Consider the following 72,089-nt stretch of genomic DNA (forward strand, 5'->3'; position numbering starts at 1 on the left):
AAAATATAAGCATAAGAGTTCAAATAAACGTTTTAAAAAAGCTCGTTTACAAAATTATAAAAATATTCTATTCGAAGAAAAAAACTTTTTGTGCTTCTGAAATTTGACTACATGAATTTTTATTCAAAAATAAATTTCTAACCGTGTGTTATATAGGGAGATCAAATTTTCACGACTTATTTCTTTTTGTCAACGCACTATTTAAAGGTTCAAAATTTTAACCTATTTACAAACACAAGTTACATTAACACCACACAATTTACAGAGTACAGAAGAACCTGAAGTAATGGACAAACTAGAAAATTCAATTTAAAGTATATTTTTCATTTCAGAAAATTAATATAAACTTTGATAGATTTTGAGAAATTATTTTCCGTTCCCATAGAATGTGTCAAAATAGACTTAGTTAGGGAAACAGTTTAAGATGTTCAAACTGTGTATTAGAGTCGTACAGATAATAGTGTGTACGAGGCAATTTCTTGACGCACTCAGGTTATCAATTGACTGGGTCACATTAAGCGAACGTTCCTCTGAAACGCTGAACTATCACATCGTACTTGTTAAAGACATTTAAACTATAGGGTCACCAAAAGGTTCTAAACTCATAATTCAAATAATAAGAATAACTGATAGAGGACTAAACATTGTGTGTTGATTACTTAAACATACTTTTTTTCTCATGCACATGCATGATCTGTACACTCTTATTCTATATTGATCCAATCTGGAAGGCCTCTGACAGACAGAGTGACCATAAAATCACTGTTATCGATAGCCGATAATAAACAAGTTGAAGGTAAATGATTCAGTATTTTAATTGGACTGTCAAAATTAAATGGGGTATCATATAAACCCAATGAATTGCTTTTGCCATTGAGAATATTACGTTTTTTTCAACCTTTGCACTAAACGCCTGTAACGCTATCTCAAATCATCAAACAATCACATAATTCTAATTCTATTCAACTAAGCCTTTTAAGGCAATTGCTAAGATAAAACTATTGATCAATCTCGCTATTAAGTATTGTTTATCAAATTTAATACATGTAAAACGTGTTAGATTAAAGCCCTGTTGATCCAATCAGAAAGAGTAATATTTGTACATACCAGTATAAAAACATTACATAACTGAAACTCAGTCAGATAATCGCGTATAGGAACATTTATCGTTGTAAGAAAACCAACTAAGATTGATTGAACAATATAAATGACAATGTTTGATTCAAGAACAGTTATACTAATGACACTTTATATGCCACTTTTTGTTGTCAGCTGTGATATCAGATCACAAAATTTCATTCAAACGAAAAATACACGAATAGTTTCTAGTAAAGCCTCAAACAGAACATCAAAAGCCAGATCAGGCATACAATGTTCAGCAGAATGCACCATTGATGAAAACTGTTGTTCTAGCAGCTATGACACTCACTCGACTTTGTGTATATTATTTTCGACATGTTCTATCATGACAGAATATGCAGAAGGATACTCAGTAACGAAAATGACCCCTGAACCAGGTAAAGTTAATATTGTTTTTATAACACATAAATGGTACCAGATTTTAAAATATGTAATTATTCATTGGATCATGTTTATTCATAAAAGCTAATTAGAATTATACAAGCTTAAACCCTGCTTTGTGAGTAGCCTCATACGATCATTTTGGTCCTTTGGAATTAAAGAAGATAGGGCTAAATCTCAGATTGAGTACGAAATAAAACGTGAATTGTGTGGACAACGGTGAAACATCCAATGAAACGCTAAAACTTTAAAGAAGGTCTCTACATCAGCAAAACGTTCTAAACAAAAACCCAATTTGTATTTTGATGTATTGAATCACAAAAAGTCAGGCGTCAATATTTTCAGTTATTTCTTTGAATTAAAACAGTAAGGCTTCGAAATTGTATTTGCAGTTATATCAGATGCTACTTACCAAAGTTTCGCATTAATCGAATTTAACGAGTGCAAATATCGTATAAGAAGATAGAGATTCGAAAATAATAATTGTAGATTTCAAAAATAAGCATACACATTTTGAGACGTGTGCAACAGTAGATCAAGACGTTTACTCTGCATGAAAGAAAAAATTACACACGTTATAATTTGCCTTAACAAAATGGACTGATAAGGTATTAAAAGTCATTTTAATTTATTGCAAATTATTGCTTTCGTTAATCCCAGTATCATTTGGAAAAGTCTACGTGCGTGTCGTCAATAAATTTCCACACATAAAACAATCACAAGGAATACAAGTAAAATGTACAAGTTAACTACAAATAAATAAAGATGATATAAAAGTAGTTTCATCGAACCTAAAGTAAAAACTTGCCAAATAAGGCATCTTTTTGGCTGTGTTGAATGGATGAGTTAGCATACAACATGCACAAATCTGATCAGATTGGAGACAAAACAACGTTTGCCACATGTAGAGAAAGTGTAGAGCTCGTCTCACGTTCATTTTTGGAGAAGCTCATTCAGGAGTCAATAGGTGACCTCTTGCAATCAAATTAACGGTACCAATTTTGTTGCACCAGATGCGCATTTCGACAATACATGTCTCTTCAGTGATGCTCGTTGCCAAAATATTTGAAATCCAAAGCTTAAATAAAAGATGAAGAGCTATAATCCAAAAGGTTTATAGCTGTCTCTATTATCCTTATCTAATAAACTTTCATTTGAAAGAAGCATTCAAAATGTTCGACGCTCCACACCGTTCCACTCCTATTGCAGGTTTTGCGATGATCATGTAAAACATAAGTATCGGGTTTTTATTATTGCAATATACATTTCTTACAATACTATCAAATTTGAAGGCATTTTCGATTAGTTGGTTCTAGAATATCTGTTCACTGATGAAAGCGGGAATGTTCCTCATGTTGTCTCTACAATTCCGTCCCCTTTTCACAAATTTGACCTACCGAATAAGACGTATTACCGGGTTTGTACTAACATGACTTACACAACGGGTGGCACATAAAGAGAAGACTGTGCTTACCCTTCCGGAGGACCTCTGATCACTCCCATTTTTTTTTGGTGGGGTTCGTGTTCCCAGTTTTTAGTGTTCGTTCTATTGTATGTTTCTTGTACCTTTGTTTGTTTTGACGTTGTCAATTTAATTTTCGACGTAAGAGTATGAATATCTTTGGTATCTTTCGCTCTCATTTAATGATTTTAGTGTTCAATATTCGGTTCTTCCGACGATCAACCTATCAAATGTTGACAACACTAAACTATACAAATAAGTTTATCTAAAACAACCAATTTCTGCTAAATAAAAAAATCGTTTTGATCGATCTCATTTTTTGGACCTAGATATCGGAATTTCATATTGTAATATTTCTCCCAAAATTAGAATTGACTGGATAAGTCTACCTTCCAGAATTGCAATTTTTTCATTGATAGTAATGGTCGATTTGCATATTTTTAATGATTACATTTCTCCTTTGGGTCAATATCAGCGTTTCATAGGCACAGACCATTTGATTTCTGGGGAGGGGGGATTTATATGCGTGCCGGGATTTTTTTGTCCTACTTGTTTCCGGTAAAAGGCGTACGCCTTTCGCTGGTGGCGAACGCCCGGTGCACTTGTTTCACAAAATTTTGGATGCGCCGCGCGCAATAACGGCTTACGCCGCCCTCGTCTATCTCAGGACTCAGGCGAAGGCGGCGCCTTTTCATTTCAAGATGGCGGAAAGAGTGTAAGTGAGAAGAACTAAAGGTTACAAATACTGAAAAACAACCAGTAAACGAAAAAGAATAAGAAATAATGATGGGGGGGGTATATATTTACAACCCCCAACAATCAAATGGTTATCCTCTTAGGCACAGACCATTTGATTTTCTGGGGAGGGGGGATTTATATGCGTGCCGGGATTTTTTTTTCGACCATTGAACACTTTACTACTGCTCAAAGTGCCTCATCTTCCCCGGAATCGCAGTCTTCAACCAGATAAACGGCAAGTACAGCAGCAACCGGTACAACTGTCGCCATGTTGGATGATATGCCGGTTTACTTGTTTTGAGTCAAAACACGGCGTACGCCGTTAGCCGTTCGCCCTTCGCCTATCCTTTGTGAAACAAGTTGGACCTTTGTATTGAAGGTAGGATTTCGATGCATGTAATGTTTACATTACTTAAAACAGAAGTGCAAATGACATATCACAAATTAACAAAACCTTTTGCTAAATTGTGTCACAAACCGTACATTGTCTCTAGACATTTAAAAGGACAAAGTTTACCTTAGGCCAAATTTGGCGTGGAATTCAACCTAATCATAAAATATCAAAATGTCCATAATTTGAATCTTAAATGGATCTATTGCCAAAGCCGTACCATTAGTTCAAATAAGTCTCTGCTTTAAAGTGCAATCTAGGCTTCAAAGTCAACCAATTTATAAGGTTCTTGTGCTGTCAAAAAATGATGATTTGTGCATTTTGCAGGCCGAAAATCTATTGAACCAAACCATTGGCTCCAAATTATTTTGTAGCCACAGGCCGCCAATTATGATATTTAATCCCTAGACACAAAATGTTCTGGATCAAAGATGGCGGCCAAAGTTTATTGTGTAAAAAGGTATAAAGAATTATTGAAAATTCTACCAAAACAGGCGATACAACACAAGTTATGCATAGTTGAGGGGTCATTTGTTCATAATGATAGTCATAACATAATTGGTTCTTGGTGAGATTTGGAGAATTTGGTCTGGCTAAAAACATCAACTATTAGGGCCAATTTTAACATGTTGTGAAACTTCTCCTTTTCATGCTTCTGGTGGCGTTGTAATTACTAGATGTTTTGTAATGTTTACATAAATCTCTTGTTTAAAACAGTACATCACTTCGATTTTTAACTTGCATTGGTTTTAGTATCAACTGTTACGGAATATCACTTTAAACCCTGCTAAATTAAAAAGAAACGAAACGGAAAAAAAAACACAAGAACTTAAAATAAAGTGTTATTTTATCCTTCCTGTAATTGTATTTTCAAAAGAACCTCTTTAGGCCTACGTTTTGGACCACGTTAGTATAGCATATGTTAATGTCTTTTTCGCGTCTCTTTTATATTTCCGTTGCTATAAGTTTACTTTTATGATATCAACTCATCCGTATTTTTTTAAAATCGGTAGTATGATAACGCTTAACAAGGTTAAATTGGCAGTCAATAAGTTAAATTGAATCAAAGCGAAAGTTATCAAAAGTACCAGGATTTTAATTTTTTTATTCCAAACGCGCGTTTCGTATACATAAGACTCATCAGTAACGCTCAGATCAAAATAGTTATGAAGCCAAAAACAAAGTATAAAGTATAAGAGCATTGAGGACCAAATATTCCAAAAAGGTTGTGTCAAATACGGCTTAGGTAATCTATTCCTGGGATAAGAAAATCGTTAGTTTTTCGAAAAATTCAAAGTTTTATCAACAGGAAATTTATTAAAATGACCATATAAGTGATATTCATTTCAACACCAAATGCTGACTACTGAACTGGTGTTACCATCGGGAAGAAACGTCCACCAGCATTGGAATCGACCAAGTGGTGTAAATAGTTTTAAAAAGTACCAGGATTTTAGTTTTATACGTCAGACGCGCGTTTCGCACAATAACACTTTTTATTTTATTTTATTTTTTTTTCTGCTTGCGTTCGTTGCTATCTAAAGTTAGAGATACAAAAAAAAACCCAAATTAATATTTATTGAAAACTGCATGCGGACATATCAACAGAAAGTTGTATGCACTATGCACATCAATTGCAATGAATTTTAATAAACAATTGATCGTAAGGTATATCGAAGATACCAAGATTTTTTTCTTGTGAAATTTTATGAAAGAGGAAATTAATGTTTATAAAGACTTTGTTTTAGTTCGTATGCATAATTAATTTTTGTAAACAAATGAAATATGGTCATTGTTTTCCTACAAGCGATCATATAAAGGCTGGCAATAGCCTGTAACACTAAGTATGCAATATGCTCGGCAAACAAGAAACGCATAGTTTAGATTAATTTTTCAAATATAATTACATAATTGAAATTTAAACAATGAGTCATCAACGGTGTGTTTCAAATATAAAATGCAGGCAAGAGCAGTTTGTCAAATCACCAAGTGTATTTATAAAACAAAAACAAAAACAGTTTGCAGTTACTGTAAAGAAAAGAATATATCAAGCTTGTATAATTCGGTACACGTTTAATTTTCATATATTTCGAGATGAGCGTGTGGTTAACCAAGCAACCATGAATCTATCATGTACACAATTTCGGTTTTCGATCCAGCTGGTCAATCTTCGTAATCGTACACTAACTGCTTCAACCACTACTAGTACTACTATTCCACTGGCCATTCAAACACAAAATTCGGCCAAAAAAATATTTGCATTGCACTTTTCTCGGCCCTGGTACCAAGACGTGAACACGTGTACGTCGGTATCTCACGTTGAGTGTCTAAACTGTTCGAATTGCGTTTTCTTCCTGATTTGTGACATTTACATTTAAGTGAACCAGAATGTTTCAAGTATCAATATCAAAGAGATACAATTTCATTATAACGCAATGCCTGCCTAGTTACACTGAAACTTTAGCAGCCATATCATCGTCCGCGTATACAAATAAGTGTTACAACTGTTTTAATACAAATGCGTGTTAAGAAATGGTATTTAGTGGTGTTATATACCGGATGCTGAAAATCTTTTAAAAAACATCTTGGAATGCCTGTTGAAAATCTCCTTAATCATCAATTAAATGTTTTACAATTTTGCAGTAATTTCTACACTGGAAACTGCTATATCCGTTAACGTTGTTCCTTTTAGATATCGACTACACCATCGCATTCAGCATAGGTTTTTCATTTCAATTTCTAAAGAGAAAAAATTGATATGGGATATTAAGTCTTTTCTTTGTATCCATCACCCCTTTTCTCAACGTTTGACTTTTTTAAAATTTTGTTTGATTATGATATATTTTAAATTCATTGATATTTTCCACTCGAATAACATGTTTAGGAAATAATTACTGAACGCGATTTCAACGAGACTGACACATCAGAGGAATGCATCTTTAACTATGTACCCCGAAATGACAGGTACTTTGAAAGATGCATAGTTTTTTGTCTTTCGGTTGATATTTTGTAAACAGAAAGTACAAAAATGTATGCTGATCGCATATAAACTTTATATCCCTTTATAATGACAACAGCCATTGCAATAGGTATATGTTGCAATAGGATTATGCATGCCCCTTTTCACTGAACTAGTACACAATTTGTTTTTCAGGGGCCATCTGAGGATCACCTCAAGGTGCGGGTTTTTCTCGCTGCGTTGAAGACCCATTGATGGCCTTCGGCTGTTGTCTGCTCTTTGGTCTGGTTGTTGGCTCTTTGACATATTCCCAATTCCATTCTCAATTTCAACCCTCAAATAAAAATGCAAATATGTCAACCCTTAAGTCGATTCATCAATTTCTTCACATTAAGGTAAACTGTACACATTTTTATTTTTTTAGGCTTCTGTTTTGTTCAATTGTACATTCTCCACTTTCTCTACATTTGGTGTTATAAGTTTAAAAATCGGAAGCGCTCCCGTAGTATAATTGCTTAATGAAATAACAACAAATCGTAAATAAAAATTGATAATAAACTGTAATATATAAAAGATGAAAAGTAGTTACACGGATGATTATACATGTAGTAACGTTTGAAAAATTAATTTTCAAACCATGCTTTTTGGATGTTTGGACAACACCGCCTACTTTGTGTCTAGCGCTCTAAATCCCTTGGCCACCTAGACTGAACAAAATATTCAGCTTTCGTTGCCCTAGTGTTGCCCTGTTCAGTAGAATCAAGCATCGTAACACAGTACATGATATATGACAAGAAGATAAAAAAATTTACAGATTATTTTAGCTTAATATCAGCCATAAAGATTCTTAAGAGTCAATCAAAGAAATATTTGTCTATGTATCATATGTATGTCTAAACAAGTGAAGGTGATACAAGACTGAAAAAAACATATTTGTTTTGGTAAGTACTCTTTATATCAGCAGCACAATGATAAATCCTGAAATATGCATATATACCTGGAAATGAAGTATATATAAAGTAATAACAGTTTAACTGAACATTAGTATACCTATATCAATATCACAACAACCTGAAAAATTGACTATGTTACTTCAAAGTAAATTCTAACAAAGTAATAAATAGGATAATGTTAAAATGTATAAGTATGCACACACTTTTGAATCTCTATTTTCATTTTTCTGTAGTTCCGAAGTGGTTTGTTGGTACTAATCTTTGCTTTGAATGGAGAGCTGATGGAAGTGGTCTTGATCAATGTGGTAATGGTGAAGGGTCAAATAAGTATTGCGCTAGTGTAAACGAATGGACTACTTACTATAAAGATCGAAGTGACGATAGTGAAGGCGGTTGTCAAATGAGATGGAGTATTGAATCTGTTGGATATGGTAGTTGGTTTAACAATGTTGAGATCTGTTACCATTGGATTTCCTATGGTTATAGTAGAGACCCATGTGGTGTAGGTGAAACCTGTGCCAGTGTCGGTACGCCAACAAATTACTATAGGGATGATACCGATAATTTGTCGAAAGCATGCCAGATGCAATGGATGTTATCTGTCCCAGTAGATGCTCCGGAATGGATACAGAATGCCCAGCTTTGTTACCAGTGGTATACGGATGATGATAAAGGTCAATGTGGTGGAGAAGCAAACGGGTCATATTGTGCCATAGCAAACACATTTACCAGCTTTTACTCTGATCATACAAACGAAAATGCTGGTGGATGTTATATGAGATGGAAAATATTCGTTGATACTTAATTATTCTCTCGTCGGTCTTTTTTGCCTCTACTTTAAACTAATATCAAAATACGAACTTTAATCATTAGGATATCCTCATTAATTGTGTTAGACACGTGGAAATGAAAACTATTTCCTTGTTATTTAATTAACTCTTTTATCCTTTTATAACATATTTACATCGTTTAAATTGTTTTGGCATAATTTTAAAACAAAACGCAATTAAATTATTCAGTATTCATTATATTGTTTTATGAATTTATTTTTTATCTCAAGTAAATCAAGTTTGTTTAATTAAGTTAGAACACTTTGTAAAACAGCATATACATTTTTTTTTACAAATATTTACAAGTATATATAAGAGTATATTTGCATTTCCATGATATAGAATGCATTAAATGATACTTGCATCTTTGTTCTTATACTTTCGGAGGGATAACTATTACATGCACACACACCTTAATTTACACTTAAAAGTAGGTGAAAAGTATTCCATGTTATATCAATGTCCTACTTGTAACTTCTATAATAACGCAGGCACCAGAAATGTCTCAAAGATCTTATAATTTATCACGGAACATATTGTTCCCGGAATTTGTACAAAGTTTGCACGGACGTTGTCTATCGTTGTTTCTCATTGGTGTTTTATTAAAATTGACTGTCAATATGTCCACAAGAAGAGCACGGGTTCTGGAAAACCCTTCTGTTTCAAATGTGAAAAAAAACTTTGGACATTTCTGATCAATTCCATGAATTTTTATCATAAATAAAATAATAATTTCATTTTTACTGCACCCGATACGCATATCAATGGACTCAATATTTGAGAATAAAACCAAATGAAAAAGGAAATGGTATCAGCAATTTGTATGGGGGAGATATATTTCTTTAATTAAAACAATTCAGAGTATTTTACAATGTAGCAGCAGATTTGAATAACCTTGCAGTCCTCCGACAGATGTATGAACACAGTGGTAGTGATAACATTAACATTACCGAATTGTAATACTATTGGTTATTAGATATACTAGTAAGTAAGTAAGTTATTATACTTATAAAACGGGATGTTGTTGGCTTGTATGGTGTAAATAACTGTTGTGTTTTCAATTTCGTTATATCCATTATAAACGAGGCCATAAACAATCAATAAACTACACTAGCGGATGTATAAAGCCACAACCCTAGCAAACGATTTGGATATTACTTTGTGTTTAAGTAGTTACCGTATAAATGCAGCCCTTCGTCCTATAAACGACAAATTTAATTTTCCTTACCTGTGTGACATAACAGAAAATAAATGTCTCTTCACTAATGCTCGAGGCCACTACATTTGAGAATACAAAATATATTTAAAAATTGAGGAGCTGATAAAACCAAAAAGGACAAAAAGTATAACTAAACATTTCCATATGTATACCTTTGAATTGTAACAAATATGAATAACCATTGTTTTACTTTTGTCCAAAGAAAATGATAAAAATTGCGTAATATCGACTTATAACTAGTCCTGCTTCTGGTGAAATCTTTGTGTAAATATTTTGTAAATTATTTAAGTAATGTACATGTACGTGATTGGTTCATAAGTTGCAAACTTAACAGCATTGTACATGTTGTCTCGATAAAAATATTACTATTTGCAATGCAGGTATATGTACACAGATAAAAAAAAATGACTGCCTCATGACTCATGACTATCAAACTGCTTACTAGATATGAATTTATTTTGTTCAGTAGTACCTGACAAAAAGATAACGATAGTTTAAAGTTCATTCAATACTGAACTACATGCAACAGTATCGGTAACTTATGCATGTCTCATCCCCTTTAGATATGAAATCTTCCATTTCATACGACTCAATACATTTCGAATCAGAATAAGTTTTAAAACCAAAACGTATTGACTTGGAAACCGGCAGTAGGTCTCTAATAAATGTAATATCAGTATTACAAATCAAATCTTAAATCAATCCTAATTCTATCTTATTTTTGGGAAGTATTTTTAGAAATTCAAATGTGACGTCACTTTGTGCGTTGAGGCTTTGGCTAACTCAGTTGTGTATCTTTATATGCTGGATTAGTTTGTTTTATGTAATGTATCCGGTTTAATTCTGTCGTTAGTCAACATTTTGGTTTTATCATGTATATCTACTATATAGTCATTTTATAAGATTAACTGTTTGCAAACGTATGAATTATTCTAAATAATAATGATGTTCTTATCCCAGGCGATAACCCTAGCCGTAATTATTTTGGAACATTTGGTCCTCAGTGCTCTTCAACTTTGTACTTGTTTTGGGTTTCGAACATTTTTTATCTGAGCCTCACTGGTTAGTCTTGTGTGGACGAAAAGCACGACTGGCGTATTAAATTTTAAACCTGGTACCTTTTGTTAGCTATTATTCGTGTTTTTCTCTGTCCTATATGTTCTCCTATTTACTTGTATTGTAGTCTTGTCATGTAAAGTTGTCATTTTCATGTTATATTCAACATTGCCATAAAAGCGGGAGGTTTGGCATGCAAAAAAACCAGATTCAACCCACCATTTTTCTCTTAAAATGTCCTGTACTAAGTCAGGAATATAGCCATTGTTATATTAAAGTTCGTTTCTGTGTGTGTTACATTTTAATGTTGTGTTTCTGTTGTTTCGTTGTTCTCTTATATTTGATGCGTTTCGCTCAGTTTCAGTTTGTAACCCGTTTTGAATCGTAACTTCAGTACCAACACATTGCATTCATGTTTAGTACTAAAGATAAACATGCACATGTACGTATACCGTATAATTGAAACTTGTTTTATATGAATTAACTGCAAACTTTGAATTGGGATATGTATAGTAAGCATAATTCAAACTTATTTTCTTGAAATTGAGTGTTTATTTATCATTCGCAAGATTTTAGTAGATTTCTATTCAGTATATGTTTCGTATTTAGTATAGGTTTTTTATTTAGTATGGGTTCCGCATTCAATATAGGTTTCGTATTCAGTATATGTTTCGTATTCAGTATATGTTTCGTACTCAGTATGGTTTTTATATTTATTATTTAGTATGGGTTTCGTATTCAGCATAGGTTTTGTATTAAGTATGGGTTTCGTATGCAATATAGGTTTCGTATTGAGTATAGGTTTTGTATTCAGTATAAGTTTCGTATTTAGTATGGGTTCCGTATTAAGTATTTAGTATGGGTTTCGGATACAATATAGATTCCGTATTCAGTATATGTTTCGTTTTTGGTATATGTTTTGTATACTGTTTAAGGCCTTTAGTTGCACTAAAGTCTCTAATGCATAGTTGTCCCATTATATCATATATCTTCATTTTCTAATACTAGTATTAAGACACATTTCTCAGGATATTTTGAACAACACAAAACATGACATCTATATATGACCGATAGAAGAAATAAAAGTCAAATTATCTAAAGTATTACACATAAGGAGGCTTAATCTTTAAAGGCATCTTAAAGAAGATTTAGCTTTGCTCGAACAACAGCTTTTGATTCTGTTTCCATGGCTTTTGCCTTTATTTCCGTATCTCCGAATGTAAACTGGACAACGCCATGGCGCCTTTCGTCGGTTGGATTCGGAATATCAATTACAAACTCGCCTATTTTTCTACACCCCTTTTCATCAACGTACTTTGGGATAGTTTCTTCTTCCGTGACGTAAATTGCAACATTAATTTTGTCTTGTCTTCTTCGTATGGTATGGTAGCTGACTTTTACCTTAGTACCAACTTGGATGGATTCATTGGCAGTCATAAAAGCCTCGAAAACGCCTTCGCATCTTTCTTCGCCGTCTTCAACCACAAGTCTTGATCGATCATGCAAATTACTGTTGAATAAAGGTTTGATACGACGTCCATATGTCCTTCGAGTAAATCTTGATTGGATTAGATTTGGCATGTGTCCAAACAAAACGGCACCTTTAAGCACCGCCAGTCCTGGGTCATCCGGAGAAATAACCTTTTTGTCACTGAAAGCCTTTCGAATTTCCTCTTGAACTAAATGACATTCGGAAAATCCGCCAACAAGAAGTAATGTAGTAATGTCGCGTGCCTTACCATTAGAGAATGTATTTCTAATCAATTTGATAGTTCTGTCGATTACCTTTCTGAATAAAGATTTCATAAATTCTAAATCAATTATCAGTTTATCATTCTTCAATGTGATCTTTTGTGAGTATTTTGACTCTGAAAGCAATGTTTCGAATTCTTTATCACGTTTCCGTTTACAAAGTTTGTCGATAGCAAAAAAGGGAAAAGTAATTGTGACTTTTGGCCTTATACTACTAGCTTCAAGTTTACGTTTCGTTGTTTCAAATGATCTACAGAGATCAAGATACGAATCTACCTCTTCACATGCCAAGCTTTTCATCACATCTTTTCCAACGATATCATCGAATATTTGCAAGAATTCTTTATCTACGGATGAACCACCGCAGTCGTCTCCTGTAGCTTTACATAACTCCACCATCGTGTGTTCATCTAACTTCTCATGAGCAGTAATATCCACAGTCCCGCCTTAAAATGTAAGTGATAAGTTGGTACATGTTAAAGAACATATTAACTTAAATTCTTTTATTTATTTATATGGGAGGACAGATAAGAAAGTTTGTGTTAGATTTCTGAAAAACATTATCCATTCTCTAAGTTGTGGTATATTGAGGAGGGACGATAGATACAAGAGGAACAGTCAATTCGGCAATTAAAATACTTAAGATTTTGAAAAGCGATGCCTATAATATTTTATCACCCCTCTTCCCCCTACCAAACACACATAATCTACTTAATCAAAATTCTATCTGGGTAACGACTAAGCATACAAAATTGAAAAGGGAATGAAGTCGTACCCACTTATGATTGGTATTTGCAATGCTCACTATCTTGATAATAGTCATTAAAATATCTCCCCTTTGCAAAATATCAAAGTCATTCGACGGCCAAATCTTGTCAAACTTAATACGCCCACGTGTGCTAAAGAATTTGGTAAGCTAGTACACATACATTGTACATATCATTGGTGACCAAAATGAACCAGGAAAGATCATGCATGCTTATAACATTACGACGAAGTTTTATTTAGTTTCTATCTTTTTGATAGGTAGATATCTCCGGGTGTTCAGAGTGATTTTCATATGCAACATTCATAACTGCTAGTCCCCTCTCAAGACAATGTTATAACTAAACGTAGGAAGTTTTAAAACAACGTAAACAAAAAGCTTGGTTTTATTCGTAAATCTCATATCTCACTTAGTCGGTATTGCATACCCTTAGTCACCGTACGGTTCAAAGTAATTACAGATTTTAATATAGTAAATTTTATGAGTTTTTACATTCATTGTGTTGATGTCACCGGTGAAGGGCGTTTCAATCCCGATTGTATAGCCAGCTTAGTAGCTTAGACAAGTTTCTGTCAAAGTTTGGTACAAATCCCGGATAGTTTTAGAAAGTTATTAAAATTTTAAAAACTTTAACCACAGAGTAAATAAATGTGGACGCCACCGCCGATGACGACGGAATGTAGGATAGCTATGTCTCGCTTTTTCGACTAAAGTCGAAGGCTCGACAAAAATGCCAAACACAAAAAAAAGTTACCAAAGGTACCAGGATTATAATTCAATACGCCAGACCCGCGTTTCGTCTTCATAAGACTCATCAGTGACGCTCAGATCAAAATAGTTATAAAGCCAGACAAGGACAAAGTTGAAGAGCATTGAGGACCTAACATTCCAAAAAGATGTTGCCAAATACGGCTAAGGTCATCTATTCCTGGGATAAGTAAATCCTTAGTTTTCGAAAAATTTAAAGTTTTGTAAACAGAAAATTTATAAAAACGACCATATAATTGATATTCATGTCAACACCGAAGTACTGACTACCGGGTTGGTGATAGCCTCAAGGGCGAAACGTCCACCAGCAGTGGCGCAAACAGTTATTAAAGGTAACAAAACATGCATATCTCATTTTAAGAATTCAGGCTATTAGAATTCTTGAAACATGTACCCTGCAATACTGAAGTGTAAAACTTAAATGAGATGTGGTGTTTAGGTTATACGATTTCACGATAAACCTAATGAAATATATACTGTATAAAAAAGGAGATGTTGTATGATTGTCAATGAGACAAATATCCACCAAAGATTAAATGACGTGACTGTAAGCAATTATACATGTAGGTAACTATAAGGCTTTCAACAATTAGAAAATTTAATACCGTATATACATTTGTAGTCGGCTATAAAGGCTACCGTTATGATAAATATATAGCAATTCAGATAAGAAAAACTAACACACAAACCATGTAAGAAAAACGGAGAAGGTTCAGTAAGACCCCTTTTGGGCCCCAAAATACATCAGTTTTACAAAATTGTTATAATGTAAACTTTCAGCTATTTATTAGAAAGTAGAATACTTCTGCTACATAAATATGTGCTGCTTTTGACAATATAAGCACATATATCGGGTACTAGCATCATTGAGTCATGCTAAATTACTGAAATCTTCACACTTTTAGCATTTGAATTAAATTTAAGACGGGTTTCGTCTTAAATGGAATAGGCCGCATTTGTGTTAATTCTTAATATTTAAATGTAAGTTGTATTTGATGATAATACATAGCATATATAAAGGTTGAGGATGAACACGGATGAGACCACTTTCATTTTTTGACAAAAACTATCTGAAAAGTGACATATTATGGCATAATTGATAGATTTTTTTATAATTAAGCTTAAATATGAGGGTCTGAAATGACTAAATCAGTTCAAATATTTCACACAAACTAATTGAATCGACTGAAGTAGACACTTAAGTGTTTAAAAAGTGTACAAGATCTTTCTTCAGACGAACCTGAAATTTGAGGCCAAAATTGGCCCTTACCGGGACTACTCCTTTGACAGACATGAACCAACGTCAACCATTGAACTTTAAGCTTCTGATTTGGAACAGGCACATACAGAATGTTACTTCTGCTGTTTAACAAGCCAAAGAAGTACTAGATATAAATATGTAATGGCTTAAGGGAATCACTTGCCTCCTAAATCAACTACCATATATTTTGTTCCCTTCTGAATCTTAGAAAATACTTCTTTAAAACCTTGTTGACTCGCCATGGATAAACACTGGCAGAAGATAGAGGCATCTTCCGGTTCCAAGGATATGGCAAGCTTATCATTTTTTATACCAGCCTGAAATAAAGAAAATGCATTTGCTTACTTCAAGAACAACACATTCAAATAGACGGAGACGTGATGTGTGCGTAAGTACATATTAATTAGTAAAACAAGTTAACTACATGTGAACTATATCAATTAATAACAAACGTTCTTTTTCATCCATCCGTGATGTATTGAAATCGATCAAATTTTCTCCAAACAATAAAAATATATAGAAGAAAAAATATATGATTTGGGTTAATTATCAGATGTTGTTATCATATTAATATAATTCCGTTGGGTATCTAAATCCGCGGAGGGATCCAAATGCCGAAGAATAATTGACACGAGACCGAAAACGGTGGTGATATAAAATCTGGACCCGATTTCCACGGAGCATAAACGTATGCGGGAATCGGATATAGATTTTATTTAATAACGTTAGCTAGTAATTTTTTGGCTCTTTATTACTTGCTGTTTGGTGTGAGCCAAGGCTCTGTGATGAAAACTGTACTATAATTGTTTACTTTTTACACACTGTTACCTGGATGGAAAATTGTCTCGTTGGCACTCGTACCTTATCTTCTTATTTAAAATCACATTTTCATCTTGACAAGATGTAAAGAAACACTGTTGTTTTGTTGTTTTTTTTTACATTTAATGATGTGTCGTTTATATCGTGTATACATAAGAGCCACATTTCTTAGTCGTATTTGGCATTTTTACCTCAGGAATAGATTACCTTACCCGTATTTGGCACAACTTTTTGGAATTTTGGGTCCTCAATGCTCTTCAACTTCGTACTTGTTTGACTTTATAACTATTTAGATCTGAGCGTCACTAATGAGTCTTATGTTGACGTAACGCGGGTCTGGCGTATTGAATTATAATCCTGGTACCTTTGGTAACTTTTTTTTGTGTTTGGCATTTTTGTCGAGCCTTCGACTTTAGTCGAAAAAGCGAGACATAGCTATCCTACATTCCGTCGTCATCGGCGGTGGCGTCCACATTTATTTACTCTGTGGTTAAAGTTTTTAAAATTTTAATAACTTTCTAAAACTATCCGGGATTTGTACCAAACTTTGACAGAAACTTGTCTAAGCTACTAAGCTGGCTATACAATCGGGATTGAAACGCCCTTCACCGGTGACATCAACACAATGAATGTAAAAACTCATAAAATTTACTATATTAAAATCTGTAATTACTTTGAACCGTACGGTGACTAAGGGTATGCAATACCGACTAAGTGAGATATGAGATTTACGAATAAAACCAAGCTTTTTGTTTACGTTGTTTTAAAACTTCCTACGTTTAGTTATAACATTGTCTTGAGAGGGGACTAGCAGTTATGAATGTTGCATATAAAAATCACTCTGAACACCCGGAGATATCTACCTATCAAAAAGATAGAAACTAAATAAAACTTCGTCGTAATGTTATAAGCATGCATGATCTTTCCACATTTCTTAGTCGTATTTGGCATTTTTACCTCAGGCATAGATTACCTTACCCGTATTTGGCACAACTTTTTGGAATTTTGGGTCCTCAATGCTCTTCAACTTCGTACTTGTTTGACTTTATAACTATTTAGATCTGAGCGTCACTAATGAGTCTTATGTTGACGTAACGCGCGTCTGGCGTATTAAATTAGAATCCTGGTACCTTTGATAACTATATTCTTTACATTCGACGGGATAGTTTTGCATACGGAGAAAAATAAAGTTGTTTGTCATCATACACAAAATGACATCAAATACTAAACATATTAACTAAAAAGAAACAAACCTTCTTAGCACTTTCTCTCATGAACTGTTTTGCTCCATCAGACCATATGGCAGGAACTGTCAATACCCATTTAATTTCATCCGGGTTCACAGATACTCCCTTATCTGAAAGTGTCTGATGTAGGTGGTCACAAAGAGCCTTTATACAGGAAGAAAACACAACAACTGCTGGCAATGACTGCCGACGAACATCAAGTAATGGAGTATCTAATGTTAGATTCTGTAAAAATACATATATTTATACAGGAGGCAAACACAACAACTGCTGGCAATGACTGTCATAGAACATCAAGTAATGGAGTATCTAATGTTAGATTCTGTAAAAATACATATATTTATACAGGAGGCAAACACAACAACTGCTGGCAATGACTGTCATAGAACATCAAGTAATGGAGTATCTAATGATAGATTCTGTAAAAATACATATCACCTCAGAAACTTACAAAACCTTTGAATAGACTTATTAAGAAGGGATATAATTACGATACTGTTGTCAAGTCATTAAAGATTGCATATTTTGGCGTTAATATTGAGTCACTGATAAGGTCTTTGCATCGGAACTAAACACATTTATTCTAAAAACAGTTGTTGGCATGACACGGGTTATGTTCTTCTCATATATGTTATGATGGTATGATACTAAACCCCTAACGGGAAGGATTGTGCCTGATGTTCATATGATGAAATCATAATCTTTCAGTCAGTTTAATTGAAGTCTGGAGCTGGCATGTCAGTTAACTGCTAGTAGTCTGTTGTTATTTATGTATTATTGTCATTTTGTTTATTTTCTTTGGTTACACCTTCTGACATCAGACTCGGATTTCTCTTGAACTGAATTTTAATGTGCGTATTGTTATGCGTTTACTTTACTACATTGGTTAGAGGTATAGGGGGAGGGTTGAGATCTCACAAACATGTTTAACCCCGCCGCATTTTTGCGCCTGTCCCAAGTCAGGAGCCTCTGGCCTTTGTTAGTCTTGTATTATTTTAATTTTAGTTTCTTGTGTACAATTTGGAAATTAGTATGGCGTTCATTATCACTGAACTAGTATATATTTGTTTAGGGGCCAGCTGAGGGACGCCTCCGGGTGCGGGAATTTCTCGCTACATTGAAGACCTGTTGGTGACCCTCTGCTGTTGTTTTTTATTTGGTCGGGTTGTTGTCTCTTTGACACATTCCCCATTTCCATTCTCAATTTTATATATTTATACAAGACATTTTGACGGAAATTTGGTAATTGAATAGTTATTCATTTAAAAGAATCGATATATATCCGAAACCCTATCTTTGTAAAAAGAACCCATAAAACTACACAGCCTGTACTTTCTGGTATTATGATGTATTTTCCCGAGATAACCTTAATCACAACATGATTATGGCTCTCAATAGATAGGAAATGAATATTTGTATATTTATGTGTAAGCCAATTCTGATTACAAATCTAAGATTTGCTTATCAGGGTCTGACAACACCCCGTTTGGCTTTCTATTCTGGTAATTGTTACATCAGTCAATGAGGTATACATATTTATTATATAATGATGTGCATGTAGTATTTGAAATACATATTTGCTCGCTATCGTGTATGGATAAAGTCATTTGTTCAGGTGTAAAATAATGATCCTTCTTTTGAGAGAGGCCTTACAAATTCTTAAGCTGTATCTCAGGACAAAATTGTATCACACTCAGTTTGTTTAAATCATGTTATATAATGTTCGTCGCTTTTTTTGTTTTACACGTTTTACACTTTATACATGCCTTGGCTCTTATATGACAACAGGTATCTAACAAATCTAAAGATAAGAAACATAATGAAAACAACTAAACATTCAAAACTAACCTCACAGCGATATAACTTCATCTTAAACTGCTGAAAGAAATAATAATCATCTTCCGTCTCGTCAGTCACTACCGCAGCATAATCATTCTCTGCTTGATATCCGAAAGATACTATTTCTAGGTTTTTCCTCAGGAGTATACATGTTGGTGTTTTCAATGACAAAAGTTGTTTAGAACCTGCATTCCACACTTGATTGGCCTTAATATCTAGTTTATCTTTTTTGAAACTAATTCTAGTTGAAAACGCATAGCCACTGTAAGTTGTTCCAAAATCGATAGCTGCCACCAATAACGTGTTGTCAGATTCTTCACAAGCCATTCTTTGAATACATATACTAGATCATCAGTATTTTGTTATGATTTATTTGTCGTATATATAAAATCGCACATCTTTTTAGGCTATTTGTCAAGTTAGAAAACAAATGGAGAATTAAAATATATAAATAATGGAAACTCATACTTCATATTAAACTGTGCATTTTTTTTAGTCTTTCCTTTAGTTTGGAATCTGTTTTATTGGATGTTTAATTTCATGACCAATATAACAGTTGCTACAAGTGTATCAACACTGATTATCTGTCAATAGCACCTGAATGCACTTATTGATTTGTATTCGAGTTACTCAGATGTTAGCTTTTAGTGTGTTGTGGAATTTTGTATGTATATGTTTGTATTTGTTTTTTTTTTCTTTTTGACAATATTGTTGTCTGTTCTTATACCTATGATTTTTACCTTAAAATGTGATTCTTTTCGTCCATTTCGTTTATATCATAATCGTTTTTAACAATGAGTTTAGAAGTTTAACTGTCACAGTTATTCATGTAACCAGATAAGCAATTGATGTATGCAAGATACCTCATGCTCGTTTGATTTTGGTTGATTATTTTGAGTAAATTAATTAATGGATTTTTGTTTCAAAACGCGAAAATACTAATAAACAAATTAAAGCAAATATTTTAAACAAAAATCTAAATTTAACTGGAAAGTATTAAAAACAAACAAAAACCTAGTAAGTTAAAATATTACTTGACTGTTATTGAAAATTGACATGCGCGCGAAATAGAGTGATTGAGTTGAAGTGTTTTGTCCAAAACGTTAGAATTTAAATAACCTGCCCTCAGAAATTTTAATCATGAACAAATTTACGGATTTTTAAGAGATTTATTTCACAATTATTCACATTGTATACTTATATGGACACAAATAAAGTTTATGTCTATGATTGTACGACAAATGCTATATTCTTAAACAACTTGAAATTATAAAATTCTACAGATAAGATGCCAACGAAAATATAAAGTGACATTTACGAAAGATGGTTACACTTGTATGTCAAAGGTAAACGAATGAATATTTTGAAGAAAAATGTAAGCATAGAAGTTCAAACAAGCATTTAGAAAAACATGGATTATAAATTTACATGTATATTAATATTCTATTTGGATTTAATTTTTTTTTTAAAGTTGAACTATTTAAGTTTTTTAATTTCAACAAGTTCTAACCGTGTGTTATATGAGGAGATCAATTTTTTACGACTTTTTACTTTTTGTCACACACAATTAAGGTTCATCAGTTTAACCTCTTTACAAATATGGCCATATTAACACCACAAAATTTACAAAAGAAGCTGAAGTCATGGAAAAACAAAGCAATTCAGTTTTAAGTATAGTTTTCTTTTCAGAAAATTATAAACTTTTAAAGATTTCAAGATTCTTTTTCTTTCGTGCCAAAATAAGTTTTGGAAACTGCATGTCCTGTCTATTGATATCATGAGATGTTGATATTGACATGGACAATAGATGGACGATTGATATCTACATAAAAATGGCACGGATAAGAGATTTAAATTGTGTAAATGATGGACTTTATCAAATGAAAATTCAAGGATGGTGTTCTCGAAAGTATCCTAAGATTCGTCGTAAGTCATAGATAAGACCGATTTTAGAATGGACTTAGGATCGACTTAGGACACTCTTAAGTTGCGTCTCGAAGCTATCTCAGACGCATCTTATGTTAGGACGTCCTACAAATATCCTATATGCGAAATTCTAAATAGTTAAAGTAATTGTTTGATAAAACATTTATTAGAGACGAAACCAATTAATAAAATTGTTTACAAAATTTTGTAATAACATGTGTTTAATTAAATGCATGATTTCAAATGTTATTATAAAATAATATTAAGGATTTTGATATAAACTGTTAAACAATTTGTTTTGAAATGAAAATATTGAATTCTTAGTGTCATCGTATCGTAAAACACGAAGTTCAAAGTTTTAAATCATGCACAATTTCTTTATACGAGTTAATAGCCGATGGTGCGTTTCTTTTCAAATTCATCTTCACGTAATAAAATGAGAAAAAAGCATGCACAACGTTAGGATGAAGATATGATGATTTTAAGACACCTAATTAGGTGTCCTAAAGTAAGGACTAAAAATATGATATATCCTAAGTTAAGAGAGCTTGAGAACACGACTTAGGACAAAGACTTGTCATAAGATGGTCTTAGGACACGTCCTAATCCTAAAATAGCTTTGAGAACACCACCCCAGGTGTTTATTTATTTTGGCATTCCTGTGGAAACCATAAAATCTCAAAATCGAGCTTATTATTAATTCTTCATTTTTCTGAAACATGAATACCATCTAAATTAAAATATGTAGTTAATGCCATTTTTGCGCCTGTCCCAAGTCAGGAGCCTCTGGCCTTTGTTAGTCTTGTATTATTTTAATTTTAGTTTCTTGTGTACAATTTGGAAATTAGTATGGCGTTCATTATCACTGAACTAGTATATATTTGTTTAGGGGCCAGTTGAAGGACGCCTCCGGGTGCGGGAATTTCTCGCTACATTGAAGACCTGTTGGTGACCTTCTGCTGTTGTTTTTTTTTCTATGGTCGGGTTGTTGTCTCTTTGGCACATTCCCCATTTCAATTCTCAATTTTATCATGCTTAAAAAACATTACCAGGTCCGCAACTTTGTCTTTACTTAGAGTAAATGTTGAGGTATAAACGTGGCCACAGTCTTCAATTCCTTCTGCTGAACATTAACATGTTTGATGAAAGTGCCAAAAATAAAGGAATAGTAATGCGGTTACTAAGATGGTAATTACAATACCTTAATGAATTATGACACAATTCCCATTAATCTTGTTTCACTTTCGTTATGCCATGGTCTAAAGAGATTTGTAAACAAATGTATAAACAGTCAAACAAATAAACTATTAAACTAATAAACAAACGAAACGAAACAAGAATTAAAGTTATTATTTGTTTCTCAGAATTAATACAGATGATAGTAATACAAACAGGGTTATACAACATATATTATACCTGTTATCTGAATATTATCATTACTGTTCAAATATTCTACTCTGTTTTTCAAATAGGAAGTTCATAATTAATTTGTACGCCTTTACATATTGATCTCAGGTAAAAAAAAATTCTAAAACTAGATTTATGAAAGTTTCAGTAAATACTTTACAGGTAATACCTATTTTAAGATTTTGTGTAACTGTTATACGGTAACAATAGTCTTAAAATACGCGCATATTTTGGCTTGAAACAACCCTAAATATTAATTGAAAAAAATGAATTCTATTTTACCTATCACGTTTAAGTGATAGATGCTTTTTCTACTTCATTTATGTATGGTCACTCAATTACACGTTGAAATCAAATATACGAGACATTTTAGAGTAAATATTGTCAATGTTCTTGTATATTTGTATTTGCATTTGAAGAAGAAGGTTGTAAAAACAAATGAATTATTAACATGTAAAAATAAATACAAGTAACTATTGTACTGTGAAATGAATTTATTCGTAATATTTTTTTGCCTGTCAGTACAATTTTTTCCTTAACAAATACAGAATCAGGACAAAATGCTATACATGTTATAACCTTCTCCTCTGCTAAAATAAATTGGGTGTTATCCTATAAAATTGAGTATGTTGATGTTACCCGGGTCTGGTTGGTACCTGGGAAAGAATAAAGAATTATAAATACATTTTCATAATATTTATTTTACATGTGGTATGTCGGCTTATCAGCAATATAATGATAAAACCCGATGCATCTCGCAGGATACACATGATACCGTTAATCACCTAAACCACGGTATTTAAATTGTAACTATAATAATACAATAAAAAATAGGGTCCCTACTTTTTACAAAACTTCACTGTCTCACATTGAGTCTTAAAATAATTTTATCATTTTATGTTAGTTGCTTTGTTTTGTTTTTATAATTCGTACCAATCTTTTGAAATAGTATATACACGATACATAATACAAGATATTTTATTAACCAATCATTGAGCTAAAGTATCAATAAAATTACCAAAAAAGAACAGTAAGTTATTGAAATGCTTAGAATAATGTAAAGTACATTTAAACAAACAGATGAATATTCATTTAAACAAAGTAACATAATGTTAAACAATGTCATTGACAAAACATTGTGTTATTTTTCTATTATAATTTTTCTTTGATTAAGTTTTTGTATTCGTGTCTTTAATTTTTGTTAATGTCCTTTGTCTATATGCCTTTTTTATGTTTTATATATATATATGACTTGGCTCTTTATTTATTCATCCTGTCATTGTGTAATTGTGTCATGATAAAAGTTGTATTCTTGTCTTTCATTATGGCTAATGTGCTTTGTCTATATGCCTTTGTAGGCTTTGTTAGTTTCTTTGATACACATTTGTTTGTTTTATAGGGATTAAGATTATAACACAATGTTGACTGCTGTACTAATTATGAACATCGTTGTCAATATAAATTAATTGTATGCGACTGTCATCCAAGTGAGAGGTTTAGCTAGCTATTAAACAAGATTTAATCCACCAATTTTTAAATAAGAAAATGCCTGTACCAAGTCAGGAATATGACAGTTGTTGTCCAATCGTTTGAAGAGTTTGAGCTTTTGATTTTTTCATTTGATTAGGGACTTTCCGTTTTGAATTTTCCTTGAGTTCAATATTTTTGTGATTTTCCTTTTTGTAAGTCATTTTAAAAACCACTGTGATCTCTAGACATTACATTTGATAATCAATCTATAGACCTAGACCTATATAATTTACTAAATAAAATTTGTTGACTGTGACATGGCTAATAGCTTTATTATCCTTTCGACTCACTTGTTCTTACTTCTTGGTCAATGATCAATACGACTAGGTAACTGCTTATTCTCATTCTTTATACATCCCTTATCGTGCATTCATAACATTAATAATCTCATCATTATGCTACTTACATAAGTAGACTTTATTATGCTTTACTATTTTTATAATAAATTAATATATTGTCTAGATATTAACACAAAAATAAGTAATTTGCATTTAATCCATGTCATCTTTAAAGGGAAATATTCATCTTAGCTATCTCACTTTAATTATTCTAGACGGAATGTTTCTTTAGATACTTCTTTGGCATTTTTGTCAGTAGCAGTTATGAATATTTCTGTGTCTCCAAATTCGAATTCGACTTTTACAGTTCTTTTTTGTTCACATGGGCTCGGAACTGTTATAAAACATTCCCCTACCAAGCTACAATCTTCGTCGTCTATGTACTTAGTGTCGTCGTTGCACGATTTGTACAAAGCAACACGAATTTTCTCCTGATTCTTTTTTATAGTGTGATAAGGTTTTGTAATATTTTTCCCAATTGGAACGGAACTTCCAGATTTCACCAGAAGTTCAAAAACTCCATCACACCTCATTTCACCGTCTACCAGCACGCGCTTTCTTTCCTCGTGTTGCTTTTTGTCAAAGATCGGTTTTATTTTTCTTCCATATGCAAACTGTGTTATTCTAGTTGTTACAACATCCGGCTGGTGTCCAAAGAGAACAGCTCCCTTCAAAACGGCTAAGGTTGGATCTTTGGGAGTGATCACGGTTTTCTTAGAAAACGTTTCCTTTATTTTATCCTGAACAATTTCGCTCTCTGAAAATCCACCAACGAGCAGAAGGACAGATATATTGGCCGCTTCATTTTGAGAGAGAACACTCTCTATTTTTAAGATAACGCTTTCGCTAGATTTTATGAATAATGATCTAGCAAAATCAGGAAACAAACGCATTTTCCCGCTTTCAATCGTTATCCTTTCAGAATATTCTGAATTTTGCACTATTTTCAGAAAGCCATCATCACCACATATTTTGTCAAGGGCCGAAACCGGAACTGGGATATTAATTTTACCTGTCTCATTTCTTGTGATAATTCTTTTAGCAGATTCAAATGAATGCTGCAAGTCAAGATACTCTGTTTCATATTTGGTCTTGAATGTGTCCATACGATCTGCTCCAAGAATGCTATGAAGAACGTTAAAGAATTCTTGGTCAACACATGTCCCGCCACAATCGTTACCTGTCGATTTGCATATCTCTTTGAAGAGACCCTTTTTAAGAATTTCATGCCCGCTGATGTCAGCTGTTCCTCCTGAAATCAAATTTTTTGTGAGATTTTTCTTGTCATCAGTATTGATAATTTATTTTAAGTAGAATACACTAATAATTTTTAACTATAAGTAAATGGTTTCATTTATTTCACAGAATTAGAAATAAGAAAACATCTACCCTAAATGGTTATGTACCATATGTCGAGTAAGATTTGTTCTATGGACAATTTCTTTATTACTCGTCCATCTTATGTCGACGATAATTTTGGATGGAATGTTTAGGAAGATGAATGTGGTACATAAATGCAGCATCAGACCACAAAAGCTAGACAAATATCTAATTCAAAATATGTAAGATATACTATAACCATTGAACTTCTATATGCTGGAGACAGTCCCTTTGTTTTCAGCAAAACATAAAAAGTTTTGAGTCTGTTCATTCATATATCAGAATTACACAAGGATTTAGAAAAATCAATTAAAATCCTGAATTCCTACTTTCAAACTCTTCATTCCAGTCCTGTTTTATATGTTATTCCATATTATATTGTATTTTTTGGTTTTGTTTGTAGTTTGTATTACATGCATTCCTACTATATTTTTCATTTATTATTGTTTATTTCTATATAGGGAGAGGACGTCACTAATGTTGTTAAACCTTGTGTCCTTCCCCTTTGGCTACTTTTGCCAGTAAAATATGTTTAAACTTACAGGCGTACATTAATAAATAATAAACGCTATAGGAGAACATTGTATAGTACACTAAACCATAGGGGAAGCTCTAAATGTACCTTTGTGTTGATGATACGGTAGTTGGTTAACATAAGTATGGTGCCTGTGTTTGTATCGGCATTTGAACTCCAGAGGATGTTGTATACCTACCTCCTAAATCAACTACCAAACATTTTGTATGGGGACGAAGAGCGCTTTTCTTTTCACTTTCTGCGCACCAAACTTGACAATAAAGAGACGCTACCTCAGGTTCAAGTGCGATAACTAATCTATAAGAAGGTATTCCGGCCTGAAAATAGTATGTTTATGGAGGTATCAGTACGCCGGAAAACAGACATTGATTACAAAACTATTTGTCGATATTTTTGCAGGTTCAAATAAACTGAAACTTTTTTCAAAATCAAATAAAACAAAAACATACTTTGACTTTAACGTAAAAAGAAATGATTGCTACAAAACAAAAGGCTGTCATTGTTCACATGGAATACAGATAATCCATCGGCCTGTTACTAAAATATATACTTACTCTACATGCCACTATAAGGGCAACGACGTTTAATTGACTCACCAAATAAACTTATTTTATTTTTTTGAAGTGACAATTTTGAAAAGTGATTTTTGAATTACGCATAATATCCCTAGTGTATAGTTAGATTTTAAGTATGGAAGAATTATATTTTTGTTGTTAAGTTTAGGCGTTTCATCTTTCCTTTTATTTTGCGTTTTTTTCCTTCCTAACTCCCTTTTTTTAATATATTCGACTAAATCATTACATAAAAGATAAGTGTTTCAACTTTTTTCAAAATTTGCACTTTACTTTAAAAGCCCTATGAATAATACCTATATGTGCTTTACCTTCTCGCATGAGGTTCGCATGAAGATTTTGGCCTCATCGGTCCATATCGCGGGAACTGTCAGGCACCATTTTATCTCATCTTCATCCAGTTCATATCCTTGATTTGTAAGAGTATCTAAACAACTTTGTCTTAAAGCCATGATCGACTGTGTAAACACATCTATTGCTGAATGTTCAATTCCGTGGATATCTTTCAATTTCATATTGGAATGTGCCTTTGAAATGAAACATGCGCATTAAAATAGTATTACCTTTGAAATAAAGTTGATAGTCATTTATTATACATATAAGATATGCAATAAAGGCAACCGTAGTATACCGGTGTTCAAATAAACTCATCATAGATACCAGGATTAAATTTTGTAATTACGCCAGACGCGCGTTTGGTCTACAAAAGACTCATCAGTGACGCTCTAATCCAAAAAAGTCAAAAGGGCCAAATATAAAAGAACGAAGTTGAAGAGCATTGAGGACCAAAAGTCCTAAACGTGTTGCCAAATACAGCTAAGGTAATCTATTCCTGAGGTAGAAAAACCTTAGTATTTCAAAAATTTAAAAGTTATGTAGCCAGTTAATTTATAAATATGACTATATCAATGATAATTCATGTCAGCACAGAAGTGTGCCGACTACAAAGTCATAAATCGATTGAGAGAAAAATATCCGGGCTACAAACTAAAACCGGGGGAAACGCATCAACTATATAAGAGGACAACAAAGGATCAAATATTGTTTAGAAGATGGGCTACTCCCATGTGTAATTGAAATTGAACCAAAAAAATAAAAACCTAATGAAAAACAAAGAATGACTCAAAACATTGGTTAGTAAACCATTCCTAACAATCAAATACATTTTTAAAATTTTCTAACCACGTCACTGCGATCTATCATGTCAACCAGATAGTTGTTACAAAATCAGTCTTTTGCTATCTTCTGTCCGGAACCATGTTTTTTTTAACAAACATAACGATATGTTTATATACCAATAGAACTCTCTGGACTTTGTTAAAGGGGCATTAGCCATGATTTACCCCCAAATATACGAATCTTTTTGTGTCAAGTATCAATAAAAGCGTTATTCTTATAATGTTTTTCGTTATAAGCGGTTAGTATGGATTATAAATTTGTCAAAATGAGCGCATATATATTCTCTGATGTATAGTTGATTTGAAAGTGAATAATTCGACATCCTGTGAATCCGTATTCATGTGAACATAAATTGACTGGGCAGGAATTATTTGATAGAAATAACAAAAGACTCTTACTTTTCTGGTATACAATTCCATTTTGAATTGACGAAAATACAAGAATTCATGTTTATCAGCGGTTTTGTCCAGTAATTTATTTTCGTATGCTGTTTCTGCTTTGTAGCCATAGGACACAAAATCGCCATTCCTTTTCAGCAATAAACTTGTTGGTGTTTTGAACGAAGCAAGTCGATTTTCCCCAGAATTCCATGGTTGATTAATTGTTATATTAAGTTTGCTTGTCTTATAATCTTTGACAGAAGAGAAAGCGTAGCCTGAATATGTTGTTCCAAAATCTAAAGCTACTACAACGACAACGGGTTTCCGCCGAGCTGTTGCCATGGTACCGAAAACAAATACCAAATATATGAAAAATCAATCCATAAATTTAGATGTACATGATGAATGACGTGTTCTCGGTTTTTTTTCGAAATCTTTAGATACTGAGACGTCGCCTCTGGTTCGTGGGTTGTATCTGAACTATGTGGATGAACCTATCTGAAAGTAAACAAAACAGGAAGCATAATAGTATGAATAACACTAGATGTTCAGCAAAAAATAAAAAATAATCAATCAATTCGATGAATAAACTTGGGCTACTGATTACAATAATTCACCTTCAAGTTAATAACTCAATGACCTTATATTCTAAAAATGAAAGTAGATTATCCTTCCTTACCATGTATTGCATAAAATTGAAATACTGAACGGAAATGCAAGTGTTTAACATAAAGGAATTTGTATTAAATATTTCTTTTCAAATTTGATTAAAAGATATAAACATGATAAACAAAAATATGTATGTTTACTTACACGTAGTTCTACCAGGAAATGATAATATTTAGTGTTACTAGTAACATGAGTAAATAATATCTTCAGTAATTGGACTATGTTGATATTTGATATATATGTGTATTTTTTATCACGTGCCGCAGACATAGTTAACATGGTTAAGTTATCTTGATTAGACGCATTACTACAAAAATGAAAAGGTTTATACTAGGTTAGATCATTTGATTATGGTAGAGACATAGATACTGATATATAATACTTGGGAATCCATGTCTAGATAATGCAGCATAAAGTTGAAAAAGGCAAAACAAACAACTGATTTTTTTCTTCTAAAAAAAAAGTGTGGTTCTGTGTCGTTTATGTATACCCCAAGTCTTTATTTATTTTAATCGAAAAATTAAATAAATTATTAATATGGATGGTTTTTATAAAATGCAATTGCACTGCACGTTCATTTTACTTTTTGAATATAGGCTAGTTGGATGTGTTTATTTAACTGTCTTTGGCAACAGATGACTTTGAGGATGACTTCCGTTTCACGTGGAATGGATGAGTGGTATCTAACAATTTTGATTTTCAGGACGGATTGAAAAAAGGGAAAGGGTAGGGCACTTATTTTTTAATTCTTTAGACAGAATGGTAATTGCTTGGTTATTTCTAGTGTTTTATCAGCAAATAATATAATATATGATACCTTGCACATACTTAAAGTTTACATTTTTCCCTTAAACTAGGACTAACACTCAATATCAGAATGTTCAATATGTCGATGATTTACAGCGCTTTCCCAAAACGTAGTACATTATTTTTTATCCTTAGACTTTTTACCAGGCAGCATTTGTATTTTCATCTCGTTCAATTTTATTTTTTTAAATCTCGCATTGGAACATGTCAGTACCAATGAGAATCACTGGCAACACAAGAATAAAGAGCAAAACCTTTCCGGAGGTCTGAATAACGTCATAAAAGTTTAATTAACAAAACACCGAACTCCAACATTGTCCAAGGTGAATCATAAAAGGGGGAAGTCAACAAAACCTGAAAACAAACGGTCGACCAAATCAAAGAAACAATAAAGGAGATTTTATTTTACTCCCGAAATTCTCATGATAATGGCTTCATCTCAATTACCATTAAAAGGACACCTGATGATTTAATGATGATGCCAGCTCATATGGGGCTTTTGTGATTTTTAATTCTGTACATTATATTTTCGAAAACAAACATCCGTCGATACATGTATCTTTGCATTGCACAAGGTCATGTTTTTCTCTGACTGTTTATGATGTCTTTACACGAAATCCATTGGATGTTGGACGTGTCCAGATTAATCATTTATAGTCTTAGATGCATGATTTTTTTAGTAGTTGTTAGAGGCTTTGAATTGTTTTGCATTGTTATTCGGGGCCTTTTATAGCTTAGTGTGCGGTATAGGCTTTGCTCGTTGTTGAAGGCCGTACTGTGACCTATAGTTGTTAATTTCTGTGTCATTTTGGTCCCTTGTGGAGAGTTGTTTCAATAGCAATCATATCACATCTTTTTTTTTATATTATATTATATTATCATTGTTAATTTTGTATAAAATCTACTTAAAGATAGAAAGAATAACCAAATACCTTGATTCCATTGTCGGATATTTTAATGACATACTTTGAATCAACAATCCTTTATTAAACGAGGACTCATGTCTGGTGAACTTGATTTACAGCCGATTGCAATGAGTGCGAACATAAAGGTAATATCTTCGGTTAGCTTGCTTGCTAGCTGAACCGTGAAGTCATTATAAGTTTAGGTAAACTACCTTCCTTTGAGAGTAGACTAGTCCGACAGATATTCAATATATCTGTCTGTAGGACTAGACTTCTTCAAAAGGAGGGTTGTATACATTACGTAATAATCACTCCACGGTTCAGCTAGCAAGCAAGCTAACCGAAGATATCTCCTGTATTAAAGAATTCAAGAGACAAAAATAGTCAGGTTCAAATCTACTTGTTATATAAATTGCACTTTTTCTTTTGATATTGAAACGAAATAATTTGCTTAAAATGTGTATTTAGGGAACACCATGCTCTGTATATATGCAATCTATTGTTGTGCCATATATACTATTTTTAAAAAATGGACATAATACAGAAGGAAACTTCATAACATAAGGCATCTATATACAAAGTATGAAGCATCCATGTCTTTCACCTTCTAAAGTATAGTTAGTTAACCCCAATCACCATCCCAATGTCGAGATTTCTGTGACATAAGTAGCAACCTCGAAAAATACCAGTCCGTGTGTCTTACTCATTAACATATTTAAACAAACCCATCTTTCAGATTAGATTTTTTTAATGTTTACTTTTTAGAACAATGGTATATATAGTATATATATAATAAATCAATGGATGTTGGTGGGAATATCTGTTTTAATTTGCCGGTTCACACGGTGAAACAAGGAAAAATTATCAACGAGATGAGTTGAGTCTCCTAACGTCAAATTCCCGTTCTTCAGTAGTAAAATTTTACTTTCTTCAGCTTATGCCGTCAGCTTATAGCTAAGTATAATCAATCCCACATACATGTTAAAACACCTAGAATGTCATAATGTAGCTTGTCCGCCTCGAGTGTGGGATGTCGTCGGTTCGAACTCCGATTGGGTGAAACCAAAGCCTTGAAAATCTTTAATTATTAAACTATAGTACAATTCAACTCATTTCACATTATAATATTCTCGCCCTGAATATACTTTTGTGACTTGACGTTAAACAGCAGTCATCGTCCCAAATACATGTATCAACTATGTCTATCTAACATATCACCTGTTTGAACACTTTTTTAAAAATATTCCAGGCAACTGCGTAATAAAATTAACGGTACCAATTTTCTTGCACCAGATGCGTTATTAATTACATGCTTACCATGATTTTAGATATGTCTGGAAATCAAGTCCAACATACTGAAACATTTAAATTTACACAAGTTTTATTACTATAACTCGTATATATGATTCGCTTTTTGTAAATTTCTACAGATACATAAAATGAGATGTAGTGTATGCCAACAAGATAGCAATCAAAGGACACAAAAGTCAAAAGAAATTTATAGGTCATGCAGTTTTTATCAGCAATGACCAACACACTTCTAAAGCTAATCCCATTCACAAATAAAATACAACCCGACCATATAGAGCACACAATAGCCGAAAGTCACCAATGGGTCTTCAATGAATATTGCTACAAAGACAAATATATTTATTTAGTAATTCTCATGATAATAAGTATTTAACATAGATGAATGATTTAAAACATTTAATTTATCAAAGAAAAGTTGTAACGGGTTCTTTCTCCCGTCTGTCTCTCGGTTGCTATCACCTCTAATTCAGTTCCTCCGAATTTAAATTGCACATCCACATGACGCCTTTCCGCGGACGGACTTGGAATAGGAACACGAAATTCGCCCAGCTTTTTACAACCATTGTCGTCGACATAACTAGCATTGTCTTTAAAGGTATAGTATATAGCAACACTAACTGATCCCTGGCTACTCATCACTGTATGATACTCGACAGTTACAATCTCATTTACTGGTACCCTCTTATTCTTTTGCATAAACGTTTCAAAAACATCTCTGCACCGGTCCCCAGTTTCTCCATACACACGTTTACTCGGATCATGCTTCGACTCGTCAAATAATGGACGTATCCGTCTACCATATGTGCATCTTGTTATACGTGATGTTATAAAATCTGGCTTATGACCAAAAAGAACTGCACCTTTGGCAACCGCTAGTCCAGGATCTTCTCGTGGAATCAAAATACGTACGTCAGGGAATGCTTGCTGAATTGCATCTTGCACAATTAAACATTCTGAAAACCCACCAACAAGAAGAAAAGTTTTTAAATTTGTAGTAGGTATTTTTTTTAAGACTTTGCGTATTTCTTGTACAATGTGTGAACACGCGGTATCAAAAAGCGATTTCATTAAATCTCCGTCCATTCTCATCTTATCTCCTACCAACGAGATCTTATCACGATATTCAGAGTCGTCAATTACGTCTTTAAATTCTTTTTCCAAGAAACGCAAGCAAAGACCATTCAAGTCTGCAAACGGTTTTATCGTAAAGTTTATCTTCTTTTTGGTTGGTACACTTATTGATCTCTTTAGTATTTCAAACTCTCTCACCAAATCAAGGTAGCTGGCGGAGTTGTCATTTGCCAATGACTCCATGACTCTCTCTCCAACAATATTTTCTAAGAAGTTTAGGAATTCTTTGTCAACAGTTGTCCCACCACAAGCTCCCCCAGAAGCTGAACAAAGCTCTTGTAAATTGTCCTGACATACCTTATGATGAGCAGTTATATCGACGGTTCCTCCTGAAGAGAAAAAAGTCAATTATTGAAGCAAATATGAAAGTAAAAATTTTATATAAAGATTATATGAATAAATGGAGATTGCTAGTGGGTGTCAACGAGACAGCAACCTAACAACACACTAAAATCGCGGGAGCCTTTTAGAGCTTGTTTTTCACAGGGTTAAGTGCATTACCACCACAATATGCAATACAGATTTATCACAGATACATTTTCCCTAAATGACTGTTCACAAAAATTCCTGCATTGTTTGGTTAAAGTTTGTCGATTAGTTTCGGAAAAGAAAATACACAATTTTTTATGTTCCGTAGAGTTTCAATGGGAACCATGCGTGACCGTAGCCACCATGTTTTCCGAGATCATGCTTATAATAATTACATCTGACATAGACCAGTATTTCATTATTTAGTTACCTTAACACAATTGTATAAATTAATTGGATTCGTACCATACCTACTAAATACTTAGGTACATTAAATATTTGGTATTATCTACTCAGTAAATAATTGAAAATATTGCACATGCCGCTTGATATTTTAATTTCATTTGAAAATATATCTCCTATATCTAACATCAGCACTAGGAAACCTACCTATGGTTGAGCCTATGGTCCCTTTATCATTTTTAAACATACCTCCAATATCTACCACTAAATATTTGGTATCATCATCTGCTACAGAAAACCCTTCGATGGCCCCTGTCATTTTATCAGGTGGAAGATGCTGACAATATATGGATGCAGCCTCTGGTTCTAATGCGATCATTAATCGGTCTCTTCTAATACCCGCCTAGTAGAAATATTCAGATGTTATTATAAATAAAATAGCGTTTGCGTGAATCTTGATCGATAAAAAAGGACAAGGATTTTGTTTTTACAGAGGACATAATAATATCATTAAACTTGCAATTGCCTATATAAAGATTTTTCGTTGACTTCTAATGAGGTCGTTTACATTTAAATACAATTATATATAATTTAACTTTGTCCTTGAAAAACCAAATTTCAAAAAATGTTTATTGACTATAGTAGTGAATTCATATTCAATTTTATTCCAATAGTAAACTAATTGCTGTTGTATACTTAAAAATGTCAAACATTACTGGATAAAAAAAGGTCAATGGCCAATCTTTCATGAATAAACAACAGGACATCAATACGACTTCTACACATGTGAATCAAGCATTTGTATATATAGCTACCTTTTCAGCACTTTCTCTCATGAACTCTTTCGCCTTATCCGTCCACATGGCCGGTACTGTTAAGACCCATTTTATCTCGTCTGGCTGTAGATTTAAACCTTGTCTCTCCACATGACCCATCAAATGTTCTCTTAAAGCCCCGATTGATGCGGCAAATACATCTATGGCGGGAAAAGATGCCCCTCTGATATCATCGATTTCCATTTCCCTGGATATGTCCTTCATGTAGAAAAACAAAACAGTTGTTGGAAAAGATACCACATTACTTTCATTTCTAATGCGTTCTATACAAAATACAGTTTCTTTAAATTTAGATTTACTATATTAAATATTTTAACGGATTTTTTTGAAAGTTTGCTTATCACAAAAACAAGTCTATTGTGTTCAGCTTCTTCAAAATTAAAAAAAACCGAATATATTCATTTTCAATATTGCAATTAAATAGAACATAAGGATTTCTTTTCAGATTACAGTTATAGTTGCATGATCAGATGTATAAATAATAAAGTTATATGTTGGAAAGTAAAAAGCCTTTAAAATAAAAATTCACGTAATACTAAAAAAAAAATAATCATTTGGTCAATTCAAGCACCTATCAACGAAAGCTTTAAATTCATTATTAATTTTACTATCTTCTTAATGTAAATATTACCTCACGTGTGTAAAGAACCATTTTAAATCTTTCAAAATAATAATAATCATCAACCCTTCCTGTCGAGGCAATATCAGCGTACTCATTTTCCGCATCGTAACCAAATGCTACCAATTCTTTAGTCTCCTTTCTCAAAAGAATGCATGTTGGAGCTTTAAGGGACATGACGGTGCTTGTCCCAGAATTCCATGCTGTGTTTGCATGTATATTCAGTTTATCCCTCTCATATTCGCCTTTCATGGAGTAAGCGTATCCGGAATATGTGGTTCCAAAATCAATGGCTGCCACCATTAATATATCACTAGGTCTGCCACCTGTAGCCATTATCTAGATCATGTATGATATACTACAATACAGGAAACAAATACATTTACTTCAATTATTTATCACCATTTCTTATTCTTTGTGTATGTTTCACACACGTTAGCGGACTACTATAAACATAAATGTAAAATCGTAAACCCCTAGACGAATCTGCTTGAAAAACTACACCATTTTTTATCAACAAGACTTCAGTACTGAGGTACAAAAACACACTCATCACAAAGACCTCAGAATTAGAATGTTCAGTTACCAATACCAACAAATTGTATCACTGTAAAGGGCTGTACACAATTGCATTACCAAGGCGATATAAGTATAAGAGTACTATCAGCACATAGTTGTCTTGTGTTGATTTTGTTCCTAAGTGTTTCTCGTTTCTTGAAGAAAAAATGTTTCTCGTTTCTTGAAGAAAAAATGAGAATATGGACCGTTGGTTTTCCTGTTTGATTTTTTAACACTAGTCATTTTGGGGCCTTTTATAGCTTTCTGTTCGGTGTGACCAAAGCCGCTCCGTGTTGAAGGCCGTACTTGACCTACTATATAATGGTTAAAACTTTTACATATAGTGCCTTGGATGGAGAGTTGTCTAAATGGCAATCATACTACATCTGCATATATATCAAAGACCTCAGTGCTAAAATATGATAACCACTCTTATGGCTAAACACTTTAACAACTTAGTACTAACCAACACTTTTACCACTTAGTACTAACCAACACTTTTACCACTAAAAATGGGGGTCTTTGAAGTCTATTCCTGGAAAGTAGGCGGAAGGACAGATTTTCGTCGATTTTATGGGATTTTATAAATCAGAGTTTGATATTACAATACAAGACATCTTAAGCCCTAATTAGTCCCCAATTATCTTTTCGCTCATAGACGTTTTAGGTATCAATCCCCTCTTTTATTTTATTTTTTCATGTAACAGATATATTCATTCCATTTCTTAGTTTGCTTACACATATATAAGAAAATATTTCTCAGAGTAGATACGCTTTTACAGAGATTGTGTTTTCTATCGTGATCTACTTGACAGAGGGTTGTTACTTTTAAGGAAGATATATAAAACCCAGGGTTCCGAGTGGCAAATTAAAGTTAAAGTCATTGGCCTTCGAAAGATATACCGGTACCAATCATGATTTGGTTGACTGTCATGGAATATATCTATATGTCACAGATAACCACGTATACATGTATGTTGCAATTGTTGTAAGCATACTAATCCCGCCCTCTTTTTCTCTGTTGTATCGATCATCACTGACTTTGTACCTGTCATGAGCAACACAACCATATCTCATGTGGAGCAGGACCAGCTTACACTTCCGGAGCCCCTGAAATCCCCCTGTTATTGGATTGGATTTACTCAGTCTGGTGTTTTGTGGACTGTTCTTTTAAAAATCTTTTCGTTGCTTTTTTGGGTGGGTTTTTTTTTTTGTTTTTTTTTTTTGCAATGGTTTTGTCGGTTTCTTTTCAAATTATGAGTTGTGTATGTCCCGCTGTCATCTACTGACTTTTTTTTCAAGATCATTCTTTATTTATGTTTTTAACCGATGATAATGTTGTTGATTCAGATTCATAAAAAGGTGTTCCTTGTGTATTTAAAATTTATCTGAAAAAACTAATATGCAATATTTTATTTTGTTTATCATGTTTATGTACATAAAAGATATGGACCATAAATAAATGCACACTGAATATTAGTCTCCGTGTATTGATTTACAAAGGACTAGAAATTTTACTTTCAGTTTATCCTGATGTAGTAGTAACGACTATTTAATGATGTTTTGGTTCTGCTTCTGCCTGGAATAATTAATGAAAGCATTGCCTTATTTGTGATGAAGAAATATATTGCTTGATGTCTTAATGAACATTTAAATGAGAGAAAAAAAAGAGATTTTATTAGTTCTAAATCATACTGTAAATTTACATGTATTATGAACTTATAAATGTCAAAAATTGGAACAATAAATACGAGCCATTCTCTTCTATTCTAAAGATCAATTTACAGAAAATTAGGTTTTACTTTCACTTTCGGTTTCTGAAAGAAATAAGCATGTTATGCATGGTTAACTTATGTATTCTTTTATACATTTTATGACGTACTGAAAAGGGTTGTTCATTTCAGTATGTTATTTGTTGAAAAAAGATAATGTAATGCATCTATAGCTGTAATTAAATATTCAGCACACATGAAACAGCGAGCGACTGTCACACATATTATTTGTTATTACAGGCATTACAGTACGACCACTACTATACTTTAAATGCTAAAGTTGTAGTTGTTTAAATCCTTGTTGTTAGATCTATTCAATTGGTAGAGAGCAATTGTTCACATCTTTGTCCTTTTGGTCTTCAATCTTGACAATATAATTCATTCAAACCTTGTCAGACTTATCGAAGTTTAATAGGTTCACAATCATTACTTCTCCTAAATTTAGATTAAGCCATTAAAACACATCCTGGACATTTTAAGACGACTATTCGGTTGAAATCGATCATAAACAGTTCTCATGAATTCTCATGATATAATTACTGCATTTACTTAGTATGTATAATCGGGGTTTCACTGTACATTTAAAAGATAATGGAGTTGCGAGACGTCCTGCAACTGTAACAGTCAGTTGTTATCGGAAATTGAAAATAAATAAGATATCAATTTAAATTCTGAATGTGAAAGTTATTAATATTAAAGTATTACGTTAGATGAAAAAGTAAGAACCATTACCTGAAAAGATATTCCTTTACCCTGGTCATTTACAAAAAATCTCTATCACAACTGTAATCATGTCAACTACGACTACGTTTTCGTCTGTTTTGTTGTTCTATTTATAGTATTTAAATCTTGGTAATTTCCATCCGGGGTTTTTAAAGTTCTAAATTTAGTGTTTAGATAGGTTGATTGATTGTTGGTTGCTTAACGTCCAGTGGCAAATATTGCATGCATATTCAGGACGAGAACAAGTTCACAATAAATAATATAGGTAGGTCTTGAAATAATAGAGGCCATCTGGGATGATGGTCGGGGAAATTTGGACTGCCACTAGAAAATGAAGGTATATTGGATAGGGACAGGAATTTTGCCTTGCAACAGGCCACCCACGGACCTATCAAAGAGTTGTTGCAAGAGTTCTCAGGCGCGTAGCTGCCTATACGCTAACACGCAGTTGCGTGCGTATCGATTCGGCATGCAAAAAAAAATATGGCAAAATAAAAATTTATAGATTGAATGTTAAAGGAAACACCTATGTTGTCACTTTTTTAATTGATGAAATATCATTCAATAACGGCATTTGGTTTCAAAATAAAAGTTTCATTGGAGATTATGACAAAATCGGACAGTAACTTGTATCATTTACTAGATTTGAATTTGTAATACTCAGTCTAAGACATGTAGTTTTTGGAGCACATATTACAGTGCACGGTTCATTAGTTTGGAATGAGATGTACCAATCGGCATTAGAATTATCAGAACCCCTCGATATCGTTGAAAGTATGCCGAGGCGATGTGGTCGACAGACTACCAGAGCCAATCACCCTGCAAACACGCCAAAACAGTATTGGAAAGTCTCATTATTGTTTGCGTTCATAGACCATATGATATGATAAGGGAACTGGAGAGTGGAGTCGCGTCTAGTATTATCAGAAAATCGCACTGTTGCGCTGTATCTGCTCCATAGTGTTGTAAGAAATATAACAAACGAAACTGAAAATCTCAACATTATCTGAGACATACGAAACTGACCTGGCGTGTGATTTTGACGAATTCAATTGGGAGGTCGCTCGATGCTGAACACGTACGCTGGTTCATAACATCTCGCGAGTGCTACCATGGAGATCTATCAGTGTACTAAGTATGTTGAAAACAAATGTACGATCAACAATGAACGACAGTTACTAGCATTACTGCATATTCATCGGGATTTCAGTGTGAATATTGACAATTAAAGTAATACAGAAGTTTGTTTCTGCCTAGACCCGAAGAGCAGATTTTGGACAATTTTGAGTAAATTCTGTATCACAAATATGTGTTGTTTATGTATTACTCTATTCAGAAGATTTATTAATAGTTTTACATTCATAATTTTTTTATAAGTCCTATCTACATATAGCTCCTCTTTTAACAGTCCTATGACCGAAAACTGAAATAAAAAATTCTGCATAAAAGGGTCCCAAAAATTTTTCGCCTCGATCCGCTCGGCGGTAGTTGCTTGCACATCGTTTCTTTCTAGCTACGCCCCTGCTCAATCCTGTGTCGCTTTGAAGGTATCATGGTTGTCATTCTCAGCCTAAGCAATGTGTTACTGTAATTTGAATTTCAAAATAATATAACTATTAAGTGACGTTTTAATTTATTTTACGCAAGATGATCAACTCCACCAAGTAGCGAATCACATGACTTTGACATAATCAGTAAATACCAGCGAAAAATATCTTTATAAGTTAAGAAATGTCGCATGAAAATTAAATACACGGGAAATGGCAAAGTTCACAAAGTCTAGTCTGATTAATCATTTTACAAAAAAAAAAAAAAAAGTCCAAGCAAAGGGGGAAGGGCGTACGCCCTCTACGCCCCCCCCCCCCCTCTGGATCCGCCACTGGAAAGACATATATGCACCTTACAATTATTATTAAATATATCAAATATAGTTGAACTATTGTGTATATATATATGGTAGTTGAAACCAGATCAAAGCACAAAATAAATCATGAAAATGATGTCAAGGTCAGATTAAACCTGCCAGACAGACATGTGCAACTTACAATTATTACATACACCAAATACACGAAAAGACAAAAACTTAACATTAACCAATGAACCACGAAAATGAGGTCAAGGTCAGATGATACCTGCCAGACTGACATGTACCCATTACAATCTTTGATATCTTTCCATTCACCAAATGCAGACAGTTGGCCTGTTGCTTATAATATTTGAGAAACGGACCTTAACACGTAATTTTTACCATGATCACTAATCCATGAAATGAGGTCGAGGTCAGATAAACTCTCACTGTCTGACGGACATGAACACGTTACAAGGAGCCCGCATACTATATATAATATCCTATTATTCATATTCAGTGAAAAATTCACATACCCAAACACAGTATGGTTAAATTTGGAACAGTAGTTTTAGAGGATTAGATTTTTGTAAAAGATTAGAAAAAATTACGAAAAATTGGTAAAAAATGACTATAGAGAGCAATAACTCCTTAAGGGGTCAACTGACCATTTTAGTCATATTTAACTTATTTGTAGATCTTACTTTGCTGAACATTATTGCTGTTTTTACAATTTATCTCTATCTATAACAATATTCAAGAGAATAGCCAAAAAACGGTATAATTTTCTTAAAATTGCCATTTCAGGGGCAGCAACCCAACAACCAGTTGTCCGATTCGTCTGAAAATTTATGGGCAGATAGATCTTTACCTGATTAACAATTTTACCCCACGTCAGATTTGTTCTAAATGCTTTGGTTTCAGAGTTATAAGCCAAATTCTACATTTTACCCCTATGTTCTATTTTTAGCCATGGCTGCCATCTTGGTTGGTTGGCCAGGTCACGCCACACATTTTTTAAACTAGATACCCCAATGATGATTGTGGCCAAGTTTGGTTTAATTTGGCCCAGTAGTTTCAGAGAAGATTTTTGTAAAAGCTAACAACGACGGACGCAAAGTGATGAGAAAAGCTCACTTGGCCCTTCGGGCCAGGTGAGCTAAAAAGGGTAAAATTATCCTCATTTAAGGGCAATCACTCCTATAAAGAGTTAATAAAAAGTCTACTTACTATCAGTATCAAATTACTTTTCAGAAGATCTTGCCTTGCTGATAATTTTAGTGATTAAAAGTGGCTTATTATCTATTATAAGTTTGATCATGTAAAGACAAAACTCAAATAAAGTCATATAAGGGCAATAATTCCAATAAGGAGTCGTCAACCAATCTCCTCCATATTGTCTTAAGTGTAGATTTTGTCTTACTGAGCCTTTTTTGCTTATTCAAGATAGTAGGCAAAATAAACACAAGAAATTGCGAAACATCCTCATCAATGGGCAATAACTCTGATAAGGTGTCAACTGACGGTTTCGACCATTTTGTAGAAATTTTATTGCTTATCCGTTTTGCAATTAAAAGTTTCTCTGAATCTAACTTGTCCTTTAAGGGCAATAACTCATATTAAGAAGTTGTCTGACAGTTTTGTCGTATGTGAACAATTTGTAAATGTTCTATCTTTAGCCATATCGGCCATCTTGGTTTGCAGGCGGGGTCATAGGACACATTTTTTCAACTAAATACAGCAATAATGAATGTGGCAAAGTTTGGTTAAAGTCATATTTTGACTCTTGTTTTAGAGAAGATTGTTGCACAAGTCAATGACCACGGATGTCGAACGACAAGTGATGAAAAAATAAACTCACTTAGCCCTTTGAGGCAGGTGAGCTTAAAATAAATCAACAGCATTACAAGAGTAAATCCCTTACAATGGCTTATCATCCTGCTGCAAACATGTTTTTTTCTATGTTTTTCTTCAGTTCAATGAAATTAGGGAGCTACCATTTGATTTTTATGGGGGGGCTAGGATGAAAAATTTTGTCCTGCCTTTTTTTTTTTAGTTGTGATCTCGGTCCTGTCTTTTTATTTTTCACTCTATTCGGTCCTGCCTTTTTTTTTATTAGTTTATCCTGACTTTTTATACATAATATGTCATCCTGCCTTTTTTTTTTGCCAAGTTGCTCATCCTGCCTTTTTTTTTACTCAAAAATCCTGTCCTGCCTTTTTTTTCAAATTTCATCCTAGCCCCCCCATAAAAATCAAATGGTAGCTCCCTTAAAGTTTAATTCTTGATGGTAAAATGAAATCTGTTAGTTCCATGCATTAATATGCAAGAAATATTCAAATACAAAATGGTTCGTGTCTATCAGTAAATGCAAAACTAATTTAACCTGAACCAGATGCTCCGCAGGGCATAGCTTTATACGACCGCAGAGGTTGAACCCTGAACGGTTGGGGTAAGTATGGACACAACATTCAAGCTGGATTCAGCTCTAAATTTGGATTGTGATTAAATAGTTGCACAGCATAGGTTTCTGACAAAGAATGAATGTGTTCTAATGAACTTAAAATTTTTGTTTTCTCTTAGAGCAATTCACTATGCTGTTGAATATTAATCCTCTCAAAAAAATGTTTGAAGAAATTTTCTTTAATATTTATGAAATTTCAAATGAGAAAAATTGAACCAAATTTTTTTAATCACATCCCCCTTTCCCTTATTCCAAAACTAATCTCAATTAAAATTTCTAATGGAGTTTGCAACAATAACTACTCATTTAAATACATCATAAAATATTAAGATGTAAAAAACTGCTTGTTATCACTGAATGGTAAAGATTATTTTAATTTATCAGTTGGTAGTAAAAAGTGAATATACATTGTATATTGTATATAACAAAGATTTAAGTTGATTCTGGACAAAGAAAGATAACTCCAATTAAAAAAAAATCTTGCTATTGCACAATATTTTGCAATTAGATATTTCTTGCTTACTATTCTGGACAAAGAAAGATAACTCTAATTTTAAATAAAAATTTGCTATTTCACAATATTGTGCAATTAGATATTTCTTGCCATTGCGCAATACTGTGCAATTGAAAAGACTTGCTATTGCACAATACTTAATATAATAATTTTAGATCCTGATTTGGACCAACTTATAAACTGGGCCCATAATAAAAAATCTAAGTACATTTTTGGATTCAGCATATCAAAGAACCCCAAGATTTCAATTTTTGTTAAAATCAGACTAAGTTTAATTTTGGACCCTTTGGACTTTAGTGTAGACCAATTTGAAAACAGGACCAAAAATGAAGAATCTACATACACAGTTAGATTTGGTATATCAAAGAACCCCATTTATTCAATTTTTGATGAAATCAAACAAAGTTTAATTTTGGACCCCGATTTGGACCAACTTGAAAACTGGGCCAATAATCAAGAATCTAAGTACATTTTTAGATTCAGCATATCAAAGAACCTAACTGATTCATTTTTTGTCAAAATCAAACTAAGTTTAATTTTGGACCCTTTGGACCTTAATGTAGACCAATTTGAAAATGGGACCAAAAGTTAAGAATCTACATACACAGTCATGACAGTTAGATTCGGCATATCAAAGAACCCCAATTATTCAATTTTGATGAAATCAAACAAAGTTTAATTTTGGACCCTTTGGGCCCCTTATTCTGTTGGGACCAAAACTCCCAAAATCAATACCAACCTTCCTTTTATGGTCATAAACCTTGTGTTTAAATTTCATAGATTTCTATTTACTTATACTAACGTTATGGTGCGAAAACCAAGAAAAATGCTTATTTGGGTCCCTTTTTGGCCCCTAATTCCTAAACTGTTGGGACCTAAACTCCCAAAATCTATACCAACCTTCCTTTTGTAGTCATTAACATTGTGTTTAAATTTCATTGATTTCTATTTACTTAAACTAAAGTTATTGTGCGAAAACCAAGAATAATGCTTATTTGGGCCCTTTTTTGGCCCCTTATTCCTAAACTGTTGAAACCAAAACTCCCAAAATCAATCCCAACCGTTCTTTTGTGGTCATAAACCTTGTGTCAAAATTTCATAGATTTCTATTAACTTAAACTAAAGTTATAGTGCGAAAACCAAGAAAATGCTTATTTGGGCCCTTTTTGGCCCCTAATTCCTAAAATGTTGGGACCAAAACTCCCAAAATCAATACCAACCTTCCTTTTGTGGTCATAAACCTTGTGTTAAAATTTCATAGATTTCCATTCACTTTTACTAAAGTTAGAGTGCGAAAACTTAAAGTATTCGGACGACAACGACGACGACGCCAACGTGATAGCAATTTAATATACAACGAAAATTTTTTCAAATTTTGCGGTCGTATAAAAATTCTAAACTTGCTTTTGCAGGATGTATATTTGATAAATGTTTTGTTCAGATAGACATACATAATTGTTCCTTGAAAACAATCATGATACCTTAAGTCCATAACTCAGGGTTTGGATGGGCATATTTATTTCTGTATTATTTAATCATTAGAACCTTTTTTATTCTTTGTATTTAAGCACCCTATCATTCTCTCATTTTTATTTCTCTGATTCATTTACTTCATTCTATTTTTCCAAATAATTATCTAATCTGTAAACCGCTAGATCCGGACCATTACGCCTAGGCTGAAACTTACTTATGGAATAACCGTTTCACAAATGATATCGGATATGTCCCTTATGTCGTAACTACAATCCCCTTCCCTTTCATGAATGTAACGTACCGAATTAGACTATTTACTGGATTTGTTATCACATAAGCAACACGACAGATGCCACATGTGGAGCAGGATCTGCTTACCCTTCCGGAGCACCTGAGATCACCCCTAATTTTTTGGTGGGGTTCGTTTTGTTTATTCTTTAGTTTTCTGTTGTGTCATGTGTGCTGTTGTTTGTTTGTCTTTTTCATTTTTAGCCATGGCGTTGTCAGTTTGTTTTAAATTTATGGGTTTGACTGTCCCTCTGTTATCTTTCGCCCCTCTTTTACAAGACTAAACTATGCACCATTGTTACAATTCATGTGAAAGAAACCTATTATGGTATGTCAAGTTTTTATTTATGATAATGATAACACAGGGTTACAACAAGTATACTTGCTGATAATATACATTATTACACAGAATAAAATTGACCTTACTATGCTACAACAATCTTTTTTACAATTGATGATACTTTTGTTACATATAGACAGATGTATTTACAACAAACAATAACTCCAACAAACTTAACCAATGACTTATAGTTTAAGAACCACTTTTCCTTTGAAAATACAATATCTAAAACTTGAATTTTTGTTTATTTTCCAATCCATACCTCCAAATTAGTTGAGGTTAGAGTTTTTAAACTACTTTAGAGATTTAGTCCAGATTTGTAATTTCAAATAACTGTAAAACAATACATATTAGCCACTTTACCATGAGAAATAATGTGAACAAGAATGTGTCCCAAGTCCAAGGATGCCCCACTCGCACTATCATTTTCTATGTTCAGTGGACCGTGAAATTGGGGTCAAAACTTTAATTTGGAATTAAAATTAGAAAGATTATATCATAGGGAACATGTGTACTAAGTTTCAAGTTCATAAGACTTCAACTTCTTCAAAAACTACCTTGACCAAAAACTTTAACCTGTAGCGAACGGACGCACAGACGGACGGACGCACAGACGGACAGACGCACAGACGGACGGACAGACGCACAGACGGACGGACGCACAGACGAACAGATGAATGGAGGCACAGACCAGAAAACATAATGCCCCTCTACTATCGTAGGTGGGGCATAATAAAAATTGTGAGAATATGTCAAACTATATATTCCCCTCATATAAATGAAATGCAATGAACGAATTTGTTTACAGTATTGCAATTGACCAGAAAGGTCGGTCAAATTGCTATTTTACATTACACATTTATTCGCCCTATTAAAAAATTAAAAACCAGGTTAATGTATTTTGAAGATATTGTTAAATTTAAAGGGCAGTTTGTATGATGGAAAAAAAGTATTCTAAAGTACAAATAATGGTGCTTTCGATTGATTGTTGGATTGCAATTTTCTAATCTACCAAGTACCATTATTTCTAAGCAGCAAAAGTGAAAAGTCATCAATTTTTAATTTGACCTCAATTTTGTCAAAAGTATTAATATTTGAAAAGCATTGGTTGAACAATACACAAGTTTTTGAACAATAACAAAATACATAGCGATTTCCTAATATATGAAGGACCAAAACTCCTAACAAAATGGCAAAATGAAAATTGAAATTATAAAATTTAACCTCCATTTTGTCATCAGTAAAACATAAGATATAAATTTGAAAAGCTCAGTAGAACACACAAATCATAAGTTATTGCAAGGATTGCAAAGAAACAACATAAAGTGCCATTTTTCAAACTTCAAGAACAGCAACTCCTGAACTGCAAAAGTAAAATATTTCAATTTTGAACTTGACCTCTATTTAGTCATCAGTAACGATCAGTAACAAAATACATGTATTACAATTTGAAAAACATTGGTAGAATGGTACATAAGTTATTGCATAGTAACTGTTGGCAGACGCCCAATACCCAATAAAATTCATGATGTTGTTATATTTATTTTATGATAACATATATACTATCAGATGATAACATTCTAGACATTCTTGTTGGTGTTTAATTTAATTTCAATTTCAATATGCTAATATCTGGCTATTATATCATTCAGTCTATAAAAAATCTTTTTTATCTCACAATTTTAAGTAAACAAATGCAGTTGTTTTTCAAAAAATTTAAATTTAAGATGTAAAATCTTGTGTGTTAAATATCAATTTATTTTTTTTTTAAATCTGAAAAACCCTGTGGGAAATTGAATTTACTTGTCCTTATTTTGTCTTCCTTTCAAACGAGAAGATTCTTATACATTAATAAAGAAACCCTCCTTTGGTATATTTAGAATAAGGAGAAAATGGCTGAATCCAGCAACACCAGAGTTTGCAAGTTTTATAAAACATCTTAATATTTGCCAGAATTCCATGCTCTACTGTGCAAAAATAATCTGGAGGTATGTTACATGTTCATTATGAGTAAACAAGATAAAAACTACAATTATTAGGTACAAATAATATGAAAAATGACACTATTCCTTTCTACTATCAACAATTTATAAATACACACGAATATAGAACTACAGTAACTTAGCACTTCATGTAGAGTTATGACAACTATGTTGATTCATGGCAGTGTTATATTGGCCCTTTATTTGTATACACAGAATATTTTTTTACATAAATTAGGCCATTAATTTTCTTGCTAAAATTGTTATACATTTGTCATTTTGAGGCCTTTTATAGCTGTCTATTCAGTATAGTGTTTTTCATTGTTGAATGCCACTGTATAGCCTATGGTTGTTAAATGTCTGTGTCATTGGTATCTTAAAGAGAGTTGTCTCATTTGCAATCATACCACATCTTCCTATTTTTATAAAGCTGATATTTTTTTGAAGAATTTATAAAGATAAAAAAAAAGCATTTGATTTAAATATAAAAAAAAAATACAAGAATTAAACTTACAATGTATAAGGACATGCTGAGCTTAAATGAACACAGCCCTGCACCACAATAAAAGCATAACAATCACATAAAAAGACCTACATATGGGCTTTTACCAAATCAAGTTTCTATAGCAAATACCAAGCATTTGAATAAACATTTTTACTAGAGATTAAATATCAATCCAATAATTTTAGAGCTGATTTCAAGTTTAAGTTGGTGTTTGTTATCTACATGTATGTTCTATGATATTTTTTAAAATTTCAATAGCATCCAAATTTGCTTTGGGGTTTATATTAAGTCATATTTTAAATGTAGATAATTATTTTTGCAGCTATATCTGTTAACCATGTTAACCTTCTAATTAGAATTTCTATGAAAATTACAAAAAATGTACATGTGTATGCACATGAAAAATATCATTATCACATTTATATAATTATTCGGTCCATTTTGAAATGATAATGAGCTACAAATTGTTACTTTCTACAATTTTTGGTAAAAATGTGGTCTGTGGAAATAATACTGGACTAATTAAATGCAAATGTTCTTTAACTACGCTTGTTTAGGTGATACAGTCTACATTTCATTAAATAGATTCAGGTTTTTTATAAGATGTAATTCAGAGTAGACATAAATTAGACAGTAACACAATGGCATAAATTAAGTCAACTGTATTAATTAGCAATACATATTTACATAATTCTTATTGTTTGTATACAAATATTCAGAATTTCAGAATAAAAAGATGATTATGCACGATGCAGTCCTTACAATGACAATGAAAATATTTATAACTATGAATCTTTTGATTAATACCAATACTAGTGTGGCTTTTACATCTGACAGGATAGCAGAGTTCAATCAGCAATTTTACAAAAATCAGTAAAAAAAATTTGACCCTTTAAATTAAAGGTTGATTATTAATGAAAAAGATTTTGTTTTTCAATGTCATTAACTGTATTAGTTGTTTGGATAAATATAAATGAAATATGCAGTTATGAGAAATTCTTATTTCTGAATGTATAATCAATCAGTTACTTTTAATCAAAGCCTTAAAGGCTGTAAAAGCAATTGCTGCCATGTTAATGTTTGGGGACTTTTATTTTTCATCCACATATATACAAGAATTAAACCTGACATGAGTGTTGTCTAGTTAAAAGTAAGAAGGTTTTAACTTTATATAAATAAAAGACTTTAGCAGAAAGTCATTTTTAATATGTTTTATATTTCACAAGGAGACAACACGTTTACCAGGCTAAAGTTGGGGTCAAATATACATGTGCTGAAACATATAACTCAAAAAGAAATCATCATGGATTATCCCCTGGTAGTGTTTGTAACTTCCTTGGCAATAATTTCCTTTATTGATTTAATTTTAATAAAACTAAGTTCCAAACATTATTGCTCAGTTGATATGTGTCCTTCTGATGCGGTACGAGCACAGGCACTTGTTTCTATCCATAGGAAGCTTAAGGTCGATTATCCATATAAATAGTTTTATATGGATAGTCGACCTTCCTATGGATATAAACAAGTGCATGTGGGTACGAGATAACTACAATTCTCATGCAATCCCGAAAAGGGGGGTCATCACAGACAAACATGACATTAAATCGTTATCACTGAACTAGTATATATATTGTATAGGGGCCAGCTGAAGGACGCCTCCGGGTGCGGGAATTTTTCGCTGCATTGAAGACCTGTTGGTGACCTTAATTCTGCTGTTGTATGTTTTTCTATGGTTGGGTTGTTGTCTCTTTGACAAATTCCCCATTTCCATTCTCAATTTTATTATACGAACAAGAACAAACAGCTCTACGTTGCTTTGATATTTATCAATTTTCAGGAAACATTGCGAAAAATGATCTTCAATATTTCGAAAACATGTGAAATAAAATTGATAACACGGTGGACCGTCGAGTGTCAACAAACGTAGTAGACTTGTTCACTGAAAAGACGAGGATAATGGTTTCATCTGACATTTGTTATGCAAACCCAGTTTTGATCATGATATTTAAAAAGACGTACTTTTTTTCAATCTATGTATTAATAAACTAGAAAATTCCAAATTGTAAATATCTCTTCATCTGGACCGACTTGGCATCTGCTACGTTTGGACGGGTCCATTTCATTAGTAAGGTGATCGATAAATATTACGGAGTTTTGACAGAAAAGGAAAACGAACTTATTGTTATGTGTTTTCAACAAGGGTTTCGTTCCGCTAAATTATTTGCGCAAATAAAGTTTGTCTATTTTTAGATTACAGGTAATAATTTGACACTACGCATTAATCTGTGTAGTGATTTTGATTTTACGATAAATGTATGAATGAACGATAATTTTATGAATGAACAAGAGCACCTGACCTCTTAAAGAAACACAAATTAAACATAAAAAAACGTATTTATTAGGAGATAATTCAGTTAAATTTTCAATACTAAATCAACAACTGAAATGAATCCATATTTTGTTGAAACATCGTACGAACGGCGGAAAACGGAATCGCATTTATAAAAATGTACTTTTTTTCACTCGGACTTCTATGTTATTTGATAGTCAAACGGTTGACCCTTTAAATACAAAAATACATCTACAAGAACATATTCTGAAACTTCTTAAATCCACTAACTTTTTTTTAAAGTTTCAAGCTATGTATTGCATTAGAAAACATACATAGGTGTTAAAGAATGACTGACCAGGAGCCTGTTTAACAAAATACTATGGCTTGATCTGGGCGGAGTCTCTGATCTTGGTCACAAAGATGGCCATACGCGACGGCATAAAAGCAATTGCTTTAAAAATTGTTCATATCATTAATCAATGCACTATTTTCTTGCACAATAAAAGTATCAAAATCTGCCTTTGAGATATTAAAGTTACTACTAGGCATATAAGCAGCTTGAAGTCTTGAATCATGCCATATATTATATATATATGTACATGTAAAATGAAGGGTTCCTTCAATGATGTAAACTTTATTGAACTTTTTTCCTCATGATGTAGGAAGTAAACATGGTAAATACATAAAAAAAAAGTCAACATTAAAAATTACAAATATCTGACCAAGTTTATAGTACAACTTACAAGTTATTGATAAATGATTCAAGAAATGCCAAGTCATACATATAATCATAAAATCAAAAATACATTGGTTTATAGAATTTCCTCACTATTTGGATCTTTAGTCATGTTAGTTATAGTCTTCTGCAGGTCTAAGGTATTCACTGTTAGTTCCTCTTTATCTGACAAATGGTCAAATATACTTTTTCTACCCACTGTATCTCCATGTAGTACTTCATGTATGGCCAACATTACAGACTTATCATTATCTTCATCATGACTTTCATCATTGATGTCAGTTTTTAATGTTTCTTCCTCCAAATCTGAGCCAACATCAATATTAATTATCTCCCTTGTCTCTAAAGATTTGTCTCCCTTATTAGATAAAGACTCTTCTCCCTTGTTAGTTATTTCACTTTCTTTCTGACGTGTTTCAGATTTTTTCACTGGTGTGTAGCTTAACTGATCCCTTGCAATGATAAGTCTTTGATGTAAAGCATCTTTGATGTCACTTTTTAATGGTTCTCCTTCAAAATCGGAACTTTCATCCAAATCATTTTTTTCTGTTCTCTCAGGAGATTTGTCTTCCATATTAGTAATTTCAGATGCTTCCTGACTTGTGTCTTTTTCTTCATAATTGAACCTCTGAGGTTTATCGTTACCTTCTAAAGTTTTATTTGACAGACTTTGCAATGATTGATCTATTTCATCCTCATTCTGTGAAGTTTCAGATTGGCTTGGAATTTGTCCTCCATCATTTTTACCTGAGAGGCTGCCACTTGACTTTCGTTTAGATCTTTTACAATGTAAGTTTTCTGGAAGAAGAGGTATGGGATGAATGTACATTTCCTGGTCATTTGTATTTATATTCACTGCGTCAGACAACAGCTCTTCTTTTACCGGATCACTTACCATTACATTTGATTCAGAATGACCTCTGCATTTCTTCATCTTTCTTTTATTTATTTTTTTGTTTTTGGTGGCATCATTACTTGTTTGAAAAAAAAGTGCAATCTCATTTTCTATTCTTTTATCCATTTCTTCATTTGTTATTGGATCAAAATGATCCTTTTCACTTGAAATATCTTTTGTTCTCCTCTTTTTCTGACCTTCTTCATCAGGTTGTGCTACTTTCCTTTTTACAGGCTTTGACTTTCTTTTACTGATTGTTCTTCTGGACTGATCCTTACTTCCTTTTCCTGTAGTGCTGCCCCCTGTTGTTAGACAATGTTCTGTTTTCTTTACCGATGTTGATTCAAAAACTGGTTCACACGGTTCTTTTTTAATGACTACTACCAATTCATCTGGTTCCTTGGACTTCATCATTAACTCGCTATACTCTTTAAGTTTCTTTAGTCTTTCTCTATTCCTCCTTTTTTCTTTCCGTGTTTCTGTTTTAACTGCCAAAAGTGACTCCACAGAATCAGATTTCTTGTCAGTGCCAGGACTAGGTTCAGAAATCTGAGAATTTGGAGTTGATGGTAAAATTGTTCGCTGACTATACTGTATCCCTATTTCTGTCTGGAACTCCTTAGGCTCTTCATTATCTTTATGATGTTCCCGACAGTGTCTTAGTACACTATCTCTAGACTGGTATTTTCTATCACAATACGGGCAAAAAAACATAACAGCTGGTTTCTTCACTACAGGCGTAACCTTTTCTGTTATGAGTTTCTCTGGTAGTTCAGCACCATTATGTTTTTTCATCAGATGTATTTTCAGACTATTTCTGTACCTACATTTTGTACCACAGAGATGGCACACAAACACAGAATCAGGTATAAAGTCTGGGGTATTGGTTCTTCTATCTTTATACCTCAACTTATGGACATCTATAAAAATAAATATTATAATCAAATGTATATCTACTGAGGAGAAAGGCTGGAAAAATTATATATGTTTGGTATGAAATAACATATTATTATTAAGAACAATAAAAAATATTTTAAAATATTGTTTTTGGTGCACATTTTTATACCCCAGGTTATCTGGAGGAAAAATAAATTTGTTGTAAAAAAAATAAAAGTTGTCTACTGTTGAAAATATTATATTCCTTAAAATCAAAGAAATAACTGCATACATTCACATATCTTTTGTATTGTACACAATAAATAGGAAAATTAAGATTAAAGAAAGGAAAATATATATGATAAGAAAAAAGTCAACTTTATATGATCGTCAATTCATTATAAAATCCTTTTGATGATAAACATCATACTGAGAAAATAAAGAACACAAATTGCTCCAATCTACTTCATTTAGACTCTGGTGGATTGTGGTCTCATTGCAATTGGTAATCATACAACATCTTCCTTGTTTGTTTTTTCCAAAGACATGGATCATCTGTTTGATTTTATATATAAAACCCTATCATTTGACAACAACAATTTAATTTAATTGCTTTAAATTATATTTTGAGTGAATATTTATTACAAATTTAAAACAGCCTTCTAGGTTTATCATAAATAAATTTCAAGTCAACTCGACTTTTAGAAATCGATGAGCCATGTCGTTTAAATTCTTGTTAATTTCATGTCTCCATATATATTAATAGTGTTTATGATGTTATTATTATGTGTTTTATTTTGTTCGGTTATTTATTTTGTATGTAATTATGTAATGAAAGAAGTTCTAAGTTGCCAAAATTGTGTCTAATCCTATTGTCAATGTTTTGGGACAATAAAATATGTTTAAACTAAACTAACATCTTCTTAGTCATTTAGTTAACACATCAAAATAAATTGATGAAATACATTGTAGATTCTAGTTTGGTATAAATCTAGTCTGACAAATTTTCATTCAGCAGTCCTAAAGCATTGTAAGGTTTAATAGGATACTACATTGTACTATGTATAAATACCTGCATGGATCTTCCTCATATGACTGCTTTTGCTGACATAGGCAAAACGTCCATAGAAAACTAGACCACAATAATCACACACTTTAGTGTCAAATTCTGAAGCTGAAATAATAAAGTACATGTCTGAAGTTTATTATCACATGATTATATTTAGTACAATACATGTATATGGCCTAAGGACAGTTATTTTGTAATGGTTTTCTTTTAGAAAATAAACTCAAATGAAAAAAAATAATACTTGTTTTATCTCAAAACGATTTTGACAGTGTAGTGTACTACATTTGGGGATAAATTTATGGAAAAGTCTAGCATTTGAATTGTTTTACATTGTCTTATCAGGGCCTTTTATAGCTGACTATGCGGTATGGGCTTTGCTGATTGTTGAAGGCCGTACGGTGACCTATAGTTGTTAATGTTTTTGGTCTTTTGTGGATAGTTGTCTCATTGGCAATCATACCACATCTTCTTTTTTATATTAGCAGCTCTTACTCAAAATGTGATGTTCAGTGGTTGTCGTTTGTTGATGTGATTCCTAAGTGTTTCTCCTTCCTTGTTTTTTAAATATATCATCGAATTAGACGGTTGGTTTTCCTGTTCAATGGTTTTACACTATTCATTTTTGATGCCCTTTAATGCTTTATGCATTTGTTATAGCTTGCTGTTTTCGGTGTGAACCAAGGCTCAGTGTTGAAGACCATACTTTGACCTATAATGATTATTAATCGATTACATTTGTCAGTAATCGTGCCCATCCCTGACTTTTACAAATAGTGACTTAGATGGAGGAGAGTTCTCTCATTGGCACTCATACAACATCTTCTTATAATCTATATAAATTAATAATTCACTGCTAACATGGTTAAGGGTTTTTTTTCTACTGTACAAAATCACTAACAGTACTTTATCTTAAAACTAATCACCCAAATTTTTTTCAACAAGTAATTTAATCCCTCTACTTACTAATAATTCTATACACAAAGTATAAATAAAAAAAATATAGAAAGTGTATGCAAAATATTTCAAGTTATACATTGTCCACACCATATGTGTAGTCAATGGAAATCAAAGAATGATAACTGTGTCCTAGCACCATAGTAAAGCAGAGTTCTGTGATTGTTTATCTTGAATATTTATGATTGGGTAATATAGACCTATAAAAAATTGTACTGAGAGCTCTAACAATGCATTTTTCCATATAATCAATATTTCCAAGGGGCATAATGTTAACTCGTGAAACTTTTGTGTGAAAAATCTGCCACAATAAGCATGATTTAAGAAAGATGTACATTAAATTTTATCAGTGAAAAAAACAATCTAGTTTCAAGTTTGTACAATTACAGTAGTGTTTGTTCATCATATAAAAAAATTGAATAATCTAGGAAAACAATCTGTAACTACTAACTGCTAAATGTAGTTGATTTGTACTGGCCTATTCTCTTGCATGAATTGACATTGTTTGTACATTAATAACTATCTGAACACTGTAACCAGCATGGCTATTGTCAAAATTAATATCATTGTTGCTTTTGACTCAAATATGTAATTATTTACCTAATTTTGAATATATATATATCATGTATGCGATAACTTTAAAAAAAATAATAGAATTAGCAGTCACTCCAGTGCCCAAAAGATTACATTTTAAAAGTATTTGCAATTTAATTGGATTTAGTTCTATCATGTCTATGATGTATAATATCACATATATACAAATGTATCTGCAGTGGCGGATCTAGAAATTTTCATAAGTGGGGGCCCACTGGCTGCCTAAAAGGGAGCCAGTTCCAGTCACGCTTCAGTGATTCCCTATACAAAAAATGTATACATGTAATCAACCATTTTTTTTCTCAAAAAAAAAGGGGGGGGGGGCTGCCCCCCTTAATCAGTCAGGGGACTTACTGAAATAAGTGATTTTTAAATCACTTGTTTGAGTAGCAAATTCGAGGTTTTGTCACAAATTGGGATTTTGTAGTTTTTTCAAAATTTTAAACACATAGGTTTAAATAATATCATTTAATTAGTAAAATTAAAAAAAATGAACTTTTTCCTTCTTTTAAGTAGCAAGGTTTATGCCTTTGATGCTATCATTTAGCTGAAAATTCTATTTTAGTTGAAAAAATGCTATAATAATGGCTTTACATAAAGAACTGATACTTTCTTAAAGATTTTTCCCAGCAGTGGGAGTATTTTTCCTGTGAAGTTCAAGGTTTCATCTTTCAGATTATGTAATAAAATTCTACTGTTCGCGATAAAAATTTCACTGTTCGGGGGTATTGAAATTAGTTGGGGTTATTAAAAGAATGATACTTAAAGAAGTGATTTTTGGGAAGGAAATTGAGGTTTGATACTTAAACAAGTGATTTTTATGTCATTATCCTAGATTCAGTACAAGGTCATCACCTGAAATGACCTGGTCATCCTAGACAACACAGATGTTGGTTCTGATAAGTTTAGAAACACAATTAGTCCCTGGATCATTAGTATTCTATATTTAAAGCTACAATAAAATTAAATCACTTCTTCTAGTGATTAATTTGTACTACTTAAATAGGTGATTATTAAAGAAAGACAACTCTAACTTCCAACCTTTATGGAAATAATGTTACTTGAATCAGTGATTTAAAAAATCACTTATTTAAGTAAGTCCCCTGACTGTTAATATGCCTCTGATCTGTATATAGTTAATAATTGTATTTTCAAAGGACTTTAAATCAAACACTAGAACAAATGCAATATAAGCATGATGTGGACAGTTGTCTCATTGGCAATCATACCACATCTTCTTTTTTATATGATATACCCACCTGTTAAATATTCTGGCTTTTTTCGTGTAGATTCTTCATGATCACTAGATGTCTCCGTCAAGGTTTGATCATTGCTACTTTCATCCGTCTTTGACTTCATCTGTACATATGAAGTTTTACCCATTTTGGTTGGAAATCTTGCCTCTACTAGAAATTATCTGCTAAAATAAAAAACATATAATTTGCATTATTAAATTGTTTTCATAGTGTGTGCAGAGGAATTCACAGTTAAATATTCCCTCCCTGAAAAGGTGTTAGAGAGAATAAAGCCTTCAGTATCTACACAGGCATAGTTACATATTCCAGGAACAAAATTAAATGAAAAAAGAAAAATAGGGAATGTGTCAATGGGACAAAGATGATGCCCTGCTTAGATATCATATAAAGTGAGCTGTGCCGTATAAAAATAGACCTTAGACAAGTGATCATATACAAATACATGTACACGAGTTTGATTGATTTCGGAACATTCAAATACCAAATGAATGAGGATTTTTTGCTGGTTTAATACGGATCTTATATCAAATCAACCATAAAACAGTTACAGACTTCATGGACTTCACATAGAGATTTTTTTTAACCTGAAATACAGGTTAAGGGATGCATTGATATTCATTTGCATAAGGTATATGTAACTGAAGAATAGTAAACATGGTAAAAGTGATATTACCCAAATTTGTACTTGATCTGAATTTTAGGTAATTACATGTAGTATTGTGAATAAAGTTATGTAACTTTTGATTGAGGCAAACTTAAGTTGAGAGAACTGAAACGTACAATTTTGTTATTTTTTCATTTGTAAAAGGACATACACAGCAGCCCTGGTGGATTTTGCTTTTTCCACCGGCCCACCGTGGGCAGCCCATCCTAGCTATAATCTCTTTTTTTGTAAAAATAGTTATTACAAAGGCTTATCTGCTTTTTTTAATTGACTGTACTTGCCAGTCTGTTGAAACAAAAGAAATTGCATGCCCACTCCTATGGGTGGGCAAAGTGGACAAGCTAGAAATTTTGCCCACCCAGTGCCCACTCCCACTGTGGAAGGGTGGACAAAGCAAAATCACCTGAGCTGTAGTGTAACTCAAGAACAGAAAAAGTGAGGCTACCAAAATTCTAACTTGACCTGTAATTCGTGGTGACATGGGTCATTTTGTGGGTGATAATCATTATGTTAAAGTTTCATGACATTTGGTTGACTGAGGTAAACTTAAGTTGGAGAACAGAATTGAAAATTTCAGTTATTTTTCCATTTGTAAAGGGACATACACAACAGCCCTGGTGGATTTTGCTTTTTCCACCAGCCCACCATGGGCTGCCCACCCTAGCTATAATCTCTTTTTTTGTAAAAATAGTTATTACAAAGGCTTATCTGCTTTTTTTAATTGACTGTACTTGCCAGTCTGTTGAAACAAAAGAAATTGCATGCCCACTCCTATGGGTGGGCAGAGTGGACAAGCTAGAAATTTTGCCCACCCAGTGCCCACTCCCACTGTGGAAGGGTGGACAAAGCAAAATCACCTGAGCTGTAGTGTAACTCAAGAACAGAAAAAGTGAGGCTACCAAAATTCTAACTTGACCTGTATTTCGTGGTGACATGGGTCATTTTGTGGGTGATAATCATTATGTTAAAGTTTCATGACATTTGGTTGACTGAGGTAAACTTAAGTTGGAGAACAGAATTGAAAATGTCAGTAATTTTTCCATTTGTAAAGGGACATACATGTAACTATAGAACTATTAAAGTAACACCACAAAATTCAAACTTGGCATGTGTTTTGTCATGTTTTGGGAAATAAGTACTGTGTTTAAGTTTCATAACATTTGGTTGAGGCAAACTAAAGTTATGGTTTGACGATGGCATGAGTTAATACCAACAACCTTCTCAAAGTTTTAAAGTGAAGCCATGCACTTCACAGGTCACTTAATTTGACAGTTTACATAGCTAGCTGAACTTCCTGTTCATGGAAGAATTAGGAATTTTCCGGTATTTCAAAGGAAAATCACTTATGAAATCATTCTGAAGGCTAAGAAATCCAGGTGAAAATGGGTCATTTTTGGAATTCCCGGGTTATTCAATGACCCGGTGGGTGTCCCGGGTGATCCCTCAGAATTGTGAAAATCTTGGGTCACAGCTGCAGAATACAGGTCAGTTGACAGGTATGACTTCTGCACTTAAGGCAAACATGAGACCACCTAGTCATTGAACTAATAAAACAGGATTTTTCAGCTTTATAACTATGCAATACATGTATGAGTTACAATATTATGGACTCATCTGAACCTGCTGGTACTCACAATTTCAAAAGCAGTCACAGGACTCAATATCACAATATCCTGGTGAGAATCACTTCAGGTATACAACAATGACATGACATGTCAATGTACCTGTGCTCCAAACAAAGGGTTTGCAAATTTTCTCCTAAACCAATCTGAACAATTATTACCTTTAATTATGTAAGTCATTCAGTCATCTTTTCAATAGGAGCCTTGTAATATCAAAACTCACTCAACAGATGCTTAATAACATGAAAATTTGGCCAACCTGTTGTAAACAGGTAAACATTGATGCCGCTTGTACGAATGGAGTTACCTCCCATTTATACATCCATAAATTAATTATTTTTTCACTTCCAAGATTTTTTGCAATATCATTATGCATGTAGAAGGGAAATCATTAAACTGTTCTTATTGATTACATTCTATACCTGTTAGTATTTTAAGCATGAGCTTGGGCAAGTGATAATCTGTTATGATTAATTAGGATCACAAGCGGGTATGGGGAAAGAAACAACTTTCTCTATGTTATAAATTCTATTGATTTCCCATCGCGTCATGATCCGTCAGTCGGGTGACATAAACAAAAACCTTGTTGGTGGATAGAGTGTGTGCCGGAGTCTATCCATGTATTTATCTATTTAAAAAAGTTTCAAATGAAAAGAGTAAATATTATAATTTCACGGTTTTATAAAATTAATATATACTGGGATATATATATATATATATATATATATATATATATATATAATTATTTTCTGTGACTGTATATTACATTAATTTGTAGGATCCTTTACTATAGATAATTTAGCTGATCTGTAACAATAACATCTTCATGTCTTATATATCATAGACTGTAGTACGCCGCTAGATTAAAACTGACGAAGAAAGGTAACACACGGCCAGCGAAAGCTCTTTTTATTGAGAGCCCAGGTGGTCGTGTGGTCTAGCGGGACGGCTGCAGTGCAGGCGATTTGGTGTCTTCTTCTTCTTCTTTAGTTTCAGAAAACCATCAACATACTGATGTTTACTTTCCGGCGCATGCCTGGTAAACATTTTCAAATTTATGTATTTATAAATATAGTTTAACATAGATGTATTCCATATTTTTGTATATATATTTGTTATATTATTAATTTTTACAATTTTTCGTTTTTATTTAGATTTTTTAAATATTACATTTTTTATTTTTTATTTTTTTATTTAAGATAAAAACATGATTGCCTGATTACTTCAGGTGTGGATATGTATCAAGGAGCACATTGTGCGTGAGTGCATCCTTGAAGGTTTCTGTGGTAGTGTTTTTTGTTATGTCTGAGGATAATTTGTTCCAGTCTTTAATTGTTTGACAAAAGAAAGAAAATTTGTAGCTGTCCTTGTTACATTGGATTTGTCTGTAAGCATCTTTGTTGGTGGATCTTGTGACGGACTGACTCTTCTGTAATAAATTTTGTGAAGGAATGGCAATATTTTCGTTTGTAATTTTGTGAAACATTATTAGCCTTGTTCTTAGCCGGCGTTCTTGTAATGTTTGCCATTTCATGGTGTCTAGCATCTCAGACACACTGCTGGTGTTGTGATGTCTGTTACATGCATACCTTGCTGCTCGTCTCTGTACTTTTTCTAATGATCGTATGTTTTCGCTTGTTTAGAGGTCCCATACAGTACAGCAGTATTCTAATTTGGGTCTTATGATGGTTTGGTATGCTCTTTCTTTAATTTTTTGTGACTGGACTTTGAGATTTCTTCTGATAAAACATAAAGATTTGTTTACTTTGGCGGCTGTTTGTTGAATGTGGGTGTTCCATTTTAAATCTGAAGAAATTGTGATACCTAAGTACTTATAGCATGTTTTACTGATTCTAATATGTGCCCATACATGTTGTAGTAGAAGTGGATGGGAGTTCTCTTTGTTGTTATGTTCTTTATGTTGCATTTGTCTGGGTGGAAAGACATGAGCCAGTCTTACTCCCATTGTATGGCGGCTTCTCGATCTTCCTGAAGCTTGAGGCAGTCGTTTTGAGATTTAATTTGTCTGTAGATTATACTGTCGTCTGCGAAGAGTCTGATTTTGCTATGTTTGATGTATTCCGGAAGGTCATTAATGTAAATAAGGAAGAGTATGGGTCCTAGCACTGTACCCTGTGGCACACCTGAAGTGACTGGTATTTTTGAAGATGACATGTTTTCTAAAAGTACTGTTTGAGTTCTGTTTGAAAGAAAGGATTCGACCCAGTTTATGATTTGATCTGATATGCCAAAGTATTTCATTTTATATAGTAATCTTTTGTGTGGTACCTTGTCAAAAGCTTTGGCAAAATCCATGATTACGAGATCTGTTTGTATGTTTTTGTCATTGTTTTCAAATAATTCATGCATCAGTGAGATAACTTGAGACTCACATGATCGCTTTGCCCTAAATCCATGTTGAAATTCACACAGTGTGTTATTGTTTTCAAGATGTTGCATCATGCTGCTTGCAAAGATGTGTTCAAGTAATTTGCAAGCTATGCATGTTAAGGATATAGGTCTGTAGTTACCTGGGTTGTGTTTGTCCCCTTTTTTGAATACAGGTGTGACATTTGCATGGTTCCAGTCAGATGGTACTTTTCCTGTTTCTAATGATCTGGTGAATATTAATGTGAGAATGTCTGTACATATCTCAATGTTTTGTTTGAGTACTTTGCCTGCGATGGTATCAGGACCAGTAGCTTTATTAGGGTTTATGTTTTTAATAAGTTTATAAACACCATCGCTAGATATTGTTATGGTTGTCATTTTGGGATGAATACTAGGACCTTTATCTGGAATGTCAGTATTTGCTTCAGATGTAAAAGCTGACTGAAATTGTTTGTTCAGTATGTTCGCTTTCTCAGATGGATTTGAGTGCAATGTACCTTCACTTCTTAGAGGAGCTATGCCGGTATTTTCATTTTTCTGGCTTTTAATATAGGAATATAGCTTTTTTGGTGTATTTTTAAAACATGGTTGGTCTGGTTCCTTTATTTCAATATCAAAGATCATATTTTCTATGTATTGCCAGTAAGAGTTTCTCATTTCTTTTTGGAGCTTGGTTTTAATTTCTTGATATTGTTTTTTTGTACTTGGGATTTCCTTTTTTTCTTTTTGTAGAGCTTGTTTTTCTTGTTAATCATTTTTTTTAGTTTGTTATTTACCCAAGGTAGTTTTGATTTATGGCTAATGCTTTTTTTAGGAATATTCTTGTCTCGATATCACAGTAGCATGGGTTCGAATCCCGGCGAGGGAAGAACCAAAAATTTGCGAAAACAAATTTACAGATCTAACATTGTTGGGTTGATGTTTAGACGAGTTGTATATATATATATATATATATATGGGTCATTTTCAAAAAATGTCGAATTTTCAGTACACCCATGCTAAAACTTTTATTTCTAATGAAAATTTCTGTTGTAATGGTTTAAATGAAAGCTTGTCGGATTTGTGATTCAGAACATTACTAATAAACACACCTTACGTCTATTTTGATAAGATTAAACTGCATTTAAGTCCGATTTTGGGGGTATTTGTGTGCGTACATTGTCAGAAAAACACATTTTTAAATGATTTTTTTACGATTTTCTGATCGCCTTGATATCTGCAAACGGGACTTTTTAAGAACGTTAATTATAATTCTAACGGAAAATCGTAGCTTCTTTATCATTGTATGTAACAGATTATCTACAAACTAAATTAAATCAGCGTACAGGAGGTTCATGTCTATCCTGTTACCACTACTTAAATCAGTCGTTAAATTATTCTCCCTATGAATATTGAATCAGTCAGTGTTGATTTCAAAAATGCAAAGTAATCTTTACATTTAAAACGCCTCGTTTCTTGAACGACAGTGTAGAGAAAAAAAATTTCAAGACATTTAGTGAAAAAAATAGAGCGTACTTTTTTTCATGTCTGTGCTGTTACCAACCATTTTGATTAATTACACTAACAGTATGGTTGTAAAAAGTGCAATAACGTGTTGGAAACCAAATTCACAATAGAAAACCATAATCACTTCACCAAAGGGAGTAGTTATTTCACAACAGCAATCAAAAACGAAGAAATTTGTCTATCCTGTTATGTCTATCCTATTACTATGGTTGCTATGGTTACAGTAACAGGATAGACAATTATAGACAAAAACGTCGTTAATTTTTTTTATCTTAACATGTAGGTGGAAAACGAATGAAATATTTCATTGTTTGAACTCATCTTAAGGTTATAACGTCTTAATCTTCCCAATTAAGCATTTGCAGGTGCAATACTGATATCGGTAACAGGATAGACAAAAAGGTAACAGGATAGACGTTTATATAGTGATATATCAGAAACGTACGTTCCTGTTACCAACGCAATAAAGAGAAAAGTAAATTGACTTATGAGGGATTTACTTGATGTTGGGTTTATTTGAAAGGGTGAAAAAAGGCCGAACAATATAAATTTCTATCTTAGACTTGCATTACTGGTGGTAATTTTTACAACCTTTGAAAACCAATTTTTAGAGCCATTTTTCAGTACAACCTAGAAAATTGGCAAATAATCTATTATTTTACAGAATGAATATATATAGAAGTTTATTCTCTTGAAAACCATCTAATTGGTAACGTAAAACAAGCTTAACATTTTATCTAAACCTTTTCTTAATAACCCAAAATTTCTTTTGAAAATGGTAACAGGATAGACAAAATATTGTACCACCGATCAAAAAATGTTTCAAGATATTCTTGTATGACATCATTAAGATTGCATCTTTTAATATGTTGTTCTTAAAGTACTGTTTGTTTTGATTTGCTTATGTAGAGGGTTGTTTGAATAAGTAACTTTTAATAAATTTTTCAATTTCAAAATTCGAAATTTTTTGAAAATGACCCATATACTATCAGTAAACTATTCCTGATACATATTATAGGCATGCCTGTATTATATATGTATTATATGGTCGCAAGGTTTACAATTGTTCTGTAGAAACTTTTCTGTTGTCCAATGGTGTATGATGATGTATCTTTACTGGTTCTGCTATTGATCCAGACTACTTCTTAAATCAACAAGACCAAGACGAACCATCACAGCAAAAAAAGAAGGAAAACATTGTTACCCTTCATTTCCGAAAGTGTTTTTTAAGTTATTTTGTTTTCTAATTATGAACTGTCGGGCCCTTTCTTTTGGTCAATCTTTCTTCTTGGGCACCTTCACCTTCCTTCATTTTTATTGTATTCGCCACTTACACGTCCACCGTGACATGGGAATCACATTTATAAACTATAAAGATGAGCATACGCAAATATGATATGCATGATAGTCATGCCATGATAAGAGATTATAGTTGTACATTTGTTTCGATCTTTTGAGTTAGGCCAATTACAGCTTATCTTTACAGTCACCCGACTAAGAACAAGCACATATGAAGAATGTGGCGGGGTTTGTCAGCGCTCATGACCCCCTAAACCAGAGATGTACAGTGGTGTAACAGCACAGTATTGACATAATGAGCGCTCACAAACATGTTTAACCTCGCCACATTCTTCATATGTGCTTGTCCCAAGTCAGGTGCTTGTAGTTCAGTGGGTTTCTTTGGTTCAGATGCAGATCATGTATTTTTTTTATTTGAACTGTGGTGGATAGTTAGTTGTCTCATTGGCATTTATATGTGTACCACACCTCCTTATTTTTAAACTTTTTAATTAAAATTTTTTGTTATTAAGCATATTCGAAATTTTCAAAATGTGTTCACAAGAAACCAAATTACACAGAAATTTACAACTAAAGGTCACTGTACGGCCTTTTTTTAAAGGAATAATCTAGTGGGTTTTTTTCAGTGACTGTTATTTCTATCGGAAATAATGTCATGAGGTTCGACATAATAGAACGGGAGCCAAAAAGAGGATTGAGATTGGGAATCAGTCTGGTGTGTGTTTCAATTTTAAACCTCCATTATCGATCATAGGGTTTGTGAACTGACTTCACATACAACACAAGTTTTACAGGCATCATCACAAATTGTTGGACGATATCTTTTGTTTTTCAACCTACGAGAGACATGCAATGATCTATTATCAGACTCAGAAATAGTATTTTCGTGTATTTACTTAATTCCACATTATTTTAAGTTCAAAGCTGTGATATAGATTCAAAAGTTGACCAATATACCACAAAAGCTCATCTTTCAGTCTTGTAAATCCTACTTTATCACTATTGTTGATTTATAACCTATTAATTACCAGAATCTAGACATCCCATGTTTAAAGCAAACATATCAGATACCTCTTTCATTTATAAGACAAGACTTTATAATCGAAATAAACCAGACAGAACCATGATCGAAAGAAAAAGACAAAACAATACTCAAAAGACATCGGAGCCAATATTATAGAGCCTGGAGTCAAACGACAAGGTATAACAAAGCACGGAGCCTGCGTCATTTCAAAGTTAAAGGTTACCAACTTATGAACTCTTGACGTTGTATTAACATTATTTTATCCAGGAAAAGGGGAATAAATTAGATATTAGAATTTTAAACATGTTGCTTTCTTTGGAAAAAAAATGAGTAGCGAAACGGCTGACTAGTCACCATAAAATTGTTACTGATTTGTAAATTTTCGATTTGAAATATTTGACTATCATAATGAACAAATTAGTGGTGATGTTTTTTTTTTTTTTGTTATTGATAACAAAATTCAAATAAAACCTTGACTTTATGTCTCAACTCTAAAACGCAGCTTAAAAATAGATTTGCGTTACCATTGACGGAAATGGGTTTTTAACCAAAACTGTCAATATTTCTGTCATCTTTCTATATATACTATAGAATGACAATTCTCATAGTTGTGCCAGCCCAATGAATTCGAATTCGTAGAAATTGAAACATCAGAGATCTGAAATAAATGTTTTTTTGGTTTTTTTTTAATTTAAAACTAAAGTTTAAAATATGGAATAAAATAGAGAATTGTTGAGACGATATTGACTATAAACGTATAACATGTATTTACTGGACAGCTCATATAAATAAACTCATAGATACCCAGATTAAATTTTGTATTTACGCCAGACGCGCGTTTCGTCTACAAAAGACTCAGCAGTGACGCTCGAATCTAAAAAAAGTTAAAAAGGCCAAATAAAGTACGATGTCGAAGAGCTTTGAGGACCAAAATTCCTAAAAGTGTTGCCAAATACAGCTAAGGTAATCTATTCCTGAGGTAGAAAAGCATTAGTATTTAAAAAATAAAAAGTTTTATAAACAGTTAATTTATAAATATGACCATATCAATGATAGTTCATGTCAGAAGTGCTGATTACTGGACTGGTAATAACCTCGGGGAATTAAAACTCCACCAGCAGTGTCATCGACACAGTGGTTGTAAATAAACTCATCATAGATACCAGGATTAAATTTTGTATTTACGCCAGACGCGCGTTTCGTCTACAAAAGATTCATCAGTGACGCTCGAATCCAAAAGAGTTAAAAGGGTCAAATAAAGTACGAAGTTGAAGAGCATTGAGGACCAAAATTCCTTAAAAGTGTTGCCAAATACAGCTAATGTTATCTATTCCTGAGGTAGAAAAGCCTTAGTATTTCAAAAAATCAAAAGTTTTGTAAACAGTTGATTTATAAATATGACCATCATGTCAGCACAGAAGTACTGACTACTGAGTTGGTGATACCCTCGGGAATAACATGGATGTTTGTTGATGAGGGAACGTATTATTTCCTTTGAAACAACTTTCTGTCTTTGTGATACACTAGTAACGACCATTAAAATAATAATTTTAAATATTATATCTGTAATCACATCCAATATACAAAAAACTACAACATGAATCACAATCGAAGATTACAATTAAATCAAGGCAGTTGAACTCTCAATAAAATATGCAAATACATTCAATAGAAATTTAAATGCCCAAAGTTTTGCATGTTTGCAGTTATTTGGCTACTGAAAAGAAGACTGATAAATGAACTATTTCAATGCAGTTTGAAAATCATTCATGATAGATTAAAAGAAACATTTTTTCAATAATATAAAGTATTGTCATTTTCACAGTCTAGTTCTTTAAACAATATTTTTTAAAACATGGTTGCATTTATACTCTTATTCAGGTTGCAGACATTACAAAGAACAACTACTTGAACACGTTGAAGGCTAGAGGATGAAGGTCGTTTTGCGAAAATCATTTACTTATGGTTTTACAATATTTCTATTTTTAAAACATATCTTTGTTAAATTGTACAATTGTTTACATCTATAAGCAGAATTCATGGTATAACACGTTTTACACAACAACTCCTAGTTTACTAAGCTGTAATTATACTGTATTCTCTCCCCTGTCTTTCTCTCGGTAGCTGTGACTTCTAAAAATGTTCCTCCGAACTTAATTTCAACGTCAACATATCGCCTTTCTTCAGTCGGATCTGGGATAGGTACAGAAAATTCACCAAGTTTTTTACAACCTTTGTCATCTACATAGTCTGCATGGTCTTCATAGGTATAATAAATAGCAACAGACACGGAACTCTGTGAATTCATCACGGTATGGTATTCGACATTAACAACTTCGTCTATTTGAACCTTTTTGTCTTTTCCCATAAATTCTTCAAATACATCGCGGCATCGATCTCCGCCATCTCCACCAACGCGTTTGTTTCGATCATGCTTCGATTCGTCAAATATCGGTCGGATGCGTCTACCATATGTGCATCTTGTAATACGTGATGTTATAAAATCTGGTTTATGACCAAACAAAACGGCACCTTTAACAACAGCTAGACCAGGATCTTCTCTAGGGATCAAAATTTGTACATCTGGGAATGCCTGTTTTATAGCATCTTGAATAATTGGACATTCTGAAAACCCTCCGACTAGGAGAAATGTTTTCAGATTAGTGGTTGGTAGTCTCTGCAGTACGCTTCTTATCTCCTTGACAATATTTGTACACGATGCATCAAACAGGGATTTCATTAAGTCTTTGTCCATTCTCATTTTGTCTCCGGCCAAAGTAATTTGATTACGATACTCTGAATCTTCAACTGCATTTTTAAATTCTTTTTCCAAGAAACGCAGGCAGTGGGCAGTCAAATCAGTAAACGGTATTGTAAAATTTATCTTTTGTCGCTTTGTTGAACTGATCGTTCTTTTCACAGTTTCAAACTCTCTCAACAGATCTAAGTAACTAGCAGTACTCTCCTTAGCCAGTGTCTCCATTACCCTCTCTTGGACAATTTTTTCAAATAAATTGAGGAATTCTCTATCGACAGTTGTTCCTCCACATGCCCCGCCTGATGCTGAACAAAGTTCTTGTAAATCGTCTTTACCAACCTTGTGATGGGCAGTTATATCAACTGTTCCCCCTGAATAAAGAATATCTTATTTTTAAAAGGTAAGACTTTTACAATTGATAATACTTGAAAATACTTTTATAATGCAAAAATGTAAATTTTCATAGTAGGTAATCTACCCTTTTCTTCTGTAGTAAATACTATTTTCCGGGACTTATTCAAACTTTTTCTTTATTTTAACAAAAAAACTCAATTCATCTTGCCTGTTATTCAGATAGCACTAAACATTCATACTTTTTTTAATCATTTTAATAATTATCTATGACCGGTTTTTTTTATCAGTCACACTGGAAACAAACAAAAATCAGATTGACGTAACATACCTCCTATATCTATAACTAAATATTTGGAACCTTCGTCTGCTACAGAAAACCCCTCGATGGCCCCTGTCATTTTATCAGGTGGAAGGTGCTGACAATATATAGATGCAGCTTCTGGTTCCAATGCAATGACAAGACGGTCTTTTCTGATACCGGCCTGTAAAATAAAACAAGTATTATTCATAACCAGGTTGTGCATATGATAGTTTTATGATTTGGTTAGATTTGGTTCTGTTCAGTACCGAGTCAAATCCAATAACCCCTTATTCTAATGATTTTGTATTTGACATTGTGTCATAAATCAAATTTATTCGTTCAGTGTATGTTCACTTGTGTTAATATGTCTCTTAATTGAGTTAAACTATTTCAATTGATGTTTTATAGTGTTTCTTTGTATGTTGGCATGTTACACTATAGTTTAAGATAACTTTTGAATCTACCTTTTCAGCACATTCTCTCATGAACTCCTTAGCTTTATCTGTCCACATAGCAGGTACTGTTAGGACCCATTTTATTTCATTTGGTTGCAGATTGATTCTTTGTCTCTCGACGTGTTCCATCATGTGGTGTGTTAAAGCTCCAATGGCTGCTGCAAACACATCTATGGCAGGTAAAGAGTTTCCTCGGACGTCCTCGATTTCCATGTTTGTAGAAATATCCTTTAAACACAAATAAAGAAATAGAGAAACTAATACATCATTTATGACCTCTACTAACTTTTAAAAAAGAGGGTTAAAACCCCCGCATTTTTACCATGAAAAAATGTTGCATGTATCTTTTATACATATGTAGGCCAGGCAATTCTCTAATCATTATGTCATGTGTTTCAGACTTTTAACAACAAAGTAAACCACAATGGAAAAGGAAGAACTCATACATTACATTCGCTTTTTTAATGTTGTAATTTTATTCCATTAGTAATCAGCCAAAATGACTATGGGTGTCAAAAAATCAAACATTCATTTTAATTGAAAGACCGTATTACATTATACTAGATGAAATCTTTCTAGTGTTCTTATTAATAAAAGGTTAAACATATGAGCTTACGACTTTCATTGACAGCCGTTTTGGTTAAATGTCCAGGTTGATGATTTAAATAACTTGAAAATATTATAGGATTAAAAACATTTTTTCAAGAAGTTATTGATGTGTAAACCGGGGCGATTAACTCGCAAGTTTGTGAGTAAGAGACCTGGTTTACACATCAATAACCTCTAGAAAAAATGTGTTTAATCCTTATAATTCTTTAGCCAAACATACGCGGTTATTAATTTACATTATTTGTTTGATGGCTACCACCAAAAGCACATTCTAATGCAACATTTTGATTGGATAACGACACTTATCTACATGGCGTCAATTGGCAATTGATGCTATGGGACGTACGCGCAAGCGCAAACGGTATATGACAGATTTTAAATTCATGTTTTAACCTTGTTTTCTGTCAGTTTCATTAGAATGGAGATAACAATATTGTATTTTAAGCTCCGACGGCATCAATTGGGGATTTGATGGTCGCAAATACCAGTTTACTGTCTCCGCTAACGCGTCGCCAGTAAACTTAATTTGCGACCATCAAATCCCCAATTGATGCCGTCGGAGCTTAAAATACAATACAGTTATATCCTAAATGGCATGTCGTAACTAAGGAGTACGCCGCCATCTTGACTTTCTAAAAACCATAAATGTCCAATAAATGCAACAGAATCTAAAATTAAATAGCACCTACCTCAAAAACTTCATTTTAATTAGATATTATCCGTATTTGAAGCGTACACATAACGAAATAATCTTTCCCTTGAACATTCATATGACGTCGTGTTTTGCCATGACGTAAATTCGCCAAATCCTTCATGAAATTTCGCGGAATTTTATTTAAATTTATTTTTATATATTTTCGAGGCTTTATTGCAGTTATTATTTTTTTTTTTGTGATATATGCATTAGAATAAGAACAACTGTTATGCAATTGTTTTATAATCTCAATCCTATTCAAGTATTTATAGATATGCAAATGGTATAAGAATTATGTAGCAGTGTTTGTATAATAAATGTAAATGTTAACACAACATACAGATGACTATTAAAGACTATGTGAAAGGATAATATGTGCATTTTGCTTCACGGATCAGGAATCATTGTTACATTTTGGAAAGTGTGAGGTTACATGACCAACTGATTGATTATATTACTGATCATTGCTTTTAATCGTGACAGCGCGAAGGATATTTATTCCCTTATATATAGTATGTAAGAATTTACCAAACCAGTAGTCAGCACTTCGGTGTTGACATAAATATCAATTATATGGTCATTTTTATAAATTTCCTGTTACAAAACTTTTGAATTTTTCGAAAAACTAAGGATTTTCTTATCCCAGGAAAAGAGTACCTTAGCCGTATTTGGCACAACTTTTTGGAATTTTGGGTCTTCAATGCTCTTCAACTTTTTACTTTATAACTATTTTGATCTGAGCGTCATTGATGAGTCTTATGTAGACGAAACGCGCGTCTGGCGTATTAAATTATAATCCTGGTACATTTGATAACTATTTTTAATGAATTGACAAGACTGGTGTTTCTAGAATGAAGTATCATCAAAACGCACACAGACAATATAACCAGTCGCTTTTTTTTGTAAATGTTTCAATGTATTACTGTTTGCAAGTGCTAATGAAATTAATTTTACCTCGCGTGTATAAAGCGTCATTTTAAATCTGTCAAAAAAGTAATAATTGTCTGCCTCGTCATCAATGACAATATCTGCGTACGCATTCTCAGCTTCATATCCAAATGATTCAAACTCTTTGTTCTCTTTGTTTATGAGAATGCATGTTGGAGTTTTTAACGACATTAGTGATTTCCCTCCCGAGTTCCATGACTGATTAGCGTGGATATTCAGTTTGTCTTTCTCATATTCGCCTTTAAGAGAGTATGCGTATCCGGAATATGTGGTGCCAAAATCAATGGCTGCTACCATTAAAATGTCACTACCTGTGCCTCCTGTTGCCATCTTTTGTATTTTTAAGCACAGCTGAAAAAAACATTGAATTTAAAATGATATGGAAGAATGATGACTTAACATTTCTAAACGAACTTGATAAGCCAAAAGAAAAAGAACATCGCTTTTATGTTATTCTTCATTTTTAAGGA

The 72,089-nt window shown here is 32.9% G+C and overlaps 5 protein-coding genes across 14 annotated transcripts in view; all 5 read right to left on the reverse strand.

Moving 5' to 3' along the window:
- Positions 1–9,030: 9,030 nt before the first annotated feature.
- On the reverse strand, positions 9,031–23,285 carry LOC139523345 (heat shock 70 kDa protein 12A-like). Of its 5 annotated transcripts, none has more exons than XM_071317228.1 (5): positions 22,924–23,285; positions 19,591–19,909; positions 17,749–17,967; positions 15,840–15,993; positions 9,031–13,327 (listed from the first exon to the last, which is right to left on the reverse strand). In XM_071317228.1, exons 2-5 carry the CDS (start codon positions 19,906–19,908, stop codon positions 12,267–12,269), a joined length of 1,752 nt encoding a protein of 583 aa, XP_071173329.1. In that variant the 5' UTR covers position 19,909; positions 22,924–23,285; the 3' UTR covers positions 9,031–12,266. The 5 variants fall into 5 exon arrangements, with proteins under 5 accessions (XP_071173329.1, XP_071173330.1, XP_071173333.1 ...); XM_071317229.1 differs by having other exon boundaries at positions 9,134–13,327; positions 19,591–19,988; XM_071317232.1 differs by lacking the exon at positions 22,924–23,285 and adding an exon at positions 22,709–22,805 and having other exon boundaries at positions 9,134–13,327.
- Positions 23,286–23,390: 105 nt separating this feature from the next.
- LOC139523346 (heat shock 70 kDa protein 12A-like) lies at positions 23,391–29,770 on the reverse strand. 3 transcript variants are annotated; one of them, XM_071317235.1, is made up of 6 exons: positions 29,642–29,756; positions 28,847–29,326; positions 27,581–27,796; positions 26,876–27,014; positions 24,984–26,034; positions 23,391–23,570 (listed from the first exon to the last, which is right to left on the reverse strand). In XM_071317235.1, the coding sequence occupies exons 2-5, from the start codon at positions 29,168–29,170 to the stop codon at positions 24,989–24,991; spliced, it is 1,725 nt and encodes a 574-aa protein (XP_071173336.1). In that variant the 5' UTR covers positions 29,171–29,326; positions 29,642–29,756; the 3' UTR covers positions 23,391–23,570; positions 24,984–24,988. The 3 variants fall into 3 exon arrangements, with proteins under 3 accessions (XP_071173336.1, XP_071173334.1, XP_071173335.1); XM_071317233.1 differs by having other exon boundaries at positions 23,391–26,034; positions 29,642–29,770; XM_071317234.1 differs by having other exon boundaries at positions 23,391–26,034; positions 28,847–29,322; positions 29,642–29,739.
- Positions 29,771–32,842: 3,072 nt separating this feature from the next.
- Positions 32,843–38,991, reverse strand: LOC139523347 (heat shock 70 kDa protein 12A-like). The gene is made up of 5 exons (XM_071317236.1): positions 38,880–38,991; positions 35,830–36,175; positions 35,178–35,396; positions 34,612–34,765; positions 32,843–33,980 (listed from the first exon to the last, which is right to left on the reverse strand). Exons 2-5 carry the CDS (start codon positions 36,151–36,153, stop codon positions 32,917–32,919), a joined length of 1,761 nt encoding a protein of 586 aa, XP_071173337.1. The 5' UTR covers positions 36,154–36,175; positions 38,880–38,991; the 3' UTR covers positions 32,843–32,916.
- A 6,787-nt stretch (positions 38,992–45,778) lies between these two features.
- Positions 45,779–59,796, reverse strand: LOC139523313 (myb-like protein X). Of its 4 annotated transcripts, none has more exons than XR_011664594.1 (5): positions 59,442–59,585; positions 56,998–57,158; positions 54,194–54,295; positions 51,061–53,165; positions 45,779–49,310 (listed from the first exon to the last, which is right to left on the reverse strand). XR_011664594.1 is itself a non-coding variant. In XM_071317184.1 (4 exons), the coding sequence occupies exons 2-4, from the start codon at positions 57,119–57,121 to the stop codon at positions 51,427–51,429; spliced, it is 1,965 nt and encodes a 654-aa protein (XP_071173285.1). In that variant the 5' UTR covers positions 57,122–57,155; positions 59,703–59,795; the 3' UTR covers positions 51,340–51,426. The 4 variants fall into 4 exon arrangements, 2 of the variants coding, with proteins under 2 accessions (XP_071173285.1, XP_071173287.1); XR_011664593.1 differs by lacking the exon at positions 59,442–59,585 and adding an exon at positions 59,703–59,796 and having other exon boundaries at positions 47,551–49,310; XM_071317184.1 differs by lacking the exons at positions 45,779–49,310; positions 59,442–59,585 and adding an exon at positions 59,703–59,795 and having other exon boundaries at positions 51,340–53,165; positions 56,998–57,155.
- A 7,252-nt stretch (positions 59,797–67,048) lies between these two features.
- LOC139523314 (heat shock 70 kDa protein 12A-like) overlaps positions 67,049–72,089 on the reverse strand; it is a 6,056-nt gene continuing 1,015 nt past the window's right edge. The window contains exons 2-5 of the mRNA XM_071317187.1: positions 71,626–71,970; positions 69,378–69,596; positions 68,941–69,094; positions 67,049–68,629 (exon numbers count right to left, since the gene is read on the reverse strand). Coding sequence (XP_071173288.1) covers positions 67,569–68,629; positions 68,941–69,094; positions 69,378–69,596; positions 71,626–71,949 — 1,758 coding nt within the window. The 5' untranslated portion in view covers positions 71,950–71,970 and the 3' untranslated portion in view covers positions 67,049–67,568. The remainder of the gene's footprint in view (positions 68,630–68,940; positions 69,095–69,377; positions 69,597–71,625; positions 71,971–72,089) is intronic.

This window comes from Mytilus edulis, chromosome 5, assembly GCF_963676685.1.
Source record: "Mytilus edulis chromosome 5, xbMytEdul2.2, whole genome shotgun sequence".
Classification (NCBI taxonomy): domain Eukaryota; kingdom Metazoa; phylum Mollusca; class Bivalvia; order Mytilida; family Mytilidae; genus Mytilus; species Mytilus edulis.

What these genes read in the sequence shown, in the direction of transcription:
- LOC139523346 (XM_071317233.1), bottom strand. Translation starts at nt 29,170, where the DNA reads ATGGCAACAGCTCGGCGGAAACCCGTTGTCGTTGTAGTAGCTTTAGAT. An exon ending in TGGAATTGTATACCAGAAAA is followed by an intron (nt 27,797 to 28,846) that starts GTAAGAGTCTTT and finishes TTCATTTCAAAG; the next exon opens with GCACATTCCAATATGAAATT. An exon ending in TGCGAACCTCATGCGAGAAG is followed by an intron (nt 27,015 to 27,580) that starts GTAAAGCACATA and finishes TACTATTTTCAG; the next exon opens with GCCGGAATACCTTCTTATAG.
- LOC139523347 (XM_071317236.1), bottom strand. Translation starts at nt 36,153, where the DNA reads ATGGCTACAGGTGGCAGACCTAGTGATATATTAATGGTGGCAGCCATT. An exon ending in TGGTTCTTTACACACGTGAG is followed by an intron (nt 35,397 to 35,829) that starts GTAATATTTACA and finishes TTCTACATGAAG; the next exon opens with GACATATCCAGGGAAATGGA. An exon ending in TGAGAGAAAGTGCTGAAAAG is followed by an intron (nt 34,766 to 35,177) that starts GTAGCTATATAT and finishes TATTTCTACTAG; the next exon opens with GCGGGTATTAGAAGAGACCG.
- LOC139523345 (XM_071317227.1), bottom strand. Translation starts at nt 20,347, where the DNA reads ATGGACGAAAAGAATCACATTTTAAG. An exon ending in GAAAAGAATCACATTTTAAG is followed by an intron (nt 19,910 to 20,321) that starts GTAAAAATCATA and finishes ATGTATTCAAAG; the next exon opens with AATGGCTTGTGAAGAATCTG. An exon ending in TGAGAGAAAGTGCTAAGAAG is followed by an intron (nt 15,994 to 17,748) that starts GTTTGTTTCTTT and finishes TCTTTATTTCAG; the next exon opens with GCTGGTATAAAAAATGATAA.
- LOC139523313 (XM_071317184.1), bottom strand. Translation starts at nt 57,121, where the DNA reads ATGGGTAAAACTTCATATGTACAGATGAAGTCAAAGACGGATGAAAGT. An exon ending in AAAGCCAGAATATTTAACAG is followed by an intron (nt 54,296 to 56,997) that starts GTGGGTATATCA and finishes TTATTATTTCAG; the next exon opens with CTTCAGAATTTGACACTAAA. An exon ending in TATGAGGAAGATCCATGCAG is followed by an intron (nt 53,166 to 54,193) that starts GTATTTATACAT and finishes TTATTTTTATAG; the next exon opens with ATGTCCATAAGTTGAGGTAT.